The sequence below is a fragment of the Setaria viridis genome, chromosome 6 (assembly GCF_005286985.2).
Source record: "Setaria viridis chromosome 6, Setaria_viridis_v4.0, whole genome shotgun sequence".
Taxonomy (NCBI): domain Eukaryota; kingdom Viridiplantae; phylum Streptophyta; class Magnoliopsida; order Poales; family Poaceae; genus Setaria; species Setaria viridis.
Genome location: NC_048268.2, coordinates 35493505 through 35559113, shown reverse-complemented (window position 1 = coordinate 35559113; position 65609 = coordinate 35493505). Strand labels below are relative to the sequence as shown.

The 65609-nt window shown below is 50.9% G+C and overlaps 13 protein-coding genes, 1 long non-coding RNA gene and 1 pseudogene across 14 annotated transcripts; 7 read left to right on the top strand and 8 right to left on the bottom strand.

Annotated features, from left to right (window-relative positions):
* Positions 1–2067: 2067 nt before the first annotated feature.
* On the bottom strand, positions 2068–3215 carry LOC117861510 (uncharacterized). The gene is made up of 2 exons (XR_004641792.2): positions 2534–3215; positions 2068–2267 (listed from the first exon to the last, which is right to left on the bottom strand). It is a non-coding gene; the product is annotated as an uncharacterized lncRNA (long non-coding RNA).
* Positions 3216–4337: 1122 nt separating this feature from the next.
* Positions 4338–4480, top strand: LOC117862315 (U2 spliceosomal RNA; annotated as a pseudogene).
* A 258-nt stretch (positions 4481–4738) lies between these two features.
* Positions 4739–7864, bottom strand: LOC117860423 (cation/H(+) antiporter 15). The gene has a single exon (XM_072294607.1). The coding sequence runs from the start codon at positions 7093–7095 to the stop codon at positions 4867–4869; it is 2229 nt and encodes a 742-aa protein (XP_072150708.1). The 5' UTR covers positions 7096–7864; the 3' UTR covers positions 4739–4866.
* Positions 7865–8639: 775 nt separating this feature from the next.
* Positions 8640–10073, top strand: LOC117860154 (NEP1-interacting protein-like 1). Its single transcript, XM_034743396.2, has 3 exons — positions 8640–9327; positions 9432–9515; positions 9614–10073. The coding sequence occupies exons 1-3, from the start codon at positions 8962–8964 to the stop codon at positions 9923–9925; spliced, it is 762 nt and encodes a 253-aa protein (XP_034599287.1). The 5' UTR covers positions 8640–8961; the 3' UTR covers positions 9926–10073.
* A 6095-nt stretch (positions 10074–16168) lies between these two features.
* On the top strand, positions 16169–19169 carry LOC117860854 (protein DETOXIFICATION 33). The gene is made up of 4 exons (XM_034744247.2): positions 16169–16860; positions 17411–17952; positions 18040–18126; positions 18217–19169. Exons 1-4 carry the CDS (start codon positions 16534–16536, stop codon positions 18785–18787), a joined length of 1527 nt encoding a protein of 508 aa, XP_034600138.1. The 5' UTR covers positions 16169–16533; the 3' UTR covers positions 18788–19169.
* Positions 19170–20427: 1258 nt separating this feature from the next.
* On the top strand, positions 20428–23836 carry LOC117860855 (probable 26S proteasome non-ATPase regulatory subunit 3). The gene is made up of 8 exons (XM_034744248.2): positions 20428–20634; positions 20744–20934; positions 21776–21913; positions 21999–22135; positions 22264–22318; positions 22413–22523; positions 22734–22973; positions 23050–23836. The coding sequence occupies exons 1-8, from the start codon at positions 20544–20546 to the stop codon at positions 23560–23562; spliced, it is 1476 nt and encodes a 491-aa protein (XP_034600139.1). The 5' UTR covers positions 20428–20543; the 3' UTR covers positions 23563–23836.
* A 1437-nt stretch (positions 23837–25273) lies between these two features.
* On the bottom strand, positions 25274–26399 carry LOC117861415 (uncharacterized). The gene has a single exon (XM_034744968.2). It carries the CDS (start codon positions 25991–25993, stop codon positions 25532–25534), a length of 462 nt encoding a protein of 153 aa, XP_034600859.1. The 5' UTR covers positions 25994–26399; the 3' UTR covers positions 25274–25531.
* Positions 26400–28723: 2324 nt separating this feature from the next.
* LOC117861575 (uncharacterized) lies at positions 28724–29544 on the bottom strand. The gene has a single exon (XM_034745145.2). It carries the CDS (start codon positions 29453–29455, stop codon positions 29024–29026), a length of 432 nt encoding a protein of 143 aa, XP_034601036.1. The 5' UTR covers positions 29456–29544; the 3' UTR covers positions 28724–29023.
* A 4982-nt stretch (positions 29545–34526) lies between these two features.
* Positions 34527–35619, bottom strand: LOC117860371 (bZIP transcription factor 27). Its single transcript, XM_034743647.2, has 2 exons — positions 34963–35619; positions 34527–34849 (listed from the first exon to the last, which is right to left on the bottom strand). The coding sequence occupies exons 1-2, from the start codon at positions 35302–35304 to the stop codon at positions 34775–34777; spliced, it is 417 nt and encodes a 138-aa protein (XP_034599538.1). The 5' UTR covers positions 35305–35619; the 3' UTR covers positions 34527–34774.
* A 3963-nt stretch (positions 35620–39582) lies between these two features.
* Positions 39583–42036, top strand: LOC117861563 (acyl carrier protein 3, chloroplastic). The gene is made up of 4 exons (XM_034745134.2): positions 39583–39763; positions 40611–40709; positions 41073–41195; positions 41591–42036. The coding sequence occupies exons 1-4, from the start codon at positions 39716–39718 to the stop codon at positions 41717–41719; spliced, it is 399 nt and encodes a 132-aa protein (XP_034601025.1). The 5' UTR covers positions 39583–39715; the 3' UTR covers positions 41720–42036.
* A 1335-nt stretch (positions 42037–43371) lies between these two features.
* LOC117861441 (beta-galactosidase 11) lies at positions 43372–47765 on the bottom strand. The gene is made up of 15 exons (XM_034745001.2): positions 47521–47765; positions 47318–47430; positions 47120–47186; positions 46922–47014; positions 46666–46809; positions 46410–46504; positions 46165–46270; positions 45968–46052; positions 45551–45837; positions 45264–45448; positions 45069–45178; positions 44836–44945; positions 44503–44712; positions 44283–44428; positions 43372–44198 (listed from the first exon to the last, which is right to left on the bottom strand). Exons 1-15 carry the CDS (start codon positions 47755–47757, stop codon positions 43700–43702), a joined length of 2487 nt encoding a protein of 828 aa, XP_034600892.2. The 5' UTR covers positions 47758–47765; the 3' UTR covers positions 43372–43699.
* A 628-nt stretch (positions 47766–48393) lies between these two features.
* LOC117860239 (probable L-ascorbate peroxidase 4, peroxisomal) lies at positions 48394–52333 on the top strand. Its single transcript, XM_034743499.2, has 9 exons — positions 48394–48673; positions 49554–49678; positions 50379–50428; positions 50534–50599; positions 50684–50732; positions 51345–51427; positions 51502–51581; positions 51681–51783; positions 51904–52333. Exons 1-9 carry the CDS (start codon positions 48561–48563, stop codon positions 52099–52101), a joined length of 867 nt encoding a protein of 288 aa, XP_034599390.1. The 5' UTR covers positions 48394–48560; the 3' UTR covers positions 52102–52333.
* A 1653-nt stretch (positions 52334–53986) lies between these two features.
* On the top strand, positions 53987–55357 carry LOC117860241 (myb-related protein Zm38). Its single transcript, XM_034743501.2, has one exon. It carries the CDS (start codon positions 54242–54244, stop codon positions 54986–54988), a length of 747 nt encoding a protein of 248 aa, XP_034599392.1. The 5' UTR covers positions 53987–54241; the 3' UTR covers positions 54989–55357.
* A 4100-nt stretch (positions 55358–59457) lies between these two features.
* LOC117860240 (proteasome subunit alpha type-7-A) lies at positions 59458–62663 on the bottom strand. The gene is made up of 3 exons (XM_034743500.2): positions 62321–62663; positions 61802–62216; positions 59458–59866 (listed from the first exon to the last, which is right to left on the bottom strand). Exons 1-3 carry the CDS (start codon positions 62491–62493, stop codon positions 59705–59707), a joined length of 750 nt encoding a protein of 249 aa, XP_034599391.1. The 5' UTR covers positions 62494–62663; the 3' UTR covers positions 59458–59704.
* A 1123-nt stretch (positions 62664–63786) lies between these two features.
* LOC117861985 (F-box protein At5g49610) lies at positions 63787–65197 on the bottom strand. Its single transcript, XM_034745491.2, has 2 exons — positions 64161–65197; positions 63787–63960 (listed from the first exon to the last, which is right to left on the bottom strand). Exons 1-2 carry the CDS (start codon positions 65195–65197, stop codon positions 63801–63803), a joined length of 1197 nt encoding a protein of 398 aa, XP_034601382.1. The 3' UTR covers positions 63787–63800.
* Between the last annotated feature and the right edge of the window lie 412 nt (positions 65198–65609).

The following is a 65609-nucleotide window of genomic DNA, read 5'->3' as shown; positions in this document are numbered from 1 at the left end:
TCTAATTATTTAACCAAGACCAGAGCCATTTAGTCTTGTGGTAGCACTATTTTCCTGGGTGGTCACTCCATGTTCCAATTAAATATTGTAATCTCGTATTAGCAAAAGGTATATTATAAATAGAATAAGTTTACCATATTGTTCATTAGAACCACCATAACCCAAGTATAGCAGCTAAACATAGCTACCCAACAGAAAGATAAACCCAGGTTGATAAGGAATGATCATAAAAACTAGGTAAACCTTAATAGGACAATCAAATTAAATGTAAGCATATGCAAAGGTGATTAAGGCCCTGTTTGGCACGGCTCCACTCCTAAACTCCAGCAACTTCATCAAAAAATTCAGCCAAACACCCCAACTCCAAAACTCCATGGAGTTGCCAACTCCATGGATCTGTAGTGCAAATGGAGGTGGAGTTTTGGAGCACCTCTTTTGCTGCTCCAGAAACCTCTCTTTTGAACCTTCTCGTGGAGTTGGTGGGTAATTACCCACCAATGCCACTGGTTACACAAAAAAACGTTTCATTCTATTCTCCCTTCTATTCTCCCGAGCCCCACTCACCGCTAGAGCCCTGCCCGTCGCCGCCCCCGTGGCCGGCCGGCCCCGCCGCCCGTCGCCCGCCGCCGCCTGTCGCTCACCACCCGTCGCCGCGCCCGTCGCCCGTCGCCGCCCGCCGCCGCCCGCCGCCCGTCGCCGCCCGCTGCCCGTCGTTGCCTGTCGCCACCCACCCAACCGCCTGTCGTCGCCCGTCGCCGCTCGCCGCCCGTCGCCGCCTGTCGTCGCCACCCGCCGCCCCGTCGCTACCCACCCCGCCGCCCGTGGAGGGTCTCCCGTGTGCGGCACGGTGCAGTGGAAAAAGGGGAAGAAGAAGATGGGATAGAGAGGATGACAAGTGGGGCCTTAATTGGGGGGCAGCAATGGCAATCCACACTGAAATCGATCTTTTTTGGAGCTGAGAGCACCCATCTAGCCAAACACCTCATTTTTGTTCTGGAGTTTTGGAGCGGAGCTGGCTCCATGTGGAGTTCTGGAGTGGAGCAGCTCCACCCGGAGTTGGAACCATGCCAAACAGGGCCTAAATATAGTTATTAGGACAAAAGCACAAGGACACACTGCCTTCCTTTAAGTAGTGTTGCTGCTCAGAAAATCTTCACCTTCACGCTCTTGAAAACTCTCGAACTGTGGTCGTTCTACTCGCGACAACCATCCAAGTCAAACACATCCATAGGAGACATTCAAGCAAACAAATAAATTAAATTAAAAACAATACACCAATCATCAAAAACCATCTCGTGAGCGCAATAATCGCTGAAACCGAGCAAGGAAGGGAGAGATATGAACTTTGAAGGTGGCTATATTGGACAGTGCATGATGTGAAAGCATTTGCATGGCAGCACTCCGTAGCATGCATGTAGATAACGAGGACCTTGCTGGTGGTGCTTTCGTAACTATAGAGGCATGCATGGCTGATGGCTGGTTGGACGATTTAGGGCCTGTTTGGATTGAGGGTGTTAAAGTTTAACACCCTAGTTTTAACACTTTTTAACACTTTGAGATCCAAACAGATGTGTTAAAACTTAGGTGTTAAAGTTTAACACCCCAAAAACTTTAACACCTCAAGGAGGTGTTAAAAGTTGTTAAACTTGTTAAAAGTGGTCCCTCTCTTCACTTTTTCCCACCATTGCCCCCTTCTTTCTCCTCCCTCTCTCTCCACCGGCCATAAATGAGGGGGCAATAGAGTTATTTCCCATCAAAGATGTTAAAGTTTAACACACCATCCAAACACCCTAATGTGTTAAACTTTAACACTCCATTTGAGAGTGTTAAAATTTTAACACTTATTAAACTTTAACATGAGGTATCCAAACAGGCCCTTAAGAATGAACTCTTGTAAAGGATGAGGTTATTTCTCAAGCATGATGCACTAAATAGGGAAAGAGAAAATTAATAGTAGGAGTAATGATGTGAGCAGGGATTGTGTTGGTCGAAGCAAAATATAATTCTCGGGATCGAGGACGGTCAGGAACAAAAGATTTCTGAAGCTCGAATACACAGGAGAGGAAATACATAAACTATCCTAATTATTTCATTAAAAGAAAAGTCATAATCATCACTGCGTACATATGATCTCACCATGATGTCATCCTTGCGTGGCAGATGGCTTCTTTGCTTCTGTACGTACGTGGCTTCCTTTCCAGGGCTACCATCCTGTTGCTCGGGCCTCCATGCATGGCCTGTGCTTTGCACCTGATGACTAGCAGCGGCTGCAAAGAGACAGGAGGTGACTTCAGCTGAGTCGTCATGGAGCAACAGGGCACGGTCATAAGCAGCACGAGTTGCAGGTAGCATGGATTCGGGAGAAAAGAAGGACGGAGGTGTGCATGCGAAGATAGCTGATGATAAGCACAAAGCTTCTGATCCTAAGGTGAAGAGAGAGAGATCGAGGGCTGAATTATTGCTCAAAATATGATGGACGCATGACATCACCGGAGTACATAGAGAATAAAAATAATATGCCAAGGAACTATACATGCAGGAGCCGCAAATCCCTCCAGGCGGCGGCGACGTCTTCAGCCCGTGGCGGCGCTCCGGCGGCGGTGCTTGATGACGGCGGCCGGCGACGAAACCGGCGGCGCGAACGGTGGTGCGGTGCAGCACCAGGTGAGTGGCGGTGCCAGGGAGCAGCAGCAAGGCTTCGGCCGGCACGAGCGCGGCTCGACCTCCAGGCCGTAGCGGTGCTCCAGTGCTCGACCAGCGATGGGAACCGGCAAAACGGGCGCGGTTCGTCGAGGTGAGGCCCGTGGTGGTGCTCGCTTGCTCCTCCGGAGTCAACTCCGGCCGAATCGAACCGGCGGCGGCGGCGCACTGAAGCTCGGCGGCGCAGCGCTAGGGTTGTTGGTGAAACAAAAGGAGGTGGCGACGGCTATATACGGTCCTGGCACGTGGGCCCAGGGCGGAGACGGACGCGGGGCGCAGGGAAACCAAGCTCGAACTCGAGCTGCAGTCCGGGTCGGGCGCGGCACGCGCCTGCGTGCAGGAGAGGCGGAGGATGGGGAAGATGATGGGCGGGGCCCACAAATCGGTGACTGGAGGAGGAAGGATGGTGCGTGAGTGGGCAGCTGGGCCAGCTGCTAGCTGGGCCGGCGCGAGACTTGGGCCGGCGCGGGAAGGAAGCAGAGCAGGCCGAAAGCGGAGCTTGGGCCGACGCGGGTGAAAGGAACGGAGCAGGCCGAAAAGAAGACTGGGCCAGAAAGAAAGGAGACTGCGGGCCGAAAGAAAGAAAGAAGAAGAAAGGAAGAAAGCTTTGAACAAACAAATTCAAATTTTTGAATTCAAACACAAATTCGAATTCAACCAAACAAAAACTAAACTATGCACCGGTATGAATGCATAGACATAGAACAACGTTATTAAATTTAGAAAAAAACAAACAACTATTTTTTTCATATACTAAATTTCCTGTAAAGAGAAATAAATGTTGGGAAAATTTTAAAATTATGAGAAAATTATTGTTTATTTATTCCTTTTATTCACATCCTGAAATTCGAAAATTTGAGGGTGTGATAATATTTCCTTTGCTGAGGCAATGATACCACAAGCAAGGAACACATTGTCTTTTTTTGGTAGAGAAGGAAAGTAAAAGACAGTGCACATGCAAGACGCGAAGTGTCAGATTGAAAGAATAGGTAGAACAGAAAAGCATCCGATGAGGAGCAGGGGAAGAATTTCATACTATAAGACAGTCACAAAAAGTAAAGGAACTTATGCCAAATAGTACCTCTCCTCGAAGCTTTCCAAAAGAGCGAGAAGGAGAGCAAAGGAACGAGTTTTCCAAAGGAAAAGGGTACATCACACAGCCTAAAAAACTCAAAACCTCATCCTCTCAAGCTTGTTCAGTTTTTAGGCCTTATTTGGTAGGGTTTTCACAGTGCTTCTCTACCAATTTTTGATGAAGCATTACTAAAGGAGCAATTTTAAAATGGCTCCACCACCGAAGCTAGGAAGAAACTGCAAAACGGCTTACACTAGAGAAGAGGAGCTAAAAAAAGTAGCTTCACCAGTTTCTCCTCTCTATCCAAGCATTAAGTGATCATAAAATTACTCATATTGCCATTGAGAAGTCATTTTACCAAACATTTTGCAAAATATTTTCAGCTAGCTGGAGTCGAAGTCGTTTTGGGAGGAGCTGGAGCCTCGTCAACTGCATAGCAGATTAGCCGTGCCTAGAGCCCAGATATCGTCTAGGCTGCAGCAGTGGTCAGTTTGCACATTGCTGTAGGCGCCGCACCATTGCCGGTTACCTGAAGATTGTGTGATGCCTAATGGGTTCAGTGTTTTTTTCTCGGCCTTTTGGCACCGCCTCACAATGATCTTAAATTTATTTTTCGTGGGGGAGAGCCCGTTGTGGTAGCTTGCTGCTAGATCTCTCAAATGTCACCCTAGCGTTGCACTATTGCTCGGGCATGGCGCACCCCAACCAAAGCAGAATTCAAAATTTTATTATGAAGTTTTATCTTGCTGGAATGGAAGGAATTGGCTAGGGCTTTGTTTGTGGAAGCCTTCCTCAAACTGGTTTTTTTTTTCCAGCTGAGAACTAGAATCTGGTTCAATGTTGAGGGGTTTCAGATGGATCATGCTGCTAATTTCCGGCTTTGGATGTCTGCACGATCCCTTTCTCAGGTCAGGCATTCGGATTCGAGTAACAATTTGCTATAAAGAAAAATACTGATTCAGTTCTTACAAAAGTTGACGATACAAAAAGGTCACATAGTTCTGCTCGATCTGCTGCTACTCTGGAACTGACCGAATCTAAGTATACACAAGCTGTTTCTGCGTTGTCCTGTGTCACTCGTAGTAGCGTGGTCATTGGCACGGCGGCGTGAGTGCCACCGTGTGCTGCTGCATGACGAGCACGGAGCCCATCTCCAGCGACTCGTTGGACGCCAGGATCTCGGCCACGGGCCCGATCTCGGTGCCAGCCTCCGCCCACCGCTCCAGCCCGGCGATGAGCTCCACCGGCTGCCGCCCGCCCCGCCCCACCACCACCAGCGCGAACATCCCGGCCATCCCTTCCAGCGTCTCCACCACGTCGGCGGGGCCCTCCACCATCTTCTCCACGTACATGGCCATCTCCCGCGACGCGTAGTTCTCGTAGAACCGCCACAGGAACCGCTCGTCCACGCCGCCGTCCTGGAACTCCACGTCCTCCTCGCCGCCCTTCCGGGAGGTGGAGGACGTCACGGCGTCGTACGTGCTGCGCTTCACGAACCGGAACACCGTGAGCCCGATGGCCGGGTTCTCCGCGAGCCGGGACGCGAACGACACGGCCTCCCGGTCGTCGGGCCCCCCCAGGAACACCGCCGCCACCACGTGCGTCACCGTCCGGTCGCTGCACGGGTGCACCAGCGTCCTGCCGCTCTCCGGCGCGACACCGATGGGCGTCTGGAAGCTGGTGCCGGTGCCCCGGTACGGTCGGTCCACGAGGAGCCCCACCGTGCACGGCGCCCGCGCCAGCACCTCCTGGTTGAGCCACCACCGCTCCTCGAGCCGGCACGCCATCCTGCCGTCGAACCGCTGCTCCTTGTAGCAGGGGACGAGGAGCAGGCCGGCGTGCGCGTCCTCGGCGGCGCGGCAGGCGGCGGCGGAGTCCCTGGCCGCGCCGAGGCTCACCACGTCGACCTGACGGAAGGAGATGCCCGTCGCGCGGGCGAACACGTCGACCACCCGGTTCATCTGCGTCACGGCGTCGGGGCCGCCGCCCTTGTCCTCGTCGCCGCGCGCCTGCTGGTGGTACGGCGTCCGGACGGCGGCGAGGTCTCGGGGGGCCTCGAAGAAATGGAGCACCGGCACGGCGGGCTGCTCCTGGGGCGCGCTCACCAGGAGCTCGACGAGGCTGAGGATCCCGGGCGCGGCGTGCGCGCCGTGGAGGCAGGCGAGCATGCGGAGCTCCTGCTCTGGGCCCAAGGATTCCATGGCCTGGTGCCTGGTCCTGTACGCCTCCTTCTCCCTGCGCAGGACCGCGGCGGCAGCCGGCCCGGCGATGAGGGTGCTGATCAGGTTGCCGATGATCATCGCGTACAGCGCCTGCTCTGCCCACACCCCTTCCGTCTTGGCGAACTTCATGTTCATGGTGTCGACGTGGCCCTTGACGTTGAGCAGGAAGCTGTAGCGGAGCGCGTCGGAGACGGGGATGTTAAGGTAGGTGGAGGCGGAGGCGGCGCCGACGGCCTTCCCGACCAGGCCGAGCAGCGTGAGGAGCATGCCGGGCACGATGATGGCGCCGGACATGGAGTTGTAGTCGAGCCTCATGCCGATGGTGGCGAAGTAGAAGGGCAGGACGATGCCGTTGACGGGGGGCACGAGCGCGTCGGCGACGGACCGCGCGGCGGGGCCTTCCCTCGGGAACGCCATCCCCAGCGCGAGGCTCGTCGGCATCCCGTCGAACCCCAGCATCTGCTGGATGCTGGTGACGAGCCAGACGGTCAGGAGCATGGCCGCCAGGTCGCGGCCCCTCACGTGGTGCTGCCCGGCGTTGCGCTGGTTGATGCGCGTCACGGCGGGGCGCACCAGCCAGACGGCGGCGCCGGCCAAGGCGAGCGCCAGGAACCCCTTCTTGATCTGCGGCGAGCCGCGGTACAGGTCCTGGGTCCGCTCCTTGGCCAGCGTCGTCGACGACAGCAGGCCGTCGCCGACGACGCAGATGAGGTTGGTGATGATGGCGGAGGCGACGACGAGGCGCCCGTTCTCGCTCGCCGTGAGGTTGAGCTCGCCGGCGACCCGCGTGACGGAGATGGACGAGGTGTTGGTGAGCGCCAGCATGAGCGTGGCGGCGAGAAGCTCGGGGGTCTTCACCGGGGAGTGCATCATGCTGCCGTACATCCCGCTGGACACGACGGCGGCCACAAGCAGGCTGGCGGCCACCGTGGCGTAGGCCAGGGCGACGCACCGGCGGGTGGAGTTCCGCAGCGCCGCCAGGTCCAGCTCCAGGCCGACGAGGAACATGTAGATGACGCGCGCCTCCGCGATGTAGCCGCCGTACATGTCCTCCACGTCGTCCACGTCCACGTGCACGATGGCGTTGCGCAGGCCCATGCCGCCCACGGCCACGCCGGCCTGAAATCAAAGCGAGCGAGCGCCGCCGTACTGTAACCTCGATCGAGCACTCCAAATGCCTAGATCCAGACGCGAGGATACGTACGAGGATCTGGGAGACGGCGCTGGGCTGGTTGTAGCGGCGGAGGAAGAGGTGGAGGAACCTGGCGAGGAAGATGACGGCGAGCGCCTGGATGACGACGAGGAACAGCGTGTCCAGGGCGACGCCGGGGACGCGCGTGATCACGATTGGGTCGATCTGCGGGCAGATGTTGAAGGATCTCGCCATCGTGAAGGCCCGGCAGTCGGCCGCCGCCGCCGCCGCCGCCGAGGGAACTTCGCCGCCGATACGTGCGGCGATCGGCAAGGTTCGTCTCCTCACGCAGAGGCAGTTGTCTGAGCGGATTCAACTCCGGGCGTAGTGCGGCTAGCATGCAGCTCTGGGCATATTGGAGGAACGCCCATGACTCTCGTGCCCGTGGCCGGGAAGAAGATGCCCTGGCCAGGAATAGGCACCGGCTCGCACTTTGTTGGCGTGTGTCAGCTAAATTGAACAATCTTGAAGTCCCACTGTGGATTCAAATTTAGCTTCAATTTGTTTTCATAATTTCATCGAAAACGTTTGCCCTTAAGGTTCTTTTTACACGATTCCTACCATTGATGCGTGGTTTGGTTGTGCAGAGACTGGCATGGAATGTCAAAGTTGGATGACTAAGGATGAAGGACCATCGAATCGAAAGAGGCGGGGATGGAACTATGGAAGATGAAGTTAACGCTGAGTTAGCACGGCGGCTCGGATAGAAGGCCCAAAAGAATTCTGGCCCATTTTCAGCCTTGCAAGTCATGCTTTCCCACCATGCAGCCCGTCAGTATCCTGGAGTCACTTTGCTCGACAGAGACGAAACAGAAAAAAGGATGGAGAGGTGCTGGTACTGGAATGACATGAGACGCATGAACAGAAGTGGTCGTTCGTCCTCTCGGTCATTTTCACAAGTAGAGGGGAGCGAGTCAGACGTTGCAGGCAAAGCTTTTAAATGCCCCGTGGAAACTTGTTCGTGTCGAAACGCTTGTCCGCCGTGGTCACCCCGCCTGCGGTCAGCCGTCCACGAAGAAAGCTAACCGGGCGTGGCCCCTGGTGCCCACCGTTCCTCCCCCTACACGTACGTGCGACCACGCCGTCCGGCGGCCTGCACCCGTCACTCGTGCACGCATCGCTCGCCGCGACCGGCAGGCGAGATGCGAGAGGGCAGGGCAGGGGCAGCTGGGGATCGCCGTGGTTGGTGGTGGTGTGCGGGAAGAGGGAAGCTTAGCCGTTAAGAGAGCGAGCGGAGCAAGGAAAGCCAAGCCAAGCCAAGAGAGGCCAACCGCAACCACCCGCCGTCGCCATCCGCCGCGTGCCGGGATGGTTAGCATTTATGCGCCCGGCACAACGCTGCGCGGGTACGCTGCTGCTGTTGCCTCATTGCCTGGATGCTGCCGTGCCCTCCTCCCCTCCCGCCTCCCTGATGGACGCGTTCCACCGGCAGCCGCGTCTCCACGTCGGACCCAACGGCGAAGCAGCAGCCACCGGTGCACGGCTGACCTGCCGAACCGGGTGCAGCCGGGGACGACGACGCGTACCAGAACAACGCGCTCCGTGATCATGTGTAGTCGCCACTCCACCTGATGAACAACTTATAAATCTCCAAGACGCGCTACAAGCAAGTCCACAAAGCCCTCCATCGGAGTCATCTCTGTACCCCCAAGCTATTGAGCTCGACGACCGCCAGGTTCTTCCTCCCCTTCTTCTCCTCTCGCGTGTCTCTATCTCCTGCTCGCCGCGCACGCAGCGTCGTCCGTTGCCCGAGCAGCCGAGAGTCAGCAGCCATGGAGGCAGCCGCGGTCTCCTCCGCCAGCACGTCGTCCTTCTCTCCCAGCACGCCGTCCACGCGCCAGAGCGCGCCGGCGGCGGCGGCGAGCCGCGTGGGAGGCAGAGGCAGGAGCGTCTACCGCCTGCCGGCGCGCGTCGCCCGGGCGGTGCTCCGGGGCGTCCTCACCTTCGTCTTCGCGGCGGTGGGCATGGTCCTCGGCGCCGTCACCGGCGCGCTGATCGGGCTCGCCACGGAGAGCGGCCTGGTGCGCGGCGCCGGCATCGGGGCCATCTCCGGCGCCGTCGTGTCCATGGAGGTCGTCGACTCCTCCGTCGCCATCTGGCGTTCCCACGACTCGGGGATCTGGAGCGTCCTCTACGTGGTAATTAATTATTGCACTCACCTTCCCATTTATCATTGAATCCAATACAATCGACTCAGAAAATAATTGAAGAAATTTGTGCTGATCGATTTCTTCATCATCAGCTTGACGTGATCTGGAGCCTCCTGACCGGGCGCCTCGTCCGTGAGAAGGTTGACCCCGCCGTGCAGAGCGCCGTCGACAGCCAGGTACGCGATGCGCTGATCATCTGTTCGATCGATCAAGCTCTCAAGTCTTCAGCCAAATTGAACTTAACGCGATTCTTGTGTTCTGACCGCGCGCGCAGATGAACGCCGTGGACTCACCGTTCAGGGAGATTGCGCCAACATTGGCGGACGTGTTCGAGACGGGCGCCGCCGGCGCCAAGGGCATGCCGGCCGACGCCATCGAGGCGCTCCCCGTCACGACCTTCACCGAGCACACCGCCCTGGACGCCGACACCGGCGACCGGGTCGGCTGCTCCGTCTGCCTCCAGGACTTCGAGGCCGGCGAGACGGCGCGGAGCTTGCCGGAGTGCGGGCACACGTTCCACCTGCCGTGCATCGACGCCTGGCTGCTCCGGCACGCGTCCTGCCCGCTGTGCCGCCGCGCGCTCTAGGCCGTTTGTTGCGCGCGAGCAGAGCACACGTCTGCACCAGGACACGCGGTGGACATAGGTTTGCTTTGCTCGGGATGGCATCTGCACCTGCGTTCTTTTTGTTCCTACTCATTCATTTCTTCGTCGTTTTGACGACGTACACATACTTAGTTCATCGTGGCTGGTACATATATTATGATATAACGTCATGGCTGTAAATATGTATAGAGGTTACTGTTGTAAATAATCCGTGTAGCATTGACCATATATATTGAGATTCTTTTTGACATTGTTTTTTCAGAAAATCTTTTTTTCATTGCTTTTTCATTGCCAAAAAAAGATGGATAAGCCTACAAATCCAAGCACTTGAACCACCTTATTAACATGGCTAACTTGCCACTCCACATAATACATTAGTGTAAGAAAAATGGTCCTCTAGGCTATGATTGTGATTTTGGTGATTGAATTACAATATTATTATTGGGACTAACATTTGTACCAAGAATGAGCACTTGTAGGGTTTCATAGGTTCCATGGATGCATCACTGAAAGTGCATTTAAGCCCCTAAGTGGGTTTTGGTGAATTGAATGATAAAACGATTAAAGAACTAACTTGTTTTCTTAAGGTTGCGATATGATATTGTTTCATAAGTTAAATGTGTATTATATGGCCCACAATAAAGAAAAGCAAGCAAGTGTGTGATCACGTGATGAAATTGTATGATCAATGACAAGCAAGGGTGAAGCAAAACTTGGAGATATGCTTGATGGTTGATCTATAAGTCTCCAAATCATATAATAGCTTGATTGACAAGTAAAGAGATTATTAAGAAAGGAATAGTGATATTCACAAATGGATATTGCAAGACTTCATGTGTATATGATAAAAAGATATGAACTTATGTGTTACATATTGGTCTTGTTATTGGAAGCTTGCAAATTAATGGGATATTTTTTATCAATCAAGAACAAGCATTTGAAGAGGATTTCAAATGGGATTTCATTGTTGATGTCAAAGCAAAACTAAAGTCAAAGTGGCAAGAATATGTGAAGAAATCAAGCGAGATACTAGAGCAAGGGACTAAGTAAGTTTTGGACAAGCCACTTGCCCATTTAAAGTTGTTGGAGTCATCCAAGCCACCAAAATGCATAAGTGATTAATCAAAGGCTTAGCACAAGCTTAGAAAAATGATTAGTACTAGGATAGGTCTACAGAGGAGAGAATGCAAGGTGTGCCTGCCTTGTGATCTGTTCAATGAGTGAATCATAAGTATTTGGTGGCTCGCCGGCAAGTCCTCGACCCTCCGGCTTGGTGTGGAGCGACGTCGATGACCGTGTGCGGGGGACGAGGAGACCTCCTCCTTCATGGAGAAGCTCCGTAGTGGATACGGCGTCAAAGTGACCGGAAGAAAGGGAGTGGTGAGCCTTGCCTTAGTGGCAAACTTCTCATCCGGCTTGGCACAAGCCTTTGTAGCGAGTCCAAGACCCTGACCAGAAGAGACTTGGTGACCACGAGCATATCCTTGGTGGAGCTTCAACATGGACTAGAGGTGGCATTTGCCTACCGATACCACGGGATAAATCGTCGTGCCAAATTTGCATTTCTTCCTAACCCACTCATTTACGTTTCCGCATTTCATACCTACAACTTGGAGATTTTCATCCTAGTATCTTGCTAGGATTAGCTCTAGGTTGCAAAACTTATTTTGGCTCTAGTTTATGTTTTGAAGCAAATAGTGGAAATCATAGCTTAAGAATTTTAAGTTTCCCTAATTTACTCCTTCCTCTCTTAGGCTATGAGCACCGATTCCTTAATTTCAAACTTTACTTTTGAAAAGAGGGGATAGTACGAGACTTAAATGACATATGAGATGATATATATTTGTAACGGAGTAGCTGTAGCTTTCAATATTACGGAACTACTTCTTCTGTTCCAATTTGTAACGACCTATAATAATAATATCTATAAATTTAAAAAAAATCAAAACAATGTACGAATTTGGAACGAATTTACAAGAAGGGTTGAAAAAAAAACATTACAAGAAGAGTTGATTCTTCGTAGCACGCACGATAGAGTTCGGGCTTCCGCCACGATTGATGGAGTTTTCTTCTTCTTGCACGCACGACCCTCTCGGACTCTCGAGCCCGCCGCGTCTGAGAGGCCGGTCCACACCCGAGCCGAAAAGCCCAATTGCTGCCCACGCGCGATAGCAAAGAAGGCCCAATGACGACCCTCGCCATAATGGATTCTGCATAACTTCCCAACGATGCATCACGAAATGGGCCATGCCAAGTTATGGTCCAATCAGTGAAACAGCCCATCTGGTAGAAATGTTTCTCGAATTAAAAGAAGGTACACATCTCAAAAGTTTGTAACAACAGGCCCACCACGTCGCCTATTTTTTGTGACAGGGGCTTATTGCCCCCACCACGGGATGGTTTATGTGAAAATACTAACAGCAACTATATTGCGGTACGATCGACGCAGCAGGGCATCTACTAACAGCGAGTTACCTGCAGCGGCGAGCCCAACCTTCTCTACTCACCCGAGAATTGCATTTCCGTACGAAGGAACATGAACGCGCTGGCGCTGCCCTGATGGAGCTAGCCACAGCGCCGCCGCCGCACCGCCGGCCAGAGAGAACATAAATGGCCGTGGTCTCGCCGGAGCCCGGCCAGGCATGCACCAGTTGTTTGCTTTGGGTCTGAGCGGAGCTGCCTGGTTCAGTCAGCGCTCTTAGGTGTCCGATTTTGGTCGCTGAAGCTGAGATCGCTGCCCGACAAGCTGCCTACCAAGTTGTTCGTTCACCGATCGAGCAGCTAGCAGCGCAGGGTCGCGCGTGTCCTGACGGTGACGGGACTATCATAACATTACAGTTACGGCCTGTTCGCTTCAGCTTATAAGCCGGCTGAAAAGCTGAAACGGCTGATTTGTTGTGAGAGGAAAACACTGTTTGGTGGTTGATAAGCCAGCGAACAGGCCGACAGCCGCAACGACGAACCGATCGATTCCATTGCATCACCACCGCCTTCCCAATCCAATCCCATCGGTGTAGCGTAGCAGTAGCTGCAGGGTACGCGGTCAGGGTGGGTGCGTGCGTGTGCAGTGTCGTCATCGCGAGCTGAGGACCGGCATCACAGGTGTGCTGGTGATCAAGTCGTGATGGTTTGCTAACCTACTGCGCTTATAGAAATTTAATTAAATAATCCTCTTGGGTGATGGGTCGATCGATCGACGCCATCGAGGAGAGCGATGTGATGATCGCTCGATCGGTACGCAGATGATCATCAGCTTGATGCATGATCATTCTCGCTCGTTCCATTTTTCTTCAATTCTGCTGCACCTGCACCACCTCTCTCTCTCCGGTGCAGCCCCTCCTCCGGCCGAAGCTGCATCTCGTGCGCCGATGGCCCGGGCACCGTGGAATTAACCTGCCCCCGCCGACCCGTGGACACCGAGATCGCGTCCCTGACTGCTAGCTGTCTGACGACGGAAGGAGATTGGTGGAGAGGAGGAGGAGGAAGAAGACGGCGATGACGACACGGCACACAGTGCAGGCGGATGCGGTTCCTACTGGTGCCATTTGACCTTGTTTTCTCCCCTCTACTCGAGCACGAGGATCGCGCCCTGAGTATAAACTAGACAAGGGACGACATCGACACGGATGCTGGGATTATTGGATCCCGGCCGTCAACTTCCGAGCTGGATGCTGAGCACAGCAGGGGGCTCCCAGTTCGCTCGATCCTGCGTCACATGCGTGATAGCAGATCGACGCATCTTAAGTATCTTTCTCACTTGAAAACAAGCAGCAGCAGAAGAAGGTAGATCGACGCATCTCCGATCAATCCTACAGCATGATTTTATGATCCTACCGGGGTGTATCTCTGAGTGAGAATTGTTTTCAATTTGCTCGCATAATATCGATTATGATCTGTCATCAGCTGGTCGTAAACGCCATTATTCCGACCTGCTGAGCTCTTCTACTCCAACGCAACGCAAGCATATCCCGCCCATGCATCTCCGGTACGGAAGAGCCAACACGACACGACACGTCGACAGCCAGTGGCTCCATCGAGATCGCTCGTTCCATTTATTTCTTCTGCATGTGGTAACGACACCGGGCCACTTCTCCTCCGGTGACGATTTGCATCGACACCGGCCGGCCGCAGAGGAGCTAGCAGGACCGACGGTGGCGGCCATAGGCTTGCCCGGGCGGAGCCCGGCCGGCCAGTCAGCGACCACTCGTCGACCAGTGTCCAGTGGTCACTGCCGACACGTCGCCACGCCGGGCGCGTGCATGGCATGGCGCCGCCGGCCCGCGGGGACCGGCCCGCGGGGACCGTGGAATAATAAACCTGCCCCTTCGCATTGTCCCGTCGCCGCCGACCCGTCGACTGATCATCGCGTCTCCGTCTGCTAGCTGTCTGACGACGGGTGGAGAGGAGGAAGAAGACGACGGCGACGGCGGCACACGCGGTGGAAGCGGGATGCGGTTCACACCCAACACCGGTCGATCGGGTGCTACGACGAGACGCGCGCACAGGGCGATTTGACTTGAGCACGAGGATCGCGCCATGAATAAATTAAACAACGAGCACGGATGGGATTGGATCCCGTCAACTACTTCCGATTCCGATCGAGCTGCTGGATGCTGAGCGCAGCAGGGAGCGTGCGGCGTCGCGAGATCTCGGTTCGCTCGACCCTTGACAGCCAGGAGTGTCAGATGCTAGATCATCGATGCATCTTATCTTACTTGAAAAAAAAAGAAAAGGTGTATATTTCATCCTTCAAGTATTGCAAAAGTGTGACATTCATCCCTCATATTTTATTAGGAACAAATCAACCCCTTAACTAACTAAATCGGTGCATTTATCATCCGTAACTTTATTTAATGATATTTTAGGGTCATATAATATCGGTTTTAGGCCATGTAATCATCTTACTGATCACTGCTTAGTCACGTCTAATGTTGAATCAAAAGTTTGGTGTGAATCGGTTCCGTCAAATTTTCCAATAAATTTTTTTTGGGCAGCTAATTTAGAGGATTTACTGATTTTTTTAGCTATATATCTTCGACTCGGCATATTACGCTAAGTAGTGATTAGGCAGATGATTACATGAGCATAAAACCACCGTTAGATGGCACTAAACTATTGTTAAGGTAGGATGATAAATGCACTAATTTAGTTAGTTAAGGGGTTGATTTGCACCAAATGAAATATGAGGGATGAATACCACCCTTTTGCAATAATTGAGAGGGATGACAAATACACTGAAGAAAGAAAGGAAAAAAGATAGATCGATGCATCCGATCGATCCGGCAGCTGATTTATGAGGGGGCAAAAACTGGTGAACGGTCGGCGCCATGGCCCATGGCGGAGAGCCGGAGAGCGAGAGCTCGCGGGGCCGCAACACCACCGGTGACCCCATGGCATCGAAGCCGTACACACATTGATCTAGCAATCATTAACCTTAGCGTGATCTAGGACTGATGGGTGGAAAAGTCTAGACCAAAAACCAGCCGGTGTTTCTGCAGTTCAGATGATGAGGAGAGAGAGAGAGAGACGTTTGCTGAGAGATAGCTACAAGGTGACCAGGGGGCCGGGCCTTTGCTCATTTCTGCAGCTACTCACAGGAATCGAGTAGCTGGTAGGGAATTCGTCTTCACTGATGAGACACTCACAGGAAATGGTCCAATAACACTTAAGCACCGTTGGCCATTAAAATGGGAAAATAATATATGCTAATGATTGAATCCCTCACGCCTCGACCGCTTAAAAAGTCTCGTCAGTGAGTGTTCAATTCTCGATCTAGTAGCAGCATCGATCGTGTGGAAGCAAGCATCCACAATGGCACAAACCATACAATGTTCGTGATCACCGGATAGCAGCGCGATGACCTTATCTTTCTCTAGTCGCGCACGAGGATTGTGTCCTGAATTGACAAACCGCTAACAAAATCATGAACCATATACTAGGAAGATCAGCAAACCACACAACTTGCAAATAAAAGCTTCAGATTAGACATGGAATTTGACAGTTGCCGAAGCAAAACAATTGCCGGCTACGCAGCGTGCGGCCACGACACTTTCTAGACTAGACCGCGCGCGCGTTTACTTCACACGATGACGTAGAGATCAGCACGCACACGTAGCATATAAAACGGGAAAAATAATCCCGTAGGGTGATCGGTCGTCGGTCACTGCGCGCGTTTTTTTGTCATCATATAAAAAATGCAACAAGGTAATAGTCTCAAGTGTGTAAGCGTGCTGGCTGCCTGCCTGACCCTGCTGAGAGATACGAGATACGAGAGATCGGCGAGGTGATGGAGACGCGCTCGGCATCTCCGGATCCGTCATACATGGCATTACGGTAGCATAAACTCCATGGTTGTTATCAAAGCTTGGCACATTGCGCTCGCTCCTACACGTACTAATACCCTAGTACCAGGAGTGGCTGCTCACCCAAACTCGGGGCCCGGCCATCCACCTAGCTAGCTGCCCATTTATGCCTCATCCTCAGTTCCTGCTCACTCCTTCCCTCCATCATTGATCGAGGTTGGTCTAGTAGTAGAGAGCACAGCTAGCTGCTCCATCAGAGAGTTAGAGTTAGAGAGAGCTAGAAGAGAGATGGCGGCGAGCGGCGGCGGGGGAGAGGAGGCGCTGAGGGAGGCGCTGCTGCTGGCTCCTCCGGCCGGCGACGGGAACGGGAACGGCAAGGTGGAGAAGCAGGTGGAGGACCTGGAGGAGATCCGGAGCGTGCGGGCGTTCCTTCGGCACGCGGCGGAGGAGAACCGGAGGCTGTGGAGCCTGGCGGGGCCCGCCATCTTCACGTCCATCGCGCAGTACTCGATGGGCGCCATCACCCTCGTCTTCGCCGGCCACCTCAGCACGCTCGAGCTCGACGCCATCTCCACCGAGAACAACGTCATCGCCGGCCTCGCCCTCGGCATCACGGTGCTTATCTTACTTACTGCTCGTGCATATTAACTTATTGCATATATTCTCGATCCATCCATGCTTAACTTGCTGAGTTGCTCATCTCGCCAAGAGTCAAACCTGCACTCCTGCGAGCATCGATCGAGATGCATCGATTATATTGATTGATCGTCGATCGGCGTACGTGGCTCATCAACTAACGCCCATCACATGCCCTGAAAATACTAATCAGACTAGTTGCTCGATCAAGTCAACGAAAAGATCGGCAACCTAGACAAGGCCAGCCACATATATGCATACAGAAAGGATTGGATAAAAAAAGAACTCTGATCTTGTTCAGTACACTGTCTTCTCTAGATTATTAGCTGTTGCATCTTCTTTTCTGGAAACATAATGAGACTTGCAAAGTTAATTTCTTGGATGATACATATGGAACCCTGTAAAGATTTTAAACTCACGAGATTTTTGCTGCAAAAAACGCACTCGAAACGACTCCCAAATTATGAAATTCAAAGGCCGGAGCTACTAGCAGCTGATGGGTGAAGCGTGCATGGTGTGTGGCATGCAGATGGGCATGGGGAGCGCGCTGGAGACGCTGTGCGGGCAGGCGTACGGCGCGAAGCAGCTGCACATGCTGGGCGTGTACCTGCAGCGCTCCTGGATCATCCTCAACGCCATGGCCGTGCTCATGCTCCCGCTCTACCTCTTCGCCGCCCCGGTCCTGCGCTTCTTCCACCAGGACGCCGAGATCGCCGCCCTCGCCAGCAGGTTCGCGCTCTACATGATCCCGCAGCTCTTCGCCTACGCCTGCAACTTCCCCATCCAGAAGTACCTGCAGGCGCAGGGCAAGGTCATGGCCATGGCGGTCGTCTCCGCCGTCGCCCTCGTCTTCCACGTCGCGCTCAGCTGGCTCCTCGTGGGGCCCATGGGGATGGGGGTCGTCGGGCTGGCCGTAGCGCTGAACGCGTCGTGGTGGTTCGTCGTGCTGGGCCAGCTCGCCTACATCCTCATGGGCTACTGCCCCGGCGCCTGGAACGGCTTCGACTGGCTCGCCTTCTCCGACCTCTACGGCTTCGCGCGCCTCTCCCTCGGCTCCGCCGTCATGATCTGGTACGGTATCTACTTGGATCGGAGCATCAAGCTAGGTTATTCGTACGTGTTCTGTTGACTGACACGTACGTTCTCTTGTGCGTGCAGCCTGGAGTTCTGGTTCTACATGTTCCTCATCGTCCTCGTCGGCAACCTGGAGAACGCCCAGGTCGCCGTGGCGGCTGTCTCCATCTGGTGAGTAGCTAGATCATTTTGTTGCTGCTGCATACAGTTTCGATCAGCTATACCTCTAACAACCCCCTGCTGCACACGAATGGATCGCAGCATGAACCTGTTCGGGTGGCAGATCATGGTCTTCTTCGGCTTCAACGCGGCCATCAGCGTGCGCGTGTCGAACGAGCTGGGCGCCGGCCGCCCGCGCGCGGCCAAGTTCGCGATCCTGGTGGTGCTCATGTCGTCGGTGGCGATCGGGTTCGCCTTCTTCGCCGCCATCCTGGCGCTCCGCGACGTCTACGGCGCGCCCTTCACGGAGAGCCCCGAGGTGGTGCGCGCCGTGGCGAGGCTCGGCGTCGTCTTCGCCTTCTCGCTGCTGCTCAACAGCGTGCAGCCGGTGCTGTCGGGGGTCGCCGTCGGCGCCGGCTGGCAGTGGCTGGTGGCGTACGTCAACCTGGGATGCTACTACCTCATCGGCATCCCCGTCGGGTACCTCATCGCCTTCCCGCTCCGCGGCGGGGTGACGGGGATGTGGGGCGGCATGCTCAGCGGGGTCGGCCTGCAGACGCTGATCCTGGTCGCCATCACCATGCGCACCAACTGGGACAGGGAGGCCAGCGAGGCGCACTCCAGGATACAGAAATGGGGTGGGTCGGCCGCGGTCAAAGCTTTGGGTGAGTAAACTGAACTGAACTGAAGACGGGCGACATGTGTGTAGAAATGAGAACACCTGCCAGCATGCGAGCAAAAGTTGCATGGGGGCAGTAAGCTTTGGCTTGTTGGTTTCTGGCGAGGGAACGGACACGGTGCTTGAGATCCGACGCCTGCTTGGGTTGTATCTCGTGCAGGTGGTGTTCTTCGTGCTGCTTAATATTTGAGGTGTATATGTAAGTACGAACAACGATAGGTTGCGTGTGATATACATCATGTCTAGATACATAATAAAATATATCTATTTAGAAAAGTCAAAATGACTTACGATTTGAAATGGAGGGAGTAGTTGAGATCGTTATTAAAAAACATGACTATTTGGTCACTTCTTAAAAATGTGAAATTCTTTCCTATTCCAGTTGACAACTTTTACATATGTGATTGTTTTCGGCATTTGATGTTGCGTAGTCTATGTGACCAGTGAAAACCCAGAAAGCCCATAAACCATATAAAAATATTCACAGGCAGAACAAATCTCACATAGTTATTCCTGATCATCAATGCGTGGATCAAATGTTATGGTTGTTGCAGCTATTTGTTATAACAGAAGGAAAAAAAATATTCCAGGCTAGAAGAGAAAATGTTCTAGAAGAAGAAAATGATGTTTCAAAAGATGCAATAAAATGCATTACCCTTGCATATGCGACATACAGTTCTTCGGATTTGCAAAGCACCGTGCGGGGAAGGTACCTTTTTAAGTAGAACTAGCGGGAGAGAACGATGTGCTTTGTCAATTAATCATCTATGACAATTGCTACCAAACAGCTTATAAATATGTATGTTCATTGTCCCTGGCATCTCGATGTTCCTCTAAATTTCTTCTAGCTGCCCGATGCATTTCATCGACATTCCATTACAAGTGCTAGGCCAGCGAGGGTAGCTCTAGCAGCTTATTCAAATGGCTTTCCTACCTTAAGAATGACCATGTGGTCGTTAGCTCATGCACAACTCTATTTAGTAAGATCAATATATCGAGTACGGACGTACATTTACATTGGAAACTACGACTTCATAAAATAGTATTGGCAGCTCAAGGATGACCACTTGATCAGGTACGATGGCCTTAATCTCCTCAATAACCATTTCTAAAAGTTTAGGCATGATCTAATCTTTATCGTGTTGGGAGCATATGCCCCCTCCCCAACAAAATAAAAGCCTTATGTGTAACCAGAGCGAAGCTAGATGAGAAACCCGTCGGGATTGGATGCATTAAATGCTAGGATCTGCCACATGGATAAACAGTGCTAAACAGTGATTTTCCATTGATTTTGGCAAATTTCATGGGCGACCCTGGCTGTATGCAGCTCCGCCCCTGTGTGTAACGGACTCGTACCCAGTTTTCCACTGCTACTTTCCGTTTCTTCTTTCACAACGCATTATCCATCCATCGCAACAACAAACCAACACTCGAAATGAACATCACACCACGAAAGCCCAAGCCCAACAACGACAAATTGCAGCCGCCGCCCAGCCGGTCGGCCCGTCGAAAAACCTCCGGATAACTCGGGCCGACCTCCCACTCCGTCTCGGCCCACCAGCGCGGCAAACGGCGGCGGCGTTTCCATCCGACTGGGACACAGACCGGAGAGGAGAGAATAACCCAAGCCGGAAGCGACCTTCTTGAGGCGGAAGCAAAAGGACTCGCACTCGCCTCACCGATCCGCCACCACACCACACATCCTCCTCGTCGGCTCCTCCTCCTCCTCGCCGCCGCCGCCGCCGCCACGATGCCGGAAGACGTGCAGATGAACGACTCGGAGCCCCAGCCGGCGGCCCCAACTCCCGCCGCCGCGGCGCCGGCGCTCTCCACCCTCCACCGTAAGCTTCCCCACTCCATCCTTCCCTACCCTGAACCCTAGCTCCTTCTCCTCCCCGCGACCCACTGAATTCCGCAGATTTGGTGTGCCTGACTCCGCGCTCGTGCCAGATCTGAAGGAGATCGCGTCCGTCATCGAGGCCGGCTCCCTGTCCAAGGAGGTCCGCCGGATCTCCCGCGCCGTCCGCCTAACCGTCGCGCTCCGCCGCCGCCTCGCCGCGCGGGACGTCTCCGCCTTCCTCGGCTTCGCGCTCCCCGCGTCCTCTGAAGCCTACGCTCGCCTCACCGCCCTGGTGCCCAAGGTAAAAGAATCGATTTTTTCCCCTTGCTCCTGCTATCTGTCGTCTCTAGCATCACTGCTGCGTAAACGAGACCAAACTGGACTTTGGAGCTCACGAGTAGCGCTGCAATTGCCGTCATGAAACGAGTTGATGTAGCTGCTAAGATATTGCTCCGCCACAATTTTGCAAGCTCGAGTGATGCTCCATAGTCATCTGTAGTATCAATGATGCTCTCTGCGGATGTTTGATTTTTTCACCGCACAATTGGCTATTCTACTCTACAGCTCATGGAAGGCATAAATATTTTCTTCATGCTATTAGTTTTTCTCCTGAACAAGCTAATTATGTTGGACTAGTAGGTTCTTAGACTCGCTGTTGCTAAGCAGAATGTATCTGTTACAAATCATTTGGATTTCTCTCATCTTGTGCTTCGAACTTCAAAAGTGCCATGTTCACAGTATCATGTGTTTGCAATTATGTTCATTGTATAATCAATACCTAGATGCTCACACTTAGTTTAGGACGAGTTAAAAATCATTCATGGAATATTAGAATTGCATCTTCAGGGCTCAGTTTTCGTGCTGTGTGACCATATTGCCTTGGCACCAATAAATTTGGACAATACTACAATGAATTGCTTACATTGGTAGATTCTTAACTGGTCTGATTTTTCTGTATGTGCATAACTGAAGAAGCTCTTCATACCCTGTAATAGATTCTGCTGTGTTTGCTGCTTGTTTTATAGTTTATAGTTAGAGCCTGCTCGGTTTTATATGATAATAGAGTAAAAGAAGAACGAGTCTGAGGTTTTTTTCTTTTGTCACATTCAAGACTCCTAATGTCCATATGTAATGTCCTTCAGGAAGATGATACTGAGATGGATGTTGATGCTGCGGCTCCGGCAACACAGATTTCAATCAAGCATGGTCTCCCTGAAATTGAAATATATTGCTACTTGCTTGTCCTGATTTTCCTTATTGATCAAAAGAAATATGACGAGGTAACTTGGGCAAATCTGGGACCACTGATTTTCCTTATGTTTGATGTGTGAAACATAATAATTGAAGTTTTGCATTTGTATGAAGGCTAAAGCATGTGCAACTTCGAGCATTGCTCGTCTGAAGAACTTGAACCGGAGAACTGTTGATGTTTTGGCTTCTCGTCTGTACTTTTATTACTCATATGTGTATGAGCTTACCAACAGTCTTGCTGAAATCCGTGGGTAAGTCAAATGTTTCACTCATGCTTATTGTTCCCTATCAGTACCAACCTTAGTAGTTCCTGGTTTCTTCAGTTTCCACTTAACCTAACACTATCTCTCTTACATTTGCTTTTTACTTATTCTTTCAGGAATCTGCTCGCATTACACAGGATGGCAACTTTGCACCGTGACGAGCTTGGCCAGGTAATTCTGATTTTCTGGTCCCTGCTAACCTGTTGTTATGCTGTCAGAGTTTTGCTAATTTATCTGATTGTATGTATTTTGTTCTCAATTGCAGGAAACTCTGCTCAATCTCCTCCTCCGCAATTACCTCCACTACAACCTGTATGATCAGGCAGAAAAACTTAGATCAAAGGCACCTCGTTTTGAAGCTCATTCCAACCAACAAGTAATTCATCTGCATATTCCATTCATTGTGACACAACCTTTTGGTTTACTATCTGTTTTAGATTTAGCATATGTAATCACTGTTTGTAACTGTTCTGCTAAGAAACCTTTAGTAGTACACTGCTGGTGATTTAATATGAGTTCTTTCTTCAGCAAGTTGGTTTTGTAGGAAAGCCTTCTAAAAAAATGCTAACAATTCTTTTTGTTGCAGTTCTGCCGATACTTGTTCTACTTGGGTAAGATTAGGACAATTCAGTTGGAGTACACTGATGCTAAAGAAAGCCTCCTCCAAGCTGCTCGGAAGGCACCCACATCAGCTCGTGGTTTTCGTATTCAGTGCAACAAATGGGCTATCATTGTGAGGCTACTTCTTGGAGAGATTCCAGAGAGGACTGTTTTCATGCAGAAAGGAATGAAGAAAGCTTTGACACCTTATTTTGAGCTCACAAATGTAAGTAACTTGTCATTGTTTGAACTCTATGTTACAAATAAGCGGAAAAACTCTAAACTTGTATTGTTGCCTCTAGGCTGTCAGGGTGGGGGACCTGGAACTGTTCAGGGCTGTCGCAGACAAATTTGCAAGCACATTCAGTGCAGACAGGACTCGCAACCTCATTGTGAGGCTGCGCCACAATGTCATCCGAACTGGTCTGCGCAACATCAGCATTTCATACTCAAGGATCTCCCTTGCTGATATTGCTAAGAAGCTAAGACTAGACTCCGAGAACCCTGTTGCTGATGCCGAGAGCATTGTAGCCAAGGCCATCAGAGATGGCGCAATCGACGCCACCATAGATCATGCAAATGGCTGGATGGTGTCAAAGGAAACTGGCGATGTCTACTCAACAAACGAGCCGCAGATTGCATTCAACTCCAGGATTGCTTTCTGCCTCAACATGCACAATGAAGCGGTCAAGGCTATGAGGTTCCCCCCGAACTCTCACAAGGAGAAGGAGAGTGCTGAGAAGCGCCGTGAGAGGCTTCAACAGGAGGAAGAATTGGCTAAGCACATGGCCGAAGAGGATGATGACGACTTCTAAATTAGCTGGCCTTTGCGCAGCCACTTGCAATGTGGAGTTGTTCAATTTGAGATCGGTTCCAAAAGCAATTCCTCCGCCTCTGGGTCTACTCGAGTCATGCAGACATTAAAGTTTGAATTCGTCCGCTGTAACTTTATGTTGTATTAACTCCATGTGCACCAGGTACTGGTAGGCTCATTACGTTTCGCCCACCCTGAATTGTTGGAAATGGTGAGAATTTGCCAACAATGCGCAAGAACCGGCTATGTTTATTTCATGATTCCTTTTGGTCCAATTCGGGCTTTGTGACTTGTGTGTGTTGTATTTTGAGTAGGTTACCTCTGTCTCGTCTTGTGGTATGTTTCGTTACGATAGCACTCAAAAGTCATGTTCGCGTTGGAGCTCCCTGGCCCTTTTCTGCCTCTGCTGATAATTTTTGAAGCGTGAGTTTGTGTTACCTTGGTGCACGCACCCAAACTGCGAGCTGCATGGTTCGATGACCCTTGATCTTGGAATCGGACAGTTTGCATGCCTCTTGAGCAATCAACGACCAGGCAGAGCATGTTGCCCCAAAGAAAATGGATGCTCCGTTCATCTCATGTTGCTTGCCAAGTCTCTAAGGGGGTGACCGGGGCCTGTCCCGCGGGGTGCAAAAGGCCATCCCGAGCATGGCTCCTGAGATACGGCCTGGCTGGCGCGATGCATGAGCGAGCGCTTGGGCCAACATGCAGACAACCAATCAATTCCTCTTATCAGCCTGGCTGCACGGCAACGGAAACCAAACAAAAGAGAGCTCGCGCGCGGGCAAGGCCCACAAGGCAGATCGACTTGAGAAACATCTAGAAGAGACCAGATATTTTTTTTAGCCCCAGGAAGTACCTATTGTGATCCAATTCCAGAATATTCTGATTTCTGCCTTCGCCTTGGCTTCTCACGAGGAGGCGAGAACAGCGTATGCGCGGGCCACGGAGAATAGTCTGCAGACTGTAGTGACTCTCCTGCTCACCTTACTGTGTGTACTGCAGAGATGTCGGTCCATGGACTAATTTTTAGTCCGATCACATCGGATGTTTGATACCAATTAGAAAGACCAAACGTGAGCTAATTATAACACTAATTGCATAAGTCGTGACTAATTCGTGAGACGAATCTATTAAGCCTAATTAATTCATGATTAGCACATATTTATTGTAGCACAACATGAGCTAATCATGGACTAATTCGGATCAATAGGTTCGTCTCGTGAATGAGTCACGATTTATGCAATTACTTTTACAATTAGCTCATGTTTGCATGTCCTAAATAGCATCAAAACATTGGACTAAACTTTAGCCATGGAGCTCCAAACCTGGATGTTCTACCCCGGCCGCCACCTTCCATCTCAACGTTCAGGAGTTAATTGATGGCTACATACACTACTACGTGTAGCAGTAGCAGCAGTGCAGCACTACTAGCTAGAGTTGCTCTCAGCAGACTCATCGCTCAAGATGAAGTAGTACTATTCCTGCATGCTATACCTACGTAGATCGGCGCATGACGATCCGTCTGATGGCGATATGATCTCTCTTACTCTCTAGCCATGGCCGTATGTGCGCGCGAGGGATCAACAACGATCGATATCATCAGGAACTTTTTTTTCTATACATAAATTGCATCAGCAGCAGCTCGATCGATCATGGTAGTGTAATCCCGGGTCCTATATATTGCGTCGTCTTCGTGATCCTCTTGATCGTCACTGCTCACAGCAAAAAGGGAATCCATTGATCCATACATGTAAAATACATATTATTATTGGCGGAGACAGGTATATATAGTAGTATAATTTACAGTTAATCCAGCATCATCCAAGCTCCTGATCATACCACACACTACTAGCCTACTGCAGCCCTACTACATCAAGGCTCACACCTTTCTCCTACAGATATAGAGTATCAAGCTAGCTAGCTAGTCCCTGCTAATCATCCATAATTACAACCAAGTCCCTCGCTCTCTACTTCCTCGCCTCTAGCTCCTTGGCGGCGGCGGCGCCGTCCGTCGTCCTGGGCCTGTCCGCCTTCCTGCGGCGGCCCCCGATCGGCTTGGGCTCCGTGGCGGCGTAGATCTCCGCGATCGGGCGGTACCGCTTGTTCCTGCGCCGCCTCCCGCCCACCTCCTGCTCGTCGTCCTCCGCGGCCGCATCGGCAGCAGCGCCCACGGCGGGCGGGGGCGCGTTGTTCACGGAGCGCGGGGAGGTGGAGGACGACGCGGCGGAGGCCGGGAGCAGCTGCATCCCCCCACCGCCGCCGCCGCCGCCGCCGCCGCGCGGGGTGCTGAGGGCGGCGGCGCCGGAGGAGCAGCTGCTCTCGCTGAGGTGGATGAGCTGCTCCGCCGCCGCGAGCTCCAGCGCCGTGAACCGCGCCGGGGACCGGGACGACGTCCCGGCCGGGCGGCGCAGGGCGGCCTCGTCGGCCATGGCGATTCGATCGATCGGCCGGCGCAGGAAGGGAAGGGCTCTTTTGGTTGATTTTTGGGGTTAGGCCAAGAAGGTTAATCGAGTAATCGACTCGCTCGCCTTGGTTGCCGCCGCGGCGAAAAGGAAAAGGTGGAGGGGGTTTGTGGGAAATGGGTTTGCCTCGCCGACGTGCCGACCGGGTGCGGGTGCCGTGGCCATGGATTTGCTTATCGTGCGGACCAAGGCCACGGATTCTATGATTTGTGCAGAGCGCCGGGGGGTTTGTGTGAGAAAGCGGCAGCGGGGGGGGGATTCGCGTGGAATTTGGGATTGTGTGGAGGAGATAAAACAGTCGCAGGCTCCGAGCCACGTCCTCGCCGCGCACTTCACGTGGTGCGCCGCGCAACCGGCCGGCACCGGCAGGGTTCGCGTCGCCCCGCCCAGCTAGTCATCTAGGTACTGCCTACTGCTGCCGGTGGTCAGGTCACAGCAAGAGTTACGTACGGACAGTCACGTAGACGTGAGGCGAGGTAGTTGAATGCTCTTCTTTACTTTTTCCTTGATCTAAATCGAAAGAGTTTTCTTTAATTTTTTTCCTTAATTCAACCCCAGCAAGGAGAGGAAGAAAGAGAAGGGAAAATAAAGAAAAGTCAACCAAATAAGTACCATGGAGAGGAAACCTCTGCGAACTTAGTATTTCACTAAGATCACGTTCGGTTGGTTAGGAATTAATCAATCCCAGCAGGAGGGTTCCTTCACTAGTTTATACAACGATGGAACCTATTACTCCATGCCTGCATGTATTGTGACTCGTGAAACCTATTTGCTGCATGGCAAGCTGGTAGCAACAATTACCAACTAACATTGATAGTAAGATCTTACACTAAAATATTATTTAGCACAAAAAACTGAAAACTGAGCATTCGTCCAACGTGTTTTGGTCCGGTGCTAATGTGCGGAATTAGTACCAGGTCTAAAATTTTTGTCCTCCGAAATAACGCCAGTACTCCGTGGAGTACCATTTAGTACGGGCAATAACACTAACTGGTACTAAATGGTATCATATCTAACTCAATCACACGTTCTATGTAGGTGAGATGGGAAGGAAGGTTCACGCGAGGTTTGGGATTGTGGGTTCGAATCCCACGGACCGTGCACGCGCATATTACTCGCGTGACTTGTGATGATGTGCGTGTGCGGAGACATCCCAGTTACCGTACTAAATGACGTATTTAGTATCGGGTATTTTAAGCGGTACCAGTAGGGCACCCGGTACTAGAAGTGAGTTATCTAGCCGTGAAAAACCACATGAGCGATTCCTCTTAATTCCTCGCAATTTTATTAACCACATGGGCGATTCCTCTTAATTTGTCACAATTTTATTTCCAGAATATTGGGGAAATATTTAATCTGAAAACGTATGCTCGGTGCCCCTTACTATTTATTATCTGTCAAAGTGGCTTTCTTGTTGACTTTGAAAAGTCAGATTAATGCACAACTTTTATTACATGGTGGAAGCTTACGCACCAACCTTTTGTTCCGCTCCATTCCCAAGCGAGAGGGCGTACGTACGCCATGGCGAAATGTTCAATCAATCGGTCAGTTCAAAGTCATACGAAAAGAAACAAGTCAGTTGAAAAAAATGAATCAGACAGTGTCCAGAGGGAGGGAGGGGGAAAACAATCGTGTATTTGGTCTCTGGTCTCTCCTTTGCTGGGGCATCCATTATACATGGACCTTCCGTTCTTTTGTCAAGATCTGTTTGATTTGGCAAATGAGCAGCTGCCAATAGACTTTGAAAAATAAAAAAAAGAAAAAATTCATTTTACTTCCCTCACCTATCCACTTTGTCCGCTTGATCCCCTCAACAAAATTATAGCTCACTTTACTCCCCCTTTACTCCCCTGAACTATTTCATTTGGTATAATCTACCCCTAATTAGATTTCTCTTTTTTTGTTTCTCTATTTATGAGCTAAATTTTAAGTTCAAATTTTGTGAGCAGATACAAAACATGGTGCTTTATGTTAAAAAATTATACGATGAAATTTTCACAGTTATTTTCATAGGTTAGGAATATTTAATACGAAATAGATGTTAGATATATAAAAGTGTAAAAAAGTAATTATGAAAAAAATTCTAATATATTTTTCTAATGTAGAGCATTATGTTATAAGTCAACTGATAAAATCTGAAATTAAAACTCAACTTATACGTGAAGAAATAGAAAAGAGAAATCTAATTAAAACTCAACTCAACAGGAATGGGGCTACCCGATGTATTGATTGATGAACTCACCACGCGCCTGAATAAATCCCAGAAAAAACAAAGAAATTGAGTGCTAGTACTGAATCAAGGAATCTAGCTTGGATAATGGACAAGTTTCGACAAAAAGAGGAATCTAGCTTGGATAATGGACAAGTTTCGACAAAAAGGAAATGCTAATCAGCTGAGGAATAGTACTGTTTTTGCATGTACTTGGTGGGCAGCCAACCTAAGCATTCAAATGCTAATTAACTAGGTAACCTCTCTTCTAGTCTTAATTTAATGATCTTGCCGGTCGAGTCGAAAGTATTTCAAAACTCCGCGTTGCTGCCTTGTCGGTAGAAACAACCAGATATCGACCAACGCTTACGTGCATACAGCATTTGCTTGCAAACGAAGCTTTAGTCGATCGTTTGCATGCCCGGCGTGGTTACTTCTCGCAACCACAACGCCGCGTCACTTGCTAGCGACCTGTGTGGAAGGTTCCAGAAGCAAGCGCCGTTAATTATAGTAGTGGTTGGCGCAAATTTACAGTTTGAGGTTCCAAATTTGAGTTTGAACGCTTCCAGAAGTTCGAATTCCGATCTCAAAAACTTTCAGAAACGAAACGAGCTCTCTCTCTCTCTCTCGCTCACAACTGTTTTTTTTTGTTGGAAAAGAAAAGGAAAACTCTCCCTCACAACTGTTTGCTGGAAAAGGAAAAATATCTACACGGGGCCCAAGCCCAACCCAGCCAAGCCTGCATTCCGGCCACCTCCGGTCCGGCGGCGTCCCAATCTCCGTCGCTCTCAATTCCGCATGCCGTCCCTGCTGCTCTTCCGCCGCTTGCTCTTCCCACCGCCGCCGCCGGCGCCGTCCTTGACCTGCCTGGTGGCGGCGTAGAGGTCGGACACCAGGCGGTAGCGCTTCTTGGCCCTCCGGTCCACCAACCCGGAATCCTCCTCTTCCTCCTCGTCCCGCGCCGCCGCCGTCACGGCGTTGTTCACCGACCGAGCGGACGACGACGATAACGCCTCCCGCTGGTCCTCCTCCTCCTCCTCGTCGTCCCCGCCGCCGCTGACGCTGAGCTGCACCAGCTGGTCCGCCGCCGCGAGGTCGTCCGCCGTGAACTCCGCCCCGCCGGCGCCCGCGGCCCCGGAGGCCGCAGACGCAGACGCAGGCAACGACGACGACATGGACACGGACGCCGCCGCCGGCAGCTTGGCGATCTCCGCCTCCATGCAGCTGATAGCGCGCCTCTCTCTCTCTCGATTGGTCGGAGGATGAGAAGAAGGCTGGAACGCTTTGAGTTGATTTGAAAAATGGAAATGACGGCGTGGAAGGCACGAGAAGGAGAGCGTATATATATACACGGGAAGGGAAGCGAACCGACTTGTATTACCCACGCTGCCTCGTGGGGCCCGGCTGGCGGAGGCGCGTGAGCCGCTGGCGTGTGGGGGACGGGAGGATGGCTGCCCGTGGGCCCCGCGAGGGGGCCAACGCGACGGCGACGCGTGGGCGGAGCCGGCTGCTGTTCGTGTCGCGCGCGGGCTGGTGGGAAACCGACATGTCGATGGGTGCGGGATGTTTTGTGGAGCGTGGGCGCGTGGCCATGCATGCATGGCGTGCTGTTACAATGGAACCACGACTAGGTTAGCCGCGGTGGTCGGAATTGGAACCCACAAGGTTCGATATCTGTGTGTGAGGCTGCTTCATCAATAGAAATAGGTTGTGCGCATTTCACAAGTATAAGTGTATATTTTTACTATTACAACTTTCCATGTTAAACCGTGAAAGAAACTTTTATGGTTACATTTTAGGAAATCGAACGCAAAAATTAGTTAATATGTACTTAATATATACTCGAAATGACTCGGGACGATAAACTGGATTATGTCATATTTTCATGGGATGATCAACATCCAATTGCTAATGGGATCGCATTAGTGTGAACATGGTATGGGCGTGTATTCACACACAACTCGTGATTCTGATCGTTCCTCTTTTCTACTATTTTGTTGGTTGTTTTATACAGGTGACCATATATATGGCAAGAGAGACTTAGCTCCAAGGCAAAACAAGTGAATTTTAAAGACGTTACTGAGCTCGGCTAACTTCAATAGCAGAGGCAGACCTAGCCCAAATATTGAGTGGCGGCCTACTAACTGTTGGGCTTCTATAACTACATAACTACAGTAGCGGTCCGTGCTCTTAGTGGGCTCTACATAGGTCCACCCCTGCTCAATGGGAGCCCCTAGCTCGTTCCCGATTAGCTCGATCACTTAGAATCACAATCAAAATGAGTAACTTGCAATGTTGAAACAACCTGTCGGTGTTTCGTACCGCCGACTAGTGATTGTACGCCGCGCTCTCCTCACTTCCGATGGCTAGCACACAAGAGACAAAAGGGTTATACTGGTTTGGGAAGATCCCTACGTCCAGTTTTGGCTGAAGTCGTGTTCTTGGATCAAGTGCACTGGACTTACAACGGGGCGCTTGCAAGCAAGCGTTCGTGCTATGCGTGTGAGTGTGGGTGTATGTGAATGAATGCGAGAGAGAGCCCGAGAAGGAGGGCCTGGTTCCCTTTATATAGGCTAGGGATCAAGTGACAATGTTGAGAAATGGAGGGGGTCCCCGACCTCAGACGTCAGGGGCTGTGGCGTGGTCGGATAGCCTTGTACCAAGGGACTTCCTTGTCCTGTCTTTATTGGCTGGTCGTGGGCTTCACACGCCCGGTTCGATGACTCATGTGCGGCGTGGGCCGCTTACACACGGCCTGGCCTGCTCTGCTGCGTGCTTCCGTCCCATCTGCCAACCCGTGGCAGTGAACGGGATGGTAGCTATCACTGACGACCGTACGGGATGAGTGGGTGAGCATTGGTTAGTGGCCTGAACGGGCGTGCTGCTTCTCTCGACTTTCCTCGAACTCTTTAGTGCGCTCACGGCCACCCCACGCTGTTACGCCTAGCGCTGAGTCCTGCCTCGCCTGCGAGCCCGTACGGGGCCTGGCGTGGGGGGCAAGGACTTGACCTTGACCGATCACCCTGGCGGTGAAGGTGATGATAACATCGGGGCGCGTGGGCACGTTTGACCGCGCGTGGCTTCGCTTTGCAAGTCGTCCTGGGTGGTCCGAGGGGTGTAGCCTCACCCTTGGACTTCCCGGCTAAAGGTCGGCTCCCCTCACTAGGTCATATCTCGGTGTGGAGCGGTCAGGAGGGTCACGCCCCACATTTAATGCTCCCGGTATGGCATCGGCTGCCCCTTAGTTAAGGAGTGAGTGGGGCGTTGTGGGCCCCTTGCGGGTCACGTCCCCGATCTAGCTGAACTGACGAGTTATGGCTCTTAGCTCCCGACCAAGGGAGGTCGGGTGATAGACCACAACATCGTCTGGGCCACCTCCAGTACACCTCTTGCTGTTAGGCCTTTGACCTTTTTACGTCTGGCTGCCTTAAATCCCTTCCCAGGGATACCCAGAACCGTTACAACCTAAGCTTTACACGCTTGTTTGGTTCTCTTGGGCTCTTGGCTACCAAATGAGCCTCAGACACAGGAGGGGAGTAGCCAAATCAGTGCCATATGGGATCCAAAACTGGGAACTGGGAAAGCTGCTTAAGGTTTAGGCTGTGGGCCTGTGACCCTGATCACGAAGTAGGCTAAAGATGTTTTCAGTATACAGCTGCTTTGCAACCCACAGGGGAGTTTGGAGCCAGACACGATCGTTCGGCCCAACAACCGTACATTCATTCAGCCCAATGGCTTTGCTAAACGGCTGAAGCAGCACGCAGTGGCCAGCCCACCTATCATCGGTCCTGGACACGAAAATCCTCGACGAAACGAAAGAGAAGAGCAAGCAAAGTCAGGGAAAGAAAGAAAGAAAGAAAATCAAAGAGGAGAAAAGGTACATGAACCATCGAAAAAGAGAGAAATAAAAAAAGAGGAAAATGTGTTGGCTGCGTTCATGATGGCAGCGACGAAAGGAAACGTGCCTGCCAACACGGCAGCAGATCCAAATCCAACGACGTAACGTGCTCCCGCGCCAAACTCACCTCACGCAGCCGTCCGTACGACACAAGTACTGTAGTGGTTCGACAACTCCGAGATTAGTATCGAAAGGTGGCATGCCTTGTGCTTCTCCTAGAAAAAAACCGAACCGGTTCACAGTTGGTTCAGGTTGAATCGGAAAAACCGTGAAACGGTGACCAGACCGTTCGGTTGAACCAAAAGATGGGTCATGCAATTGGACCGGTGTGAATCGGTGCAAACCGATCGAACTGACGGTTTTATGCCAAACCGGTGAACTAGTGAACCGGTTTTTTATGAACCGGTGAACAATTCAAAGTTTGGATATTGGTTTTGGAACTTTGGATAAGAAACTATTACATTATTTCTATGTAATCCCATCTTTTATGTCATATGTGATATGTTTTGGTAATAAAACTTACACATTACTTACATAAATCATGAGAAATAAGTATTATATTGATAAATGATGAACCATTGGTTCGACCAATGTGTCGGTATTTTATACCGACAACCTACCGAGGGGGTACCCGAGGTAGTAGATTGGTTGGTGGGGAATCGTCGGACGACCTAGAACTTAAAAGTAAGGACACAAGACACAGATTTATACAGGTTCAGGCCGCCAAGGTAGCGTAATACCCTACGTCCTGTTTGGGGTGTTGCATATTGCGCCCTGCGCTTGGGTCTTGAGGCTTTGTTGTCTCCGCCGATCTAGTTACCACTGCCCTCCTTTATATACTCCAGGGGGTGGGATTACTAATCGGTTACAAGGAGTTCTAGTAGGATTACAGAGGAATCCTAGTATGAGTCTACCTTCTTCCTTCCTTACGGGTACTGGGGATCTATCCCCGACACAATGCACCACTGGTTGGACCGGTGAACAAGTGAACCATTAGCATGATCAGTTCGATCTTCGGTCCGACTTTTTGTTCTATGGTGCTTCTACTTTCCTACATGTATATATATAAACTAGCAGAGTGCACGTGCGGCACGCACGTGTTTTTAAAATGTCTAGGATATTTTCAGGAAATAGCTAGATAAACTCATTACCGAAAGTTATGTTATGTTTCACGAAGATGCTGAAAAGAGGAAACACGGTTACATCTAAAATTACTACGTGATAACAAATTAATAAATAATAGGCATATGTACTGCAAAAAATAAGAAAAAAAGATTACACACTACAAACATCACTGAATCACTGAACGCACATATGTACAGGCAGGACCGTAGGACCTGGAACATCACTGACCTGGAACGTCGCCGCCGCTAATCACGTTTCCTCTCCCTGACGAGGCTGGAATGTTTCTGATCCTTGGTCACCAAATAACACGATCGATCAGCTCATTTGCATGGAAAATTCGACCATGCAGCGGATCAGATAGGCCCAGATGTTGTGGCGGCGCCTTGTGGCTTCGGGGCGTCTGCGTCGTCCACGGCCGTAGCAGACCTGCGCTCGGCCTCTGCCAGGCAGCATTATGCACCGCACGCGACTTGCCGCCGGGCCGCGCAGGTGAGGGGTGTCGTGGACGCGGTCATCACTCGTCGCCGTGGAAGACCGGGGAAGTACGGGTGCTTCCCTCTCGTGGCTGCTTGCCGCGCAGGCACAAGCGTGGAGGAGCAGCGTGGATGGCCTGATTGGTGATTGCGGGTTCGGGTTCGGGGTGAGAGGTCAGGAGCCAAAGAAAGATGGCCCTTTGATCTGTCATTATGGAGGAGGGATTAAGTTAATCAGGGAATGGCAGAGCTCGATCATCTACTAGCCTCTGGGCCATCTTTAGCTAGCTAGGTTTCACGCAAAGGAAAGCAAAGAAAAGCAAGCTGCGAAGGCGACGGCAAGAGATCTCTGGAGGATCTACCCGGGCGGACATGGACGCGATCAGGACACGCAATCGCAGTCGCCGCAGGGGTGCAGTGGCAGCAGCTAGCGGCGCGCCCAACGCGACGGATGGACGGTCGACTCGAGGCGTGCGTGCGGCCGGACGAGCAGTACCAGAGCAGAGCAGAGAGGCTGCTGGACTCCACTGCCCGTGCCAACTGTCCTTTGCGAGTACTATCATTTTGCAAAACGCTTCAATATAATATTGAGTTTGAGTACTCTGGACGACGACGACGACGACACTGTTTGCAACTTGCGTTGCGCGCGGAGGAGCAGTGCCATGTGGATGGGACGCCATTGGCGAGAGCCCATGCGCAAACGCAAACGCAATGGTACGGTGCGCGTGCGGCCATGCGTGACAAGAGCAAGCGAACGTCAATCAAAAGAAAGAAAGAGGAAAAAGGCGAGCGAAAAGAGACAAGCCAGCTCGCTGTCACCACCGCGGCAGCATCATTTCATCTCGCAGTGGGCCCCCCCACAGGCTTCTTCCCCGAAACAAGGGGTGTTCGAGGAACCGGCGTTTACCATTTCTGTCCAGCCAGAGCCCAGAGACGAGAGATCCACTACCCTGCCCTATCCATCTACAACTCTGCACGGGGACGCAGCAAGAGGAACTGAGGAGGCGAGCTTCTCCGCCCGGCCGATGATAGATGCAGGCTGGCTAGAATGTCGCGGATGACGTCCTCTGCAGCCGCTGGGGAGCCTTCTTCGCCGGCGCCTCCGCGGCCTCCTTCAGCTGCACACGCGTCCAACATGTGAAGAACTTGTTAAGAGAAGCGAATGAGCTAGCTGCCTAGCGCTCCTCAAAGAGAAATGCTTATCATCAAGCACGGAGACACACACACTGACCTCCTCGCAGAGCTTCCTGAGCTCCTCGTTCTCAGCGCGGAGGGCGCTCACCTCCTTCTCCAGCTCGTTCACGTACGCGTACCGGCGCGCGCGGGACCGCGCCGCCGACTCGCGGTTCTTCATCTTCCGCTCCCTGCGCCGGTCGCCCACGCCGCCCTGCAGCTGCAGGTCGCCGCGGCGCAGCATCTCCTGCTCCAGCGCGTGGCGGGGGAACACAGAACCTGGGGCGGCTGCCACTGCGGCGGGGCAGAGGCACGCCGCGGCGGCACCGTCGTCGTTGTTGCCGGCGCCCGTCGTCCCCCACACGAGCAGCTCCGCCGCGTCCCCTCGTTCCGGCTCCATGCCTCTCTTGGCTCTGCCGCCGTGCTGCCCGGATCGAGAAGCGCTCGAGTCCAATCCCTTGCTGCCGTCGGGGCTGGATGAGCTTCACCTTCACCTCTCTGCAGCCAGCAAGACACGGCCAGTGTGCTAATAAGTAGCCGCCCGGAGAGGGCACTCGATTTTTCTTGTTCGGAAACGTAAAAGGCACTCGATTTTTTTCGAGGGGGAACGCACGCATGATGACGATGATAGGTGCGCTCCATTTATTTTTTGAGCAGCAGAGCTCTGCGCCTCAGCAGCAGCAGCCTCCACCAGGAAGGAAAAGTTATGGCCGTCACCGGCAGGGTGACAAGGGACATTTATGGCACCCTCTTACCATCGGGGCACGTGTACCTTCTTTAACCCTCAGCTCAAGTACTGACAATTCCCTAAAATTCCAAACACTTACCTGAATTAAACTTTAGTCCATAAATCACTAAAAGATTACTTACGGGGATTAAAGTGCACCTTGAACACCTGCTACCCTCATTTATTGCCTACCCGTGACCCTCTCTCCCATCCCCGCACCCATCCATTTGTGCCTATTGTTCCATTCCCCACCGCTGCCGCACCCTCCGCCCTCCCGCCGGCGTCCCCACTCCTCCCCACGCCTCCGCCGCCGCGCCCCTACTATTCCCCCTAGATCCGCTCCTATCGTGTCCATACACTAGCACCAACCCCAGTCCGAGCCACACCTCCGCCACCGCCGGCCTGCTCCTGTAAATCGCCACCTACCACACTCCTCCTCACGCCTCCGCCGCCACCAGCCCGCTCCCCCCACCCGGATCCGCCGCTACTACCACCGCTCCTCCCCACTCCATGGACGGACACGGCAACGGCTACCGTGACTACTTTTCGCAGGGGGCATCTTCTTCGGCGGCTCCCGCCTTCCCTCATTCTGCTGTCATCCCCGACCCCGACGACTTGGATCTCCTGTCGCAAGCGCCGGCGAACGCACTGGCGGCCCCAGGCCTCTCGGCTGGGAGGGTGCACATGGAGCACCTTGATCTCAACTCCCAGGATGAGTGTTTCCGCTTCCTCGAAGAGTACTTAGGTATCCTGCAGCGTGGAAGAGGGCGTGGCGATGGCGGTAGATTTGGCTCATTCCAACCACCTCGACCGAGCGGTGGTGGTGCTAGTTCTGGCCGTGGAAGAAGTGTCCCTACGCGTAGTCACCGTGGCTGTGGAACTGTCAACACTGCATCCCATCCGCCATCCCTGGGTTCAGGCCCCCATGGTGGAAGTCCCCTCCGCGTTGGCAACTCGCCTCTGGGTTTCGGTAGAGGCATGGGAGGTGGATGTCGTGGGAGGTGGGGTTCCGGTAGTGGCATGGGACGTGGTGCATCCTCTGCCGGTGCAGCCGCCTTTCCTTCGATCAACAGGGGATGATGAAGACTTGGATGACGAAGCTGAGGACTCCTTCCATCTGTAAGCATCCTTTTCTTTGTACCTTTGCATGCTAATGTTCAACTTATTGTTGTTTTGCTTAGTGTAGTTGTGTAGTTACAATTTCGACTTTGATCTGTTAGTGTAGTTTGATATGTTAGATGTTAGTGTAGTTACAATGTAGACTTTGATTTGTTAGTGTAGTTCGACTTGATCTGTAAGATGTAAGAATCGAAATGTCTCGAACATTTTGTGTATTAAAACAAGTTTGTCAAGGCAAATTGGAGCGAAGAGAACACGTACCATTTTTGTGAACTTGCTGTTGAACAAATACGGCTAGGGAATTGCCCTGGTGGGACAATCACTAGTAGAGGTTACAAGGAAATAGGAAAAAATTCAAAAAAGGACTAACCTCAACATTCGTCACTAAGAAATATCATCGAGCGGTCTTTTGAAGTTTTGAAGGGGAAATGGTGGATTTTGCGTGATTTACTGGCTTATCTAATGGCAAAGTAAAGCCAAATAATTATCGCTTGTATGGCAATTTATAATTTTATTAGAGAGAGTGCTATTGGGGATGTAGACTTTGAGATGGCGGATGATGATGAGAACTATATTGCATCGTCGGAAGCATCATCGTCTCAAGGAAATGCAGGTACTACCCAATATGGAGACGAAGATCAAAATACGAATCAGTTTCGGGATTGGATAGCCGATGGATGGTTCAATAGGTCGTAGCTCCTTTATTTTGTAACAATGACATTTGTGTTTCCCTAAACATTATTTGGTTTTAATAAAAAAATGGCAACGCCAGCCAGCACCGTAGTAGGCAGTAGGAGCGCGCCAGCAACATGGCGCGAGGCGCTAGGAAGTCTTCACGCCAGGAAGAAATGGCGGGAGGGAAGCAGACTGTGAGGAGAGAAAAAAGGGAGGGGTAGCAATAATTAGGGGTAATGTGGTCATTGTCTAAGTCATTAAACACTATTTAGTCCCTACATCCAAACAGGAGGACTAAACTTTAGGCCCTAAAAATAAGCAAGGTGGATCCAAACACAGCCCAAGTGCCCATGAATATAATTAGTTTATAGATGAAATATAGGCCTGGTTTGGTTACTCTTACTTATTTTTAGCACCCGTCACATCGAATGTTTAGATACTAATTAGGAGTATTAAACGTAGACTATTTACAAAACCCATTACATAAGTGGAGGCTAAACGGTGAGACGAATCTATTAAGCATAATTAATCCATAATTTGACAATGTGTTGCTACAGTAAACATTTGCTAATGATGGATTAGTTAGGCTTAATAGATTTGTCTCGCCGTTTAGCCTCCATCTGTGTAATGGGTTTTGTAAATAGTCTACGTTTAATACTCCTAATTAGTATCTAAATATTCGATGTGACACGTGCTAAAAATAAGCAAAGGGAACCAAACGCCCCCATAGTTTCATCTTGTGTTATTTTCAAGGCTACATGCAAGATACAAAGATCTTGAAAATAGTATACACATGATTTTATCCCTATGAAATAACTTTTTTCTCTCCCTATAAATAGTGTGCCATGTCATCAAAATTACATACATGGCAACTTATTTATTATCTATGAAACTACGATTAAGAATGGCCTCATGGGACTCGCTGTTTAGATAAGCATACGCAGAGTACAACTTAGGGTGTCCCCAATAATCTAGCTTAGAAATAGGTCAATCAATTCTTTAGTCCCTCCATCTATATCTATAAGGTATGGTATGACTAGACACGGTCTTCCAAATATCACTTTGACCATTCATTTATCATATATTATATTGTTTATGGTTATAAACTTATAATCACTATAGAGTATATTTGATTACGACTCCATATAAAATTTATATTATAAAAATAAAAAATTATTAGTCAAAGATTGCAAAGTTTGAATTTTGATAGGCATATGTTACCATAAAAAAAACCGGAGCGAGTACTAATTAAACATTGCAATGAGCATGAGATAGTCAGAGTGAATAGACACTCTCGCTCACTTTTTCGATACAACTGTTCCTTGCAACACGATCTTCCAAACTGTCATCTACGTGGAACCAACATCTACCAAGCACCCTTAAAGCTGGGTGGATTGGATTTGGAAGAAAAACAGGATCCACGATAGGCTGGCTGACCGACCTGTCACCTTGTCAGCCTATACAGAGAGTAGGCCCAAAAACTATTTGGGCCTCTACTGGGCCGTGGCCCCCTGCTCCTGGTTCGCCTGTGCCCACCACGATATAGGGCTGACCGGCGTTGGTCGTCGCGCTACATGACACCAGGCGAGAGGTTGGGCCGTCGATCCGTCATCCACCACACGGCGGCGGCGGCGGCGGGTACCACACGCGACGCCCGCACGCTTCTCGCATGACCTGCATGGGTCACAACGTGAACGTCCGGCTGCCGCCATGACCGGCCATATATTTTTTTGTCCTCCAGCGAACATTGCCTGGCTGGCTGATATAATTTTCGGCCGTAACGTACGGTCGGGATATGATATGCCGATCCCATTACTGCACGGTAGTAGGGGCAGGCCGTAGAGGGCCATGTCGTCCTACCGGGCCTCGGCCCTTCGTCGTACGCTGGGCCTCACGCTTCTTTCTCATACACCACAACGGCCTTCCCCCACGGCCCCACCCATTAAACGCCTGAGCGGATGGGCCCAGCCCGTCTGTCTCCTCGTAACCTTTAATTTCTCATCACCAGGCCCCCACCGCCCAACCGCCTGCCTGCGTGGTGGGGCCCGCCCGTACCCGGCCTCGCGGACCCCGCCGCCCCGTCGATACAACCGATGCGCGCGGCGGCGTCGCCACCCCGCCCTGTATATAAAACCCTCGGCTCCGGCCAGGCCAAGCCACTGCTCCGACCTACCCAGCAGCAGCAGCCTGCCGTGCCCGTGCCGTCCAGCGCCCCCACCTCCCCCGGTCGCTCTCACGCGCTTCGTGCCCGCCGCCTCCCCCCGTTCCGCATCGCGTGCGTCGCGCCCCGATGGCCTCCATCGCCGGATCCGCCCTCTCCTTCGCCAGGCCCGTCAAGGTATAGCAGATCCGCCGCGACCGCCGCTGGTTCCTCTTCAGATCCATCGCATCTCTCCGTGTACCCGGCTTGTGCGTCGCGCCCGGGGTTTGGTGTTGGGTTTAATAAGGGTTGCATGCCTGTGATCTAGGTGTATGGTGGTTTGCGCGGGTGATCTGGTCATCTGGGGCTGGGGCGTGAAGAACCAACCCCCTTTGCCGTGTTCAATCAACTTGTGGATTTGCAGTCGTAGAGCTGTAGTGAGCTTTTTGATGGCTGCCCTTTTCCTTCCATGGGGAAAGCTACCTTTGTGTGCGCTTGCTGGCCGCTTTACTGAGACGTTTTCAAAGTGGATTTGGACAGATCTGCTCTCATGCAAAGTTGATATATTCTTATCAAGCCTTCTGTGGTGTAAATACTGAATATGTTTTCTGCAAGTAACCAGGAATTAGGACTTACCGTTAAGCGCGTCTCACTTTAGTTACCCTGCCAAGTAATTTTGTATGCGGTAATAAGATGTGACAGGGATGGTCTTAATATTCTAGCAATCTAGCGCTGGAATGAAGTCAGCCGAGCTGTGCAAATATAAATTCTCATCATGTGTGCTTGCTTTATTCGTTTTTTGTTACTGGAATTTGTTTCTGTTGAGTAGATAGCATGAATGCCTATGCCAGTTGTCTCTTCCTACCTCTACAGTTCAACCTTACTGATGTACAAGTACAACATTAGGACAATAGCACAATCAGTGTGGTAACCGATTATCATTGTGGCGTAAATTTACAACTGCCTTTCTTTGTTTGTTTATATGTGTGGTAGTCTTCAAATAACAAATTTTGTTATCTCAAGATGCTTGTTCCTTGAATTGCAGGCAGTCAACACGAGCTCGCTCTCTTTCTCTGCTGCGAGGAAGGGCAATGCATTCCTCCGCCTGCATTCAGTGCCCAAGAGATTTGCTGTTTGCTATGCAGTGAGTTCCATCCTCTTCCCTGATGCATGCTATACATATGCCAAGTTTGTTTTACTGTGACATAGCTAGCCGTTTACTGATATGCTGTTTCTGTGGATTTCAACTGAACTAGTAGTGCTCAGTAGTGTTAAAGAGTTACTGCATCCTCCTTTTTGTAAAAGGATGTAATTCCCGCTTCTATTTGTTCTTTGAACAATTCATCTGAGATTTAAGACATGTTTGTCATTTCTTACATCAGTTCCTAGTGTGGGAGGATGGCAGTTTTAGACAGATCATCCACTGATACAATACAGTGCTTGTGTGCACCCTATATTTTCTCACTATGCAGTATCTCATTAGGTGTTGAAATATGCGTTATGACAGGCTAAGAAGGATACAGTGGACAAGGTTTGTGAAATTGTGAAGAAGCAGCTCGCTGTTCCAGAGGGCACTGAAGTTTGTGGTGCCTCTAAGTTCTCTGATCTTGGTGCAGATTCACTTGATACGGTAATTTTACACCCCCATGAGTTTATGCCATGTGTTTAGGAAGTTTTGTATCATGAAGCTGTGTAGCAACTTTGACAAATTATCCCAGGGGTAGTATTTATAAAAGAAGTCACATAATCACATTCTATAGACCTTAGAGGGTAGTAGGCGGTTGTGCCAACCTTGTTCAGTTCATATTTAATACAGGTAGTAGTTATTTTTTTTCGCCTCTCATCTCTACTGGATTGTGTTTGATATTGAATCTAAAGCATGAAACAAGGAAATTGGGTGTTTTGGTACCATGAATGATGCATCTAAGGTTATGTGATAGTTGATGCGTAAGTTGTTTTGGCAAATGAGTATCCGCTCTGTTCTCTAGTTCTACTAAAATAACACTTTCCCTGTATCTATCTCAGGTTGAGATCGTGATGGGCCTTGAGGAGGAGTTCGACATCAGCGTCGAGGAATCAAGCGCGCAGTCAATTGCGACAGTTGAGGATGCTGCCGAGCTCATTGACAAGCTTGTTGCTGAGAAATCACTCTGAAGTCACAAGGCATGATGTTGGGATCTCGCAAACTAGTTCTACCTTGTTCCTGCCCTGCCCACTCTCCCCTTATCTAGGTTTCTATGCTCTGAAGGATTGGCGATCGTCTCAGCATTGTTCTCCACTGTGTCTGTAATAATACCGAGATGATTTTAAGCTGTTGAACATTACGGTGGTGCGCATTCTGTCAGTTCATTGTTGTATGAATGGTTCTTCCTCGAAGAAAATGGGATCTTGGGAGCATGTAGCAAAGGTTGCCAAATTGATGATGTTCGCGGTGTTATAACTAGCAATGCGGAATAGCAGTTATTTGTTTATATGTTCCATTGCAGCGTTCTGTGAACACCGTGGCCATCTAAGGCCGAGCTGTATACTCATTTTCAGACGGCTAAGAGCATATCATATACTCTTTAGTATGCTTTTTTAGCTAAATAGCTTGTCAAGTCATATATTTACTGGCTGATGTAGTAGGGACGTGTATGTAGGACTGTGATAAAAACTTTCCTTTTTAAAACACCATTTTATTCCATCTCAGGCGACTAGGCGAGTGTATTTGTTCCACCAATTTGAAAAGATCACACCAAAGATCATGTATTAAAAAATGAACAACTTATACCGTCCTTTTCAAATTGCTATATATTTAAACATAACGTATATCCATAGACATACCAAAGATCATTTATTAAAAAAATGTATTAAAAAAATTGAAACGAGACGACTTCAGCAAGCAGCCCAAATGGCACCCAATGGTCACGTGATGACAAATGTATCTCTAGAACGAATAAAATGTCGCTTACAAGAGTTTCCTAACATTTCTACATCAAGCCATTATATCATACAGTAATTACAATCAAATATAATAAAATATAATAAAAGGGCGATTGGTCTAGTGGTATGATTCTTGCTTTGGGTGTGAGAGGTTGCGAGTTCAATTCTCGCCCCCTTTTTTTAAAAAAACTTCCAATATTATTTCTTTTTGTGTTTTTTTACGTTTTTCGATACTGTTTTTTTGGTTTATTTTGGCATGATCCTATTTCTTTTTGCATGATATATATTTCTTTGTATTTATTTTCTTTCTTTGTGTTTCTTTTTGCATGATATTTTTTCTTTGTTTTCCCATAATCGTCACAATGATATTTCTTTGTGGGCGCATTCGTGTGTGTTTTACAATGGTATTTCGATCGTCAATCAAAGCTAACCACAGGCATAAGAGATCCTTTTATGGCTAATCAACAAATTAAACGCTCCTCTCTTTTTCTCTTTTCATAAATCTGGCTACTTAATTAGTTTTTCGGTAATGCTACAGAATATACATTTAGAATCATAAAAAAATTGGACGCTCGGACATACTATTATTTTTGCATGTTTTCATAGTGAATGTTGCACGAAATATAGTGTTTATGTTGCGGCGAAAATTTTTCTATCTCAGAGTCGGACGATATAGTTATTTTTACACATTATTTTTTCATGTTGCAAACATTGATAACTAATGTTACACTAGGTAATTTTTAATATTTCGTCGGAGCATCCGATCGGACGTCCGAGCGCTAGCAGCGTCGTTAATTTTTTTTAGATAATGACTTAATTAATTTAAGAATCCAAACAAAAAGAAGGTTCAGCTGCAGGAACAATATGTCAGTCAGTGCACTAGGCTGTTCATTATTGTTGCCATTATTAATCAGCAAATTAACGACCATCTGCATACATGTTTGCTCATCAAATTAACACTCTAATCCTACATGTATGTAAAGCTTATACAACGATAACACCACCACCAATATGCAACCTATTCCCCGGCGTGCCACCCACGGATGGTCCGATCGACGTCTCCGGCCAGCTCACCAGCCACGACCACGAATTCGTTAAAAAAAAAAAAGGACCAGCCACGAGCCCACGACCACGAAGCAAGCAGTGTAGAGCAGCATCTCAAGAAACGATCACACAAAAGAGCTACTTCTAGCTAGTGGATGATCGAATTGATTATTGTGCGGCGGCGGCGGGGGCGCCGGGCGACCTCTTGGAGCACTTGACCTGCACGGCGAGCGTCGCCGTGGTGCCGGGGCAGTTGAGGTCGCCGCCGTACACATCGGCGGCCACGGGGAGCGTGCAGGTCCGCTGCCCCAGGCAGGCCTTCTCCGCCACCTCCTTGGCGCGCGGCGTGTGGCAGCTGCCGGCGGTGTAGTTGCCGCAGATGCCCTGCGGGTTGCCGAAGCTCGCGAACACCACCTGCTGGATCACCTTCTTGAGCGGGCACGACAGCGTCGCCTTGGGCTTGAGGTCGCCGCCCCCCTTCGCCGTGATCTGGCTGTCCGTGCGCTGCCACGACTTGATGTGCGCCGGGTTCTTCTCCGAGATGAAGGTGCAGATGTTGTCGCGCTTCACCGTCAGGATCATGATCGCGTCCGGATGCCCGCCTTCCTCCTCGAACAGCACCAGCACATTGTTCTTCTCGCGCAAGAAGGATCTCGGCACGTGGTACCTTCAAACGTATATGATACGTGTTGATGATCAGCTGCAGGCCTGGATAATCATGGCTGAAAGTTAACCAAAATCTTACACTTACAGCTGCTGTGATGGCCGACCGAGGGCGTGCTTGTATGAGATCCAGTAGCGGCCGATGCCCTCGCCGTTGACGTACATCATGCCCTTGCCCATCGGGCTCAGGTCGAGCACCACCGGGTCCTCTCCCGACGGCATGTCGAAGTGCCTCTGACAAACGCACATAAGTTAGCACCGCGATGGTTGCACGCAGCGACTGCTAGTGACGCTGTCGTTTCAATTACCTTGTACCATGTGAGCGGCTTGTCCTTCACGGCGGGCTTCCAGGTGACGCTCCCCATGCCCTTCTCGGTGTAGATCTCCTTCTGCTCGCCGACGAGGCCGATGATGTGGCCCCAGCCGTTATTCGTCAGGTCCAGCGTGCCCGCGTTGAGGCCCAGGATCTGCACCCTGTCGATGCCGGCCTCCCGGTGCTCCAGGTAAGCGCCACTGTCCTGAAACAACCCATTATATATCGTCTATGTTTCCCATGTTTCCTGTCGGAGACCGAGCTGAACGAAAAACAGCATCCTGAAGCTTGCGTGGAGATATCTGTAGTTGAATAGTTCTATGCTCACCATCATTCCCAGCGTCGATGACAAGACGGCGACGTGGTTGACGCCCATTTTCAGGTTCATGGGCTTCTGGAGCAAGAACGCCTTGTTCATCTTGGTCCCGTGACCGCATCCTGCACGCACAAACGTTGGAGCTCATCTTCTCTCTACACCCCAAGTTGTGGTCTGGAAACCAAGAAAAGAGCAGCAAGGCAGAAGCAATGAACGGAAACAATACATGTGCTAGCTCCAAGTACCTACGAAGACGTTGTTGACAAACGCCACCGAGGCGTGGCCATGGCTGTTGACCTCGAGCACAGGACGGACGTCGCGGCGGAACGGCATGTCGTCGGCCTCCAACTTGAAGCTGCAGGACAGGCATTCGCCGACACTAAGAACCGACACGACGCCATCGCATTGAGCAGGAGCTCTGCCAGGCAAAGCAACCGTACCTGGAGGTGTACCAGACGTAGTCAGTTTTGTCCTTGGTTAGGTTGTAGAGCTCCTGTGCCTTGCGCGTCCTGATCTTGGCCTGCTTGTACTTGGGGACCTTCTCCTCGTCAAACATCTGCCATACGTTGTTCTGCACCGTCTGGTCCGTGAAGTGGAACGTCCTCTGATTGTGCTGTGCGTTCACCTGCAAGCATGCATGAGCTTCAGTCAGTGTCTGGCCACCATTTCTTTGATTCATTCGTCCATACCCGACGCAGGAACATGAGAGCTCCGGGCGATAGCTTACGTGCTGGGTGCTGAAGACGACGGTCTTGCAGTCGGCGAGGATGCTGATGGAATGGCGTGGAACGAAGTAGGGCTGTCCCCGGAATGTCATGGTCACGTCGTCCTTGGTGTTGTGGTTGGAGAGGAACGCCACGCACACGTTCTGCTCCTTCAACTCGAACACCCTCGCCTCGAATTGCTTGCCCAGCTTCTGTACTGACGGCGTCCCCCATAGCAGGGCCTTCTTGCAAAGCCTCAGCGCCTGGTGCAGGTCCCTGAGGTGGCCCCATTTAGGCTCCTTGTACAGGCCTGAACAAGCATTGTCACCATCGTTGCAAGCCATACATCACAATCTAGTGCATCAACACAGCTGATGGGATTCTTCAGAGTTGAAAAAAAAAGGAAAAATCACTATCGACTACTATCGACATCGTCTTACCAAATTCATCGAGAGGCGCCTCGTCGTAGTATTTTGGCATCACAAAAGCAGCAGCTGTCCTTCCAAAGTTCGTACCCCCATGATACTGATTAGAGTTTCAGACAAATGTAACGGTAGAATTCAGCATCAACACTTATGCTCATCCTAACTTATAATGGTACGCATGATGTGAAGAAGATCATACTACTGTTCAGTACCATGTAATAGTTTGTCATAGTACCCCCGACAGAGAAGAAACGCGCCACAGCGAATGCAAGGTCCTCAGCCGAACGCTGGGATGGTGGATCACCAAATACCCTGTACCTGTTTGTTTACACCAAGAAAACAGTAGTTGATTTTGCAATGAGAATTGCAGTGATACAGCGATCAAGTGATATGGACGGTGATATATATAGCTTGTTGAACTTAGACTAGTTAATGGATTATTGATGTAATAACTTACTGCGCTGTCCAGTTCTCAGTCCACAAGAGAGGCATGGTCTTGTTGGTCGGACCAGGCCATGTATCTCCACAATTCCTCCCATTGCAGGTTGGGATCTACAGGGGAAGAAACAATGGCAGATTATTGCTGTTGTTCTTTTCAAAGTACAAATTTAACTGAAAATGCTATCACCCAGACGGTTTGACCATGTAGTATGTGCAGCTACTGAAGTTGTTATGCTGAAAGTCTGGAAATATTTTGACGATGATAAAGTTACCACTTCACCAGGAGCTTTGGTCTGCTTGCACATGAACCATGGCACGCCGGTGTTGGTAGCTTGGGCCATCTTCGCTGCCCAGTTGATATACTTGGTGCCCTCCTCTTTGAACGCCGCCTCCAGGTGCTGATACTCATTCTCAATCTGCATGCCAGGCAGATTTGTGCATAAGCATGCATTTCATAAAAAAAAGTTCATCAGGCCAGACACATAAAACTCAAAAGGCTGCTGCAACAATTCTGACTGGTGAATGAACCTGTGCTAGAATGATGGGACCTCCCTGCGACGCAAACAGGTTGGCGTCCTTGAGCTTTTTCACTATGAGGTTCACAAACTTCTCCATGAGCATCTGCATGTACAGAGAAAACCGACAGGTCATCGTCGAGCCAGATAAGCTCGCACAATCGACAAGGTTTCAGGAACTGAAAAATATAATGAAAATCAGATTCGTCACCTTGAATGGCTCGTTGTTCGTCCGGAAGATAATGTCAGGCACTTCCCTTAGCCAGTAGGGCAGGCCTCTGAGAAAGAATCGGCACGTAGCAGAAGGAAATGGGGGAAAAAAAGAACAGGTGCAGATTATTACACATGATTTGGGACGATGAGAACGCAATGATGGACTGAATGAGACGAGGAAGCCACACAAACAAACCCATGGTTCCATTCGGCCTGGATGAAGGGCCCGACCCGGACGATGGCGTACATGTCGTGCTCCTGGATCATCTTGAAGAACTTGACCATGTCGTACCGGCCCTCGAAGTTGAGCTGCAAGGAAGAAGGAACCGATCGATCGGGCGCCGGATCATGCATGGAAGAAGCAGATAGACGTGGGAGATGCATATGGTGCTTAATTACCACGCCCTTCTCGGGCTCGTGGATGTTCCAGAAGACGTAGCTCTCGATGACGTTGAGGCCGCCCTCCTTGGCCTTGGCAATGAGGTCGGGCCACATGTCCGGCGGGCTCCGCGGGTAGTGGATGGACCCGGAGAAGAAGATCTCCCGGCGGCCGTCGATCATGAGCGAGCGGCGGTCGTAGGAGACCACGGTGCCCTTCTTGGTGAGCTCCCACGCCGCCGCGGCGCCGGGCGCCATGAGCGCGAGCGCGAGCGCGGCCGCCGCGGCTACGGCGAGCGCCCGGGCGCGGAGGCCGGACATGTCGCGCATTGGGGAACGAACGGGCGGGGGGGCGTGGCGTGGCGTGGCGTGGCCGTGCGTGCGGGGGAACGGAGAGAGGGGCTAGAGGCTAGGGGTCCGCGGGCCTAGTAGTGATCCTGAAATAGGAAGGGCGCGGAGGCCGCCGCGGGGGGTGAGCGGCCGCCCGGGAACGCCGGGCGCCGCGCGCGGGTCCGGGAGGAGACCGACGTGTGTGCGGGCGTGCGACATCATCCACCACCACCACACCAGGCAGGCAGGCAGGCGGTTGCTGCGCGTGTGCACGAACGCGGAGTGGTTTTCCAGGTGGTTTTCGCTGGTTTTTGGCTGAAAAATCGATCACAAAACAGAGTTGGTCGGGTGGGTGTTCTTGAGTCCTTTGTTGGATGCGACTCAATCTGTCGACAAAGCCCGGTTGCATTTGATTGGGCTGACTGGGCCGTCACGAGGCCCGGGGCCTGTCTCCTAAGTGAGTGAATAATACACACGCTTTCTGTACAAAAGTGGGCCGGTCTAAGGCCCCACACCTGTAGGGCGGCCGTAACTACCCCGGCGCGGCGTGGTTCGTTGGCGCCGGGCAATTCAAGGCCAACCGAATCCGCTCTCTCGATCCCGTTATCTTCCACGCCTTGTCAGTTGTCGCCTCCTCCCCTTCCCATCCCGCTGCTCGGCAGTCAGCAGTCTTCCCCCGCACGCCTCCGCCTCCGCCTCCCCCGGCCTCCGATCTCTAGGGCAAGGCGAAGATGGCGGCTCCGGTGGTGGACGCTGAGTACCTGCGCCAGGTCGACAGGGCGCGCCGCCAGCTCCGCGCCCTCATCTCCAACAAGGGATGCGCCCCAATCATGCTCCGCCTCGCGTACGTGCTCCGCCTCTCATCACTACCCCACCTGCTCCCTCACTCCACCCAACCCAACTGCTGACTGGAAACTTTGGGTGCTCTAGTGTTTTCGTCTGTGCCGCGCTTGCTTGCTGATCTCGTGCTTGACGGTTAAGCCTGCTTGCTGGCTGGCGTGTGAGATTTGCAAAGCCTGGTTTCGTGCTGCGGGTAGCGCGCGTGGTTCGTGCTGGTTTGGTGCGGGCTTTGGGGGAGGCGATTTGTCGAACACCTTGCGTGCGTGTCCCTAGCGCCGAAGAGTGAAGATCAAGGGATGATGATTTTTAATTCACATAGGTTTCGGTTGATTGCTAATCTTAGAATCATTAAGATAGTATCCTCACTCAAATCACAATCATAACCTACACAGTCTAAGTATAAAGTAGGTCAGTAGAGATGCAACTGTAACAACTGTTGTTTCTCAATCCCACATGCAAGCACAGCATAGAGGTTGGAGAAAACAAAGACAAGTTTCCTGTTCTAGATCAACTGGGTTTTGCTTTGCTTTGCTTTACTTGTGTGGACTCTGGAATTGCTGAGAGCCGGGTAGGGTACTTGGGAGAAAATGTTTGATTCGATCCACTAATTGCAGAGTGTAGGTGATGTTCCCTTAGTAACAGCTTGTCATAAGCTTCAATACAAGCACAGTTTTATACGTTGGAGTTCCCAATTTATGTTTTTAGATATATTGGGTTCCTCCCTATTGCGTTGATCTGATAGCTAGTTAAATTTGCATTTGACCTCCACTATCTGCATGATTAATCCAGGGATACATTCTGCTTGTCATGGATTAGCATTAGCCTTACATCATATGCCCTTTCTTCGAACACTGAAGACTTGGCTCCTTTGCTGTCCTCTGCAGATGGCATGATGCTGGAACTTATGATGTGAACACAAAAACTGGTGGCGCAAATGGTTCAATTAGATTTGAGGAAGAGTACACTCATGGTTCCAATGCTGGTTTAAAGATTGCTATCGATCTCCTTGGTACGCATTGTTAATGCTCAATATGATAGTGGAAATCTGTGCAATAATATTCTTCCTTCTGAAAATATCTGAACAGCAACCTTTAAACCTAATCAAGTATGAGCTACATGAATGATGGCTTTGAAGAAATTAATTTGCGCCTTTTTCTAGTTTCTTTCTGATAAATTGAAAGTTTGGAACTCCTTTTATTTGGCCACTGGTTTCTGTGATATCTTCAAGGTCAGGCTACAAAATATTGGATTATTCATGACTGTAATGTTGGGATGCTAAGTTGGGAAACTATATAGTGTGTTTTAGCTACTCAAGGAACATGTCCTCCCCATGAATATCTGCTTGGCAATGCAACTTCACGACCGTTGTATCTCAAACCCACATGCAAGCACAGTAGAGAGGTTGGAGAAAACTTAGTTACCTGTTCTCACTCAACTGGGATTAGCTTTGCTTTACTTAAGTCTGCGCCCTGTCATGCAGTAAGACTGTGTACTCATGACAATGGTTACTTGTATACCATCAAGCCTTAAATGTAAAATCAGAATGTGTCTTTGAGTAAGTACAGTTTATGGCATATTCCTTTATGAGTAACACTCCATGTGAATTGATGGTGATTTGCATGCTTATTGTTTTGTTGTTTCTTTATTCTCTGCTGTAATAAAGGAAATCATTACTATTGCTTATCCAACTGTGCATTGTATTGTACTAGAGCCTATCAAAGCCAAGAACCCGAAGATAACGTACGCAGACCTTTATCAGGTAATTTAGGATTGCTTGAATTTTCTCGTTTAAGTTAAGATATCTGGCTTATTTTCCTTTCATTTTTGAGTTTTTTTATTAACTAAGATGCTGGAATTTACTCAGCTTGCTGGAGTGGTTGCAGTTGAAGTGACTGGGGGGCCAACTGTTGAGTTCGTTCCCGGCAGACGTGTACGTGAAATAACAATTTGTTAATAAATGGATGCATCTTTCTTGATGCTCACTGTTTTTACTTCTTTTTTTTGCATGAATCAGGATTCGTCAGTGTGCCCCCGTGAAGGGCGTCTACCGGATGCGAAGAAAGGTATGTGCTAGTATTGTTTCTTGTTCTTTTCAATGTCTTTCGATAATGGCTTGGAAGCTATGGGCTAGCATCAATCTTGTGGAATTTGAAGGTTTTTACTGCACCGCTCATGTTCGTGTCTGCAATGTGCATTTTGGTTTTGTTTCAGACATCCCATTTGATGCAACACAGTTGCCATGTCCTAGTTTTCCCTTTTTTTTCACATGGGCAGAATTTTGTCATTGGGATTTTTTGGGCACAAAAAACTCTGCATGTGTACGCTTGGTGTAAGCAGCTTGTGTGGAGTAGGTGAGTGAAGGAAGTTTGATACTGTGTTATTAATGCGTAAAATCTTCTTCCTGCTTATCAGCATCCAGCTGTTGCATTTATCTGAGCTCCATGATTTCGTTGCCCTGAAGTTATTAAGCAACATAAATAACCTTTTTATATTCAGGAAATGTTCCCTTTTTCCCTCCATTTAACTGACCTTAGACGTAGATATAACATGTGCAAGGATCTATCTAACTTGATAATTTTGTCCTGGTTTATGATTGTTATTCCATACTTGTTATGTATCATATCTGTTCTGATGTACATCTTGCTCTTGCGTTTTCTACTTCTTTGCATGAATAGGTGCACCACATCTGAGGGATATCTTCTATCGGATGGGCTTAACAGACAAAGATATTGTAGCTCTATCTGGAGGTCACACTCTGGTAATTGTTATACTGTCTGAAGAAATACTCATTTGTTGAAAAGCGCATTTTTATACGTTTGTATGTTCTTTTAGGGAAAGGCTCATCCTGAGAGGTCTGGATTTGAAGGTGCCTGGACACAAGAGCCTCTTAAGTTTGATAACACATACTTTCTGTAAGTTGAGCACAAAGGCCAAATCTCACGCGTTTTGTAGACTAGATTTGATACGGTATCCAATGCTATGTAGATTACTCATCTCTTATATTGTTGCAGTGAGATGTTGAAGGGGGAATCTGAGGGGCTTTTGCAGCTCCCTACTGACAAGGCACTGTTGTCGGATCCTGAATTTAGGCGCTATGTTGAGCTTTATGCAAAGGTGCGCTGCACTTTTAATATTCTTTAGTACAGTGTTCTACTTAGTATGCTAGCGCTTTTGTCTCATCACATTAGGTTCAGATCAACTGATTCAGAACCATGGCCTTGTTTCATGCCCCAGGATGAAGAAGCCTTCTTCAAAGACTACGCTGAATCACACAAAAAACTCTCTGAGCTTGGCTTTGCTCCTCGCAGCGCATCTGCAAAAACAGATCTTCCAACCGGTGTTGTGCTTGCACAGGGTGCCTTTGGGGTAGCAGTTGCTGCAGCTGTAGTTATTGCAGGCTACTTGTATGAGGCTTCCAAGAAGGCCAAGTAGATTGGAAGGTTCTTCTTTGCCTTAGTCGCGTGGCTTCGCTCAGTAAGTAAAAATGAAGATTGAATAACAGGATCCTAGTAACGAGGGAGGAGGGACTGCAGCATTATCTCGGAAAATATTTCGATTTTCTTACGGACAGAACATTCCCTTCATGTGTTAGACCATAAACATGAATCATGAATATTTCAGCGATACAGAGATGGCATAGCCTACTATTGAAATTACTTGCAAATCCGTGTGTAATCTATGCTTTGATCGCATTTCAAACATCTCTTGAGGAACTGTGGGTAATGTTGCTTGATGAGGGCATGTTCTGTTCCTTGAAGACAATGTCATTTAGACACCTTGCGATGTAGGTTGAACAAATCTCATGCATTCAGAGCAGGAAGTAGTTGGAACCAAACCTTGACCATATTTTAGAATCTGTCTGTGCTTCCGAACTGAACTCTGTTTGTTGCTTACAAGTGTTTGGAACATGCAATGGATGGATCATAGGAAAATCTGAAACCATTGTCTAGAAACGCCGCAGATGGCGGCTACCTGTCTTCTGTTTCAAAGCTGCAAACCGTGCAAATTGCTGCAGACGGCCATCTGCGTAGAGCAGTGGTGCATCAGGCTCCTAATGGTCAAACCTTACGGATACTATACTATAAGTAAAGTCTACAATCGATGGAGAAACCAAGGTGGATGTGGATCGAGATCAACATGTCTGAAAGGATCGTCAGCGTAAGCAGACCACGAAACCACCAAGGTGTAACTGTCAAGGCATACCATGCCGAGAGGCTTCCTCGTTTTCTATACACTGGAAGTACCAGTCGCCTGATGCAGGTGAAAGGGAATACGCACCTGATAATGCAAAAGTAAAAGAATCTTTCCTTCCTCTGTGAAGTAACAGCAGATGCGGGGTTGGTCTGCCGGGTCCGGGGTGGTTGCACCAACGACACCCGGCACGTGCGAAGATGGCTTCCTGGTGGTTTATTTTTGCATCATAAACACAGGGGGTGCAGATTGCAGAGTTGCATCTGTAATTCTGGACGACCAACCTGCTCAGCTCACCAACCTGGGCATTCCAAGCGTCCAATAGCAGCAGGGACCTAGTACGAGTACGTGACAGCGCCATTAACCACCACGTTTATGTTGACTTCCTCCGGATCGGGCCTAAACCTAAAACCAATGGTGGATGCATGTCTCTCTGGTACTAGTATTTGGAAGTCAACCACCACCACCCTATCCGACCGGGGAGCATTATCCGGGGAAAGGAGAAAGGTGCATAGTCAGTGGTGGTGGTGGTCAACTATAAAATCACGTGCTGTTTGTTAGTGAGCCCGTGCTAAATACGCACGTGACAGTATTATAAAGTCTTTTACCTCTCAATAACCGGGTCACTCACCGTTCAATTTGCTGGCAATGAAGAACAAATACAGAGGGCAACAGAGGAAAGTGGATAATTTTAAAGTGTTTTCCTCTCACAACAAATCAGCCGTTTCAGCTTTTCGACCGCCTTATAAGCTGAAGCGAACAGCCTAAAGTTGTAGCCTTTGCGCCGTGTGCTGTATGTATTCTCTGCAATGAGACCTCGGTGGAGGAAGAAGCTAGAGATTCCCAGACACGAGATAGATAGGCATGCCTCACCGCCGCCGCCGCCGCCGCGCACACGTGCCGCCTTTCCATAGCCCCTCCGGCCGACGTCCCCCTCCTCCATCGGCCATCGCTTTGCACCTGCCGTCTCGCTCGGCGTGCCCGCGGCCCGTGTCATGGGCTAGCTTGCCTCCTCGGCCACCTCGTTACCCGGGGCGAGACCAGAGACCACACGACGTGGCCGCACCCGCACGCCCCGCGCGCGCTAGAATACCAGTTCACATCCCCCCCTTTCTCCTTCCTCCGATCCGGACCCCTGCCTACCACCACCAGCACAGCAACCCAACCCACCAGGCACCAACTCGTCATCCCCTTCTCATTCCAGCCATCTCTCACCGCGCGCACCCAACCCAACCAACCAACCCGCCCGTCTCCTATAAAACCCCCGGCGCCCTCCGCCCATCCGCTCCCTTGTTCTCTCCAAACCCAATCGCCGCCGCGCTCCGCAGCCACCACCAGCGCCCAACCACACCAGCAGACAGACACAACCACACCTCAAAATATGGGGCGGTCGCCGTGCTGCGAGAAGGCGCACACGAACAAGGGCGCGTGGACCAAGGAAGAAGACGACCGCCTCGTCGCCTACATCAAGGCCCACGGCGAGGGCTGCTGGCGCTCCCTCCCAAAAGCCGCCGGCCTCCTCCGCTGCGGCAAGAGCTGCCGCCTCCGCTGGATCAACTACCTCCGCCCGGACCTCAAGCGCGGCAACTTCACGCCCGACGAGGACGACCTCATCGTCAGCCTCCACAGCCTCCTCGGCAACAAGTGGTCCCTCATCGCCGCTCGCCTCCCCGGGCGCACCGACAACGAGATCAAGAACTACTGGAACACGCACATCCGGCGGAAGCTCCTCGCCAGGGGGATCGACCCCGTCACGCACCGCCCCGTCGCCGCCGACGTTGGCGGCGTCACCACCATCTCCTTCCACCCGCCGCCGCCGCAGCAGCAGCTCAAGCCGCCGCCCAGGTGCCCCGACCTCAACCTCGACCTCTGCATCAGCCCGCCGTGCCACCAGCAAGAAGAAGAAGATGACCAGCCCCTGGACGTGGAGGTGGACCTCATCAAGCCCGTCGTCGTCGTCAAGCGGGAGGTGCTGCAGGCCGGCCACGGCCACGGCAGCAGAGGAGCACTCTGCTTCGGCTGCAGCCTGGGCCTGCAGAAGGGAGCCCCCGGGTGCAGCTGCAGCGACAGCCACTTCCTGGGGCTCAGGGCCGGCATGCTCGACTTCAGAGGCCTCGAGATGAAGTGAAGCGAGGATCCAACGACAGAATGAACAGTCTTTTCTCTTGTTTCTTCTTGTGTTCTTCTCGTTTGTTGGTTGGGTGGTTGTTGTTACCGTACTTGATAGGCATGCAGTTGGTTAGCAGTTTGTAGGAGGGTTAGTACAGTAGGGGATGAGGAGGAGAGCGAAGACGGTGACGGTGAGGAACGCAGCGTCATCCTCCCTGCTCCCTTCTCTTCCATTTTTTTGTGTAAATTACTGGCTGGCTGATGGCCAGGAATAACGGTATACTCTGATGCTAGCTGGGAATATAGGTCCGTGTAAAAATGCTCAGTCTCAAGGTTGTTTCTTCTCTCTGAAGAGTGAAAAAGACTAGATTCTCCTCTGTTCTGTCAAGACTCTGTGTTGTGTTGCTCTGTTTTGGCTAGGTCGTCCTCAAACTCTGTTTCTCGTCCTCCCCTGTATTCTGAACATTAGATCCTTCCTCTTTCTCGCTGGTCCTTTGTGCTCTGAAAAAGTGGTCCCCTGTTGGTCACGAGGAGGAGATAGGACGGACGAGAAGGGAGCAACGCAGCAGTGTCCCCGGCCACCAAGTTCAGTCAGGTAAAGCTCCTCTCCCCTTCCTGACGTCGCCATCGATCGTTTCAGCCGCAGCAGAGGAGAGGAGTTGTGTCCAGGTCGGGCGGGCGGTGGCAAGTTGAGATGCCGCCTGCCTCTTGAAGTTGGCAGGCAGCCGCGCGCCGCTTTGCGTCGCCGTCACCGCCATGAATGCGGCGGAGGGCACGGACGGATAGGATTGGCCATTGGAGGGGACTCAAAACTGATGGAATCCCGTTGCTTGCTGCTTTCCTGCTATGAAATGAAACGAACGCGATCAGGGAGGGATTCAGGGAATATGGCAAGATGATGCCAACAACTCCGTCGCACTGAACAGCTACAAGCTTGGATCAGGTCGGCAGCCTTTTCTGTTTGGTGCTGGTGAGTTCGTTGGAGCGTGGGATTGTTGCACGCGCTAGCTGAACGTACGCAGCATGGATTGGGGAGGTGGTGACGGGCGGGCCATGACGATCGGGATCGGGTAGGTGCCCAGCGGGATTGGACGGATCGACACCTGTCGGGGATTCAGATCGGTTGCCGACATGACACACTTCCAGAGTTCCAGTTCCAGTCCTATCAAAACAGGCTGCTTCATTTTGTTCACTTGTCATCTCGTGAGCTCCTTCCAAACCGGTTCCTTACTGCAAGTAGCACGAGAAATCGGAGCCCGATTCTGTTCTTGTGGGTGCGGCTAGGTGAGCAAAAATTACCTGCTACTGCCTACTGCTAGCCCCGGATCTGTGGATGGTGGTTTCCACTTCCGTCCGCTCGCCCTCGATTCCGCTACTCTGAACCTGCCCGATTCTTTGCCACCTCCCGTTCATTGGCTGAACCCCCAGAGGCTAATCGCGATCCCGCCATAGTTTATGCGGCAGCATCAGCAGCAGCGGTTACCACTTACCCCTTTCGGCCGCTGCCGACTTGTTGTTCCTGTAGGCGTTGCGGCCTAGTTCGGGTACGCTCGAATCGTCATGAGACCACATGCCACACTGGGATTATTCAAATGTGCAAGAGGTTAAGATGCTGTGCTACAAACGGGTGGCCTGCAGGGGCGTCTGACGGTGAAAGCTCGAGGCCTAATGCAACATGGAGTGTTAAAAAAAACACGCACAAGAACAGCATGGAGTGAAAGCTGGTCCATGCACTAGTTCGGGTATGCTCGAATCGTCTGACGGTGAAAGCTCAAGGCCTAATGCAGCATGGAGTGTTAAAAAAACAAAACTGATGATGGTTGATGGGCTAGGTGATCATGGACCAGCTTAATGAACGCCCTAGCAGTGTAGTGTGGCCAGCCATGGAATGGAATCGTGTGGCCTTCCTTTCTTGGCACGCTCTCACTGTTGCCAGCATGTTCCATGGATGAAACTCGTGCACGCACGCAGACAGTCAGGTCGGTATCCTTGTCAGTGACCGCGCCGGTAGACCGTGAAACAGTGTCCAAGACCAAGAGATAGATCGATGATGATGATGGTTGGAAGATGAGTGGACTGAAAAGAGGGCTGTGGTGCCTCTCTCTCTTGTCTTGACCAGATCGTCGCTCACCAGTCTGATCGCCATGAAGTTAACCCCCATCTTGTCCGGTGAGGTTTGGTTTGGTTTGGTAGGCGGGTGAAGCTCCCACGTCCTCACACCGTGCTTCCTTAATCCTTCACCGTCTGTTCCTCGTCGGGTAACTTTCAGTTGCTCTGCCGCTCGCATTATGCACAAGGGTTTTGTTTCGGTTTTCCCTCTCCTGTCGTCATCAGCATTCAGTAGCCGCGAAGCAACCAACACCATCCAATCCTGCCGTCATCGACCATTCTGAACATCTTGCAGAAGCGTTGCTGAAACAAGGGCACTGATGAAATGCAACTGCCAGCTGATAACTGTTGGGGTGGTTAGGTGCCGAGATTCATGATCAGGAACTGCACGAAAAAGTGAGAGGGTGGTGCAGCCATCAGGTCAGAAAATGCAGCCAGTTTCTGAGGCGACAGGGACATTCCCCAGTGCTGTCGCTGACCGCTCGTTTGGCAGCTGAAGCCTGTCTGAAACACAAAAAAGAACCGAGCTTGCCACCTCTCAAAACTCTCAATCACACTCTGCATTATTGTCCTTCCATCCATGGTCTAGTCCGACCCATATGTGGCAAAAATCAAGTAGAAGAAAGAACGCTCACTTTCTGCTGGGTGTTGCCAAGCCCACTGCACCTCTCAAGCCTGATGCATCATCCCTCTGCAACTGAAGCAAAATCGGGTCTGCAGGCACCAACCACAACCAGGAACAGGGGTCTGGAACCCCAATCCACCGGCGACGCAGACATGCGCTTTATCGCGATGGCAACCACTTGGCACCATCCGATTCGGAATTGGAACAGGCAAGTCGCAGATGCCCCCTCTGCTCACTGACACACATACACAAGTAGGTGATGTGAGGTGAGGTCGTCTCCTCCTCCTTATCCTCTTTGGCTGGAGAGAGTGATCGGTAAACGGCTGGTGCTAGAGAGATTGGAGACGAAAGCGACCGGCGAGCTTATCCCCGCCTAGCTTGTCACCGCCGCCGTAACGCTCCCGGCCTCCGACGATGCATCCAATCCATCCATCCATCTATCTGCATCCGGTGGCCAGAAACATGTCGTTTGGACGCAGCACTCAATCAGATAATGAAGAACCGGAATTAGTAGTTGGGTGTGAATGCGCGATGAACGAAACGATGAGTGATTTGTCTCGTAGTAGCAGATGAGGCTTTAGCGTTAATCCGATCCCTGACGACGACGTGCCTATCTTCTACTCAGATAAGAAGAAGAAGAAGAAGAAGAATTTGATGAATCTGTGCAGGCACGAGGCAGGAGGTTTACGATTACGATGAGATCCAGCAGCAGTCGCGTCGTGTGATGGTGAGGATTTTGTTGGCGATTGGTTCTGGATCTGGCAGGGATAGGTAGCTTGCCTGCTTAACCCGATGATGCACTTTCCCTTTCTTGTTCCTTGTCTCCTTCCTCGCGGGCCTCGGGCCCAGGCGGTGACCGTTCGGTCGGTCGTTCATGGGTTTGGTCGACGTGGGCCCAGTTCGGCCATATATGGCCCACCGGAACCTGATGGATGATGGGTCTTATCCGGAGCCGCGTGAGAACTCGGTCCACCCCATTGCCTTGCCTGCATCATGTCATCACACCAGCAGCAAACGTGTTAGGGGTGTTTGTTTGTTTAGTAGCTCCTAAAATTCCTATCACATCGAATGTTTAGATACTAATTAGAAATATTAAATATAGATTAATTATAAAACTAATTATACAGATGGAGACTAATTTGCGAGATGAATCTATTAAGCCTAATTAGTCCATGATTTGATAATGTGATGCTACAGTAAACATGTGCTAATGATGGATTAATTAGGTTTAATAGATTCATCTCGTGAATTAGCCTCTATTTGTGTAATTAGTTTTATAGTTAGTCTATATTTAGTCCTTCTAATTAGCCTTCGAATATTCGATGTGATATAAATTTTAGTTGGGACTGAAGATCCAAACACCCCTTAGTCTCCGTTACGGATGTTAACCTGATTGGCCAAATGTGGTGTGGCCACTTGCGCCCGTTTCCATCCCGGTTTCTGCTTTTCAGGTCATCCTCATCACTTTTGTGTGGTGGGTGGGTGGAAAAAAAACACCGGCCACGTCAGACTGACGACGTGGCGGAGTTGGCCCTTCGTTCTTCTTTGTGGGGGATAAGGGGGGAAGAAACTTTATGGGCTCCAAAGGTGCCAGGCCCAGAACCAAGCGGCCACGAGCCGACGACGACCACCGAGCGCATTCGGCGACTGGTGGGCCTGGTTGGGCTTGGGCCTGTCAACTCCCACGGACTCTGTGTGCGGTCAGCGCCCAGCAGCAAGCAAATCTCTCAACAATACACAGATCTCTGAACAAGTTCAGTGCAACACGACTCTACGGTTCATCGTCTTTATGAAACCATTGTCAGAACTCAGAAATATACCCGACAGACCAACAGGTCACCGGGACAACAATCACAAAGTCACTAGCACGAGAATTTCCATCCAAGCAGCTTCATCAGAAATAAAAAAACACTTTACCGAAACAAACATGCATCCGTCTAAAAGATGTGGATCATAAGACATGCTGTGGAACAAGAGTTTATCTAGAGTTGCTGTCCGAAATCATGTTTCCTTCGGCGCGCCCTTCTTTGCAGCCTCGGCGGCGGCCTTCTCTGCCTCAATCTCAGCGACATATTCATCAATCTCTGCCTCTTCAAGCTCACGAAGGCCATCCTTGTGTGTCATCACTGCAACCTCGATGTTCTTGCCACCACTCTCAACAACCTGGAGATTGTGAAGCGTCAATCAGTGCCACTAAAGACAAAACAGAAAAAAAAAAGATGTGCTAAATAAGGTGATTTAAGTAAAACGATTGTACTGAAGATAGATAGGCACCCCCTTCCCGGCAATAAGAAACAGCTCAATTCTATTGTTCAAAGGGCTATGACGTGAAAGCCTTAGGCTTGTGCATGCATTCACATTTTCTGCATGAACCAAGGTGCACAAAGAGGACAGACAAACATCGACTGCCATATTGAATATGCATATTTGATAATATAATGCAACCTAAGAGCTTAAAGTTTAGTTATCAACTGTACATCCATGCAAATAACTGTCTGACTAGAAGCTGCACACACCAAAAGGATGCCAATATGCTACAGAGGAGGATATTGCCACTTGAGAAGTTGTGCTGCTTGGTACATGCAAATTTCACTTGATGTGACTTAGAGCAACTCCAAGAGAATACTAAAAAATTCTTCCCCAAAACTATGTATTGGGGGTTCTCCCAAAAAAAATTTCCCCTAAAAATATATCAGTCCACAACAAATCGCTAATAAATAGCCCCCAATATTTCAAACACAGGCCACGTCATCGTATTGGGCCCATCGGAAGGGACGCGCGGGCGTGCGGGAATCAGGATTGGGGGAGGAACGCCAACGCTAAAATATACGCGGTGGCAGGCTGTTTTTTAGCGTTGCTAAAAAATTGGGGAAGGTTTAGGTGGATTGTTGGAGTTCATTTTTTCTCTCTTTTTTTCTAAAAAAAAGTATTGGGGTAAGATTAGCAGCCTCTTGGAGTTGCTCTTAGGTATGTATATTTGGAGCGACAAATACGCATTTCCCCCATAAATTGTGACATATGTATTCACATATCCATGCCTTAATAATGACAAAAAAACTAAAGCAACAGCGAATTTGACAAAGCCCTGTTCTCAAAAATTGCAGAGGACTAAAGAAGACAACTAGAACGGCAAATTCTCCGTATCAGTGACACAATTTCCAAAATAGAAGAAAAGTGAACTTACATAAGACAGAACAGTAATACTACACGACAAATCAGACTATCAGAGTTCACCAACCACAACCAGACAAAGGCTGGAAATAAACACAATATGCCATAGCTATGTTCATGTACTCTGTGGTCTACAGAAGAATAAGGCAATAAGTATAATCCCTGAGGGGTGTCTGGATGAGAGCATCTCACTGAAAAATTTAATAACTAGTTCAGATTAACTAGTAGGCTGGTTGTGCCAACTAGTGGTGCGCCACAATCTGTGGCGGTAAAAATGGACACCGAAGCTTTGACGGCCTGTGGCGAGAAAAACAACTGCAGAACTAATGGAGAGTTGTGGCGCGACAAAAGCAAGTAACCAACCAAGCAGCTTCCTAAATTATTGTGGCTGCCAAAGTTGTGGCGTGGCTCGTTGTGGCTGGGAACCAAACATCCCCTAGATCTGAAACTTCCCAGCAAAATAACTCCAAGCCAAACAGGTTCTAAGATTAAGTAAATGCAACAAACTAATTCCATCTAATTTAATTTAGTTTCAGCCTTTCTCTTTTATCCCACCTAATTACAGAAGGTTTCATGGAATTTGATGCAATTTTCAGTCAAACTGGGATATATAGTAGGAGTAGATGTAATACCATTCAGATACAATCGACCATGGCATATATGAAACAAAAAAATGTCTGGTCCAGCACACACAAAATCTACATTGCAGCGTTCCACTGGTAACATTGGATTGGGCAATGTAAGCTTAGTTCTAAGGCGGATCAGTTAACTGACAAATTATCGCTAATATTAAGTATTGATCTTTGTCCTTCTATGCTATTGACTCTCAATTGACACTTTCAAAGTCTCTGAACAATCACTGTTCTAGTACATAATAAATCTAACTGGGAGGAAGATATAGGATAATCCAGTGCTAAGTGCATATACCTCAAGGAGTGCTCTGATGGCGAGCTTGATGGTCTCCTTGCCTGACGTCTCCTTGTAATTCTTCTCGAGGAACTCGCGCATGGAGTTGGAGTTGCGGCCGGTGGCGTTGGCCTTCCATGCGGAGAAGGTCCCCGAGGGGTCGGTCTGGTACAGGGCGGGCTTCTGGGTGTAGGGGTCGAAGCCGACGATGAGGGTGGAGAGGCCGAAGGGTCGGACCCCTCCGCTCTGCGTGTACTTTTGCTGCAGGCCGGCGATGTATCGCGTGATGTACTCGACGGTGACGGGGTCCTCGACGGTGAGGCGGTGGCTCTGGCACTCGACGCGGGCGCGGTTGATGAGCACGCGCGCGTCGGCCTTGAGCCCCGCGCACGCCAGCGCGATGTGGGTGTCGAGGCTCGCGATCTTGCGCACGGACCTGCGGAGATTTGGGGGATTCGGGTGAGGCGGCGGCGGGGGGGATCGAGAGATCTGGTGAGCGGGAGGGGAGGGGAGGGGGAAGGGAGGTACTGTAGTACCGACCTGGAGTCCTGGAGCTTGGGGGTCGACTTCTTCTCGACGCCGAGGACGACGGTGTCGACGCCGCGGACGCCGACCGCGGCGTTGCCCTTGCGGACGGCCTCGAGGGCGTACTCGACCTGGAAGAGGTGGCCGTCGGGGGAGAAGACGGTGATCGCGCGGTCGTAGCGGGCCATCCTGAGCGCCTGATTTAGTTGCCGCCGGCGGCGAGAGAGAGAGAGAGAGAGAGAGCGTCCGGCGAGGGGCTTCCGGGAGGGAGTTCGGGTGCGCGTCTGTGACTTGTGAAGTCTTGTTGCCTTCGCTTTTCTTGGGAGAGAAGAAGAAACGAGCTGGTCGCCTGGTCGTGGTGGCGTGCGGTGCGTCTTGGTAAATTTTGATTTCATGGCAAATTTATCGAGCTGGACTTTGCCTTTGTTTTTGCATGTAGAAAATGGAAATCCGATTTTTTTTTTTTGCTTCATAATCTTACGTGTCGAAAGGATTTTTCTTTTGGGATTGTGCTTTTGACTTTTGGTGAGAGCAGTAGAAAAATACCAAGAGCACAATAACCATATTTCACCCTTTGAGAAATGTTGATCTTATATAAAAGATGTTGGCCTAATTTTAAGCACCACCTCTAAAGATTGTGAATTGTGATGGGATGTAGCGGCTAGTGAGTGTGGATGGCTTAACAAGTTAGCATCAACACGTGCAGGCCAATATGATGGGTGCAAGGCTATGCTGGACACACTCCATGTATTTATACTATATAAAATAGAGAAAAATTAAAATTGACCTCACCTAAAAACTCATCTACTGCTATTTCACCCACTTATGAATGTTTTCTGGCTTCACCCCTGCGTTAGAACAGATGTACAAATTTCTCTTTCCTCTGAACTGCGCACTTTCACGGTTTGCTCCCTTTCTTAGTTTTCTTAGAATAAAAAAAAGAAAAAAAAAACCTTGTGATTGCTTCATTCCACATGGGCCATTTCTAATGGGAACCATGGCGACCACAAGTGTGTGCTTAACAGGCCGGCCCAAGCTCGTCGGAGAGGTTGGTTGCCCGCGGCGGCCTGTCTACTACTCGCGCGTCGAACGAAAACCGAGGGCAACGAACGAGAGGACCCCGCGCCGTCCGCCGGCCGGCTCAGCAGCTGCCGCCGCCGCATGCAGATCGCCTACGACCCGAGACCACCACTGACGCTGCTGCGCTGCGGCCAGCGGCCTGCGCGCGGCTACGCCTACGGCCGCGTCCGCCGCCGTCAGGGCCGACGCGATCGACCAAATCTTGCCATCATCACCCCCATGAGTAATCTCCAATCCTCCCTCCATTACATTCGTCTCCGAGATTACACAGAGCACAATTAATGAGTAATGAGTATGCATTGCAATGATCGCGATCATCAATGGCATAACAAGCACCTAATCGCAGATCGATCAGGGAAGTAATTGGTGGATTTTGTCGGCATCATCATGCATGAGCATGACAAGTAGCTCATCATCAGAACATGTAGTCTCCTTTCTGAACCTCCTCGGAAGGTGCGCGTGCTTTGCCGCCTAACTCGCAGGGGATCAGATCTGATTCGAACTTGAAGATCTCTTGCACGCAGACGTGATCCACTTTGACCTCCGCTGCCTTGTTTCCTCTCAAGAAATCGTACCTGTCATCAGATCAGACACAACACAACACAATGCAATGCAATGCAAGTTTAGAAGTAGTGATGGATCATCAGTACATGCATGCATGCTTCAACACTAAATCTTGATCTAAAAAAATCCTGCAAATTCTACCATTAATTCATGTATGTATGCATGCAATAGGATGATACATTGCATGAATGTATTGCTACCAGCTTATTACCACATGACTCTGTAGAAGGTCTTGAAGAAGCCGACATCAGCGGAGTGGAGGTGCTGGAGTATGACGCCGTCCCCTTCCTGCGCGTGGAGGCTCTTCAAGCTCACCGTCATCTTCTTCTCCCACCTCCCCTCCGCGTAGCCGGCCATCTCCCACACCTCCAGCGTATCCTCCTCGCCCACGCCCATCGTGGTCACCATCAGGCACAGCCTCCCCTCCACGGCCGATATATGCTTGCGCGCCCATGGGTCGTCCCTCTCCTCCACCTCCCGCGGCAGCCGGATCAGCCGCCACACCTCGCTCCTGAGGTCGAACGCGAACACGTCCTGGGCCCCCGTCACCCGGTCGGGCCACCGGAGCCAGTGCATGCCGCCGTGGGCGCGCACGGCGGGGGCGGAGGGGTAGAGCGACTCCGGGCACAGCGGCACGTCCGCGGCGCGCCGCCACGCGAACCGCCGCGAGTCGAACACCTCGCACCGGAGCCGGTCGCGCAGCGCCGGGATGGAGAGGCGCACGATCTTGAACTCGGCGGCGGCGGCGGAGGGACGCGCCACCATGGCCGTGGCGGCCGTGGGGAACCGGGCCCGCGGGTTGGGCAGCGCCCGCCACTGCCGCGTCGCCGGCTTGCAGACGTAGTAGCAGGGCCGCCGCCGCGTGTCGGCCTCGACGCAGCACGCCAGGCCGCGGTGCGCCGCCACGGCCTCGAGGCGGACGTGCGCGGACGGAAGGAAGTCCAGCGAGACCGCCGCCTTGGGCGGCGAGGCGTGCATGGAGACGAAGTCGGAGCGGTAGCGGTTGCGCTGCATGCTCTGGACGAAGTATCCCGAGACGGCGGCGGCGCGGCGGCAGTGCAGCGGCGCGAACGCCGGCTCGTAGGTGATGCTACGCCAGCGCGGGGACGCCACGCGGCACGCGGCGAGGTCGTCGAGCGGCACGCGGGTGAGCAACTCGAACACCTGGTCCTCAGGCAAGTTGGCGGCGCCGCCATTCTTCCCGTCGTCGTTGTCGGTGCTGTCACTCCGCTCCGGCGACAGCGACATTGCCGACCTGCAAGATCTTCTCAGTAACTAACTAACTAACTAACAGTAGACAGACAATTAACCGAGCTCTGGTCAACCACGCCGGCCTATATAGCTAGTTTAACCTGAAGGTCGACGACGAACTGTGGCGTATATATACCATGGTGGGTGCGAAAGCTCGATCGATCAATAATCACGCCGTCATGGGGTAGAAGAAGAACTCTAGTCCGAGCTCTAGTCCGTCCGTCCGGGGGTAGAAGAAGAACTGAAATCGGGCGGGAGCTGGACGACGACAGCTCGATCGATCAATAATCACGCCGTCATGGGGTAGAAGAAGAACTCTAGTCCGAGCTCTAGTCCGTCCGTCCGGGGGTAGAAGAAGAACTGAAATCGGGCGGGAGCTGGACGACGACAGCTCGATCGATCAATAATC

Coding starts and splice junctions, on each gene's coding strand:
- LOC117860854 (XM_034744247.2), top strand. CDS start 16,534: ATGGCGGCGAGCGGCGGCGGGGGAGAGGAGGCGCTGAGGGAGGCGCTG. Junction 17,953..18,039: donor GGCTCCGCCGTCATGATCTG/GTACGGTATCTA, acceptor TTGTGCGTGCAG/CCTGGAGTTCTGGTTCTACA. Junction 18,127..18,216: donor GTGGCGGCTGTCTCCATCTG/GTGAGTAGCTAG, acceptor AATGGATCGCAG/CATGAACCTGTTCGGGTGGC.
- LOC117860239 (XM_034743499.2), top strand. CDS start 48,561: ATGGCGGCTCCGGTGGTGGACGCTGAGTACCTGCGCCAGGTCGACAGG. Junction 49,679..50,378: donor GATTGCTATCGATCTCCTTG/GTACGCATTGTT, acceptor GTATTGTACTAG/AGCCTATCAAAGCCAAGAAC. Junction 51,784..51,903: donor ATGTTGAGCTTTATGCAAAG/GTGCGCTGCACT, acceptor TTCATGCCCCAG/GATGAAGAAGCCTTCTTCAA.
- LOC117861575 (XM_034745145.2), bottom strand. CDS start 29,455: ATGGAGGCGGAGATCGCCAAGCTGCCGGCGGCGGCGTCCGTGTCCATG.
- LOC117860154 (XM_034743396.2), top strand. CDS start 8,962: ATGGAGGCAGCCGCGGTCTCCTCCGCCAGCACGTCGTCCTTCTCTCCC. Junction 9,328..9,431: donor TCTGGAGCGTCCTCTACGTG/GTAATTAATTAT, acceptor CTTCATCATCAG/CTTGACGTGATCTGGAGCCT. Junction 9,516..9,613: donor AGAGCGCCGTCGACAGCCAG/GTACGCGATGCG, acceptor CCGCGCGCGCAG/ATGAACGCCGTGGACTCACC.
- LOC117860371 (XM_034743647.2), bottom strand. CDS start 35,304: ATGGAGCCGGAACGAGGGGACGCGGCGGAGCTGCTCGTGTGGGGGACG. Junction 34,850..34,962: donor TCAGGAAGCTCTGCGAGGAG/GTCAGTGTGTGT, acceptor ACGCGTGTGCAG/CTGAAGGAGGCCGCGGAGGC.
- LOC117860240 (XM_034743500.2), bottom strand. CDS start 62,493: ATGGCCCGCTACGACCGCGCGATCACCGTCTTCTCCCCCGACGGCCAC. Junction 62,217..62,320: donor CCCAAGCTCCAGGACTCCAG/GTCGGTACTACA, acceptor AAATCTCCGCAG/GTCCGTGCGCAAGATCGCGA. Junction 59,867..61,801: donor CCATCAGAGCACTCCTTGAG/GTATATGCACTT, acceptor CACAATCTCCAG/GTTGTTGAGAGTGGTGGCAA.
- LOC117861441 (XM_034745001.2), bottom strand. CDS start 47,757: ATGGCGCCCGGCGCCGCGGCGGCGTGGGAGCTCACCAAGAAGGGCACC. Junction 45,449..45,550: donor TCGTCTTCAGCACCCAGCAC/GTAAGCTATCGC, acceptor GCATGCTTGCAG/GTGAACGCACAGCACAATCA. Junction 44,946..45,068: donor TGTCAACAACGTCTTCGTAG/GTACTTGGAGCT, acceptor TTGTGCGTGCAG/GATGCGGTCACGGGACCAAG.
- LOC117861563 (XM_034745134.2), top strand. CDS start 39,716: ATGGCCTCCATCGCCGGATCCGCCCTCTCCTTCGCCAGGCCCGTCAAG. Junction 39,764..40,610: donor CCTTCGCCAGGCCCGTCAAG/GTATAGCAGATC, acceptor CTTGAATTGCAG/GCAGTCAACACGAGCTCGCT. Junction 40,710..41,072: donor GATTTGCTGTTTGCTATGCA/GTGAGTTCCATC, acceptor GCGTTATGACAG/GCTAAGAAGGATACAGTGGA.
- LOC117861985 (XM_034745491.2), bottom strand. CDS start 65,197: ATGTCGCTGTCGCCGGAGCGGAGTGACAGCACCGACAACGACGACGGG. Junction 63,961..64,160: donor ACCTTCTACAGAGTCATGTG/GTAATAAGCTGG, acceptor ATCTGATGACAG/GTACGATTTCTTGAGAGGAA.
- LOC117860241 (XM_034743501.2), top strand. CDS start 54,242: ATGGGGCGGTCGCCGTGCTGCGAGAAGGCGCACACGAACAAGGGCGCG.
- LOC117860423 (XM_072294607.1), bottom strand. CDS start 7,095: ATGGGCCTGCGCAACGCCATCGTGCACGTGGACGTGGACGACGTGGAG.
- LOC117861415 (XM_034744968.2), bottom strand. CDS start 25,993: ATGGCCGACGAGGCCGCCCTGCGCCGCCCGGCCGGGACGTCGTCCCGG.
- LOC117860855 (XM_034744248.2), top strand. CDS start 20,544: ATGCCGGAAGACGTGCAGATGAACGACTCGGAGCCCCAGCCGGCGGCC. Junction 21,914..21,998: donor ATCAAAAGAAATATGACGAG/GTAACTTGGGCA, acceptor ATTTGTATGAAG/GCTAAAGCATGTGCAACTTC. Junction 22,974..23,049: donor CTTATTTTGAGCTCACAAAT/GTAAGTAACTTG, acceptor TGTTGCCTCTAG/GCTGTCAGGGTGGGGGACCT.